This window comes from Schistocerca gregaria, chromosome 10, assembly GCF_023897955.1.
Source record: "Schistocerca gregaria isolate iqSchGreg1 chromosome 10, iqSchGreg1.2, whole genome shotgun sequence".
Classification (NCBI taxonomy): domain Eukaryota; kingdom Metazoa; phylum Arthropoda; class Insecta; order Orthoptera; family Acrididae; genus Schistocerca; species Schistocerca gregaria.
Genome location: NC_064929.1, coordinates 154,069,471 through 154,141,559, shown reverse-complemented (window position 1 = coordinate 154,141,559; position 72,089 = coordinate 154,069,471). Strand labels below are relative to the sequence as shown.

The following is a 72,089-nucleotide window of genomic DNA, read 5'->3' as shown; positions in this document are numbered from 1 at the left end:
GACCTTAATATTTTCGGGGGGAAGAAATTTTTTTCTTTGTGCTTTAATGGTCTTAGGAGATTTTTTAATGGTTTTAAACGCAAGATTTATATAAAAATATGCACTCGTTTTCAAATTTGTCATTTTTATCCTTGGCTTCTTTTTACGGACAAAATAACTAATTTTCAAACGTTCACTGTTGTAATGAATTAACTGATCATTCACTATTACGCAAAATAACAATAACTGTACAGTGAACTAACCAACCTCTTCGATGTATTCTGGCATTCAAAAGATGCTGCGCGCTTCTACATTGACTTGTTGATATATTTGTATAGTGATTTCCCACAGTTGGCATCACTACTTGTACATGAGGAAAAGATTCAACATTTACAGATGTGTATATGAGGTTTCCATTGGGAAAAAATACTTCTGCTGCAGCTAACACACAGTTAATGCACACAATTGTAGCCAGAGAGTCTTAAAGGGTTAAGACACACCCGGTGTTCTTTCTTTTCTGTGGAACCTTCGCCGTCTGTTATAAAGTATGGGTATTTATTGCTGAAATATCTACGGTCGAGTCACATACGGGCTGGGTCAAAAGTCACAACCCACCGTAATCCATTGAAAACATTGGGGTAATCTTATTTCTTTGTGACAATAACAGATGCAGACACTAGAGCGCACTTCTATAGTTTTTATCAGATGGTTGTTGATACAAACACCAGAGTGCACTGCTGTAAACCAAAGATCTCTGACTCGGTTCACTGTTGATGCTAGCCTATTCTGAGATTGTTTTCTATCGAAGAAAGAGTTTTTGCTTTTAAATACGTAGTAGAAAATTGGTGATAATTTAATAAGAAAAGAGTGGAATAATAATTTCAACGCTGGTCCACATGTAAAAAAGGGTGTTTGCAATTTACGGAAACATTTTGAGAAAAGACAATCTATTGTGAATCACGACATGTTAGGTAGGCCGTCAGTAAGTGATGAAACTCAGCATAAAGTTATGCAAGATGTTACCCAGAGAGCCAAAAAAGCTACTCGTAGGCTATCTCACGAACAAGATATTTCTTCAATTTCTGTGCCGTGAAGTTTATATAAGGCCAAATTTAAAGGTTACATACCTCGTCTCATACGTGTGCTATTGCAAGACTATCCTGATCGTAGGTTCCAATATTGTCCGACAATGTTAAATGAATTACGAAAAGGTGATAATGAACTGTTTTCTAATTCGGTGTGTTGAGGCACTTTCTAGTTATCAGGTCACGTCGACAGACATTAGTGTACCCATTGGTGTACAAAGAACCATAGAACTGGCAGTTAAATCAACCTAGTGTTAGCATTTGAGATAGTATCTCATGATGGGCCTTCCTTGTTTGTTGAAACATAATTGGGGGAAAGAATATGAAAATGCTGACAACCTCTGCCAATGCTGGACAGCAAATAACCTACGGCGACTTTCAACACAATGGAGCCCCAGTCCATTACGCAACAACTGTGTGGAATTACGTTGTATAGTGTAAATTCCTTCTACTTCATGTCCATTCATCATGTTGAACAATTATTATGTTGTAATAACTATCTCATAGCTTAAATAAAGTTAAAACATACAGTAAAAACCAACGCATTATATCTGCAAATAAATACAACTTACAGTGCAAAATTATTCTCCATGTTAGGGTTGATTCCTTTGTTTCTATACGACTAAATGAAAACATTTGGTCCAGGGTAGTTTAAATAACAAGTCGCTGGAACACTACGCTGCTTTTAACAATTTTCTTCTATTATTTGCACGTTCATGAAACACAGTTTACGCCATTGCATATTTGGTGCTTTTCAGATATACATTGTACAGCTTGATTAAGCCATATAAAGAACATAAGCGATGAGAAAACTACATGTAACAAACTCGGTAGATGCTATCACCAATCTTAGTGCAATCTGAAACTTTTCTGACGCACTTGGAGAAATAAATAAATAAATAAATAAAAAATTTAAAAAAATATATATTCCGAATCCAGCTTCCAGCACATTCTAGAACAGCATGTGTTCCAAATTAGTATTAATACGACTGTCTTAAATTAAATAGTTTTTCAAGTTTAATGTATAGTATAATGTTTCCTGAAAGCAATTATTTGTGTAAAGATTTATAAGCCTATTGGTTAATAATACAGATTGCGAATTTTGACAATATGAAACACACTAGCTTCTTGCTATTTTATAAAATCGATTTCACTATCGATAGCAAAATCAGGAAAATTATAAATGAAGGTAGAAATTTTGTTTAGATGAAAACTGAAGCGTAACAATATTACTTTTACAGTAAGTTTGTTTGTAGATAATTTAAGTTGACGACTATGGTTTTTTAATTTTCGATATTACGAAATGGATCAATATGAATAAAAAATATATTAACAGAAAAATAGTTTTTTTCAGTCAAAAGCGTTCGGAGATATCTTCAGATCAGACACGTATAATTTAAATAAGAAAGTTAACCCAGGATTGGCCACTATATACACAGGATGGGACATTTAACATGCGAAAGTTCCGAGAGGCTAGGCTCATTGCAGTTGACAAGGTATTTGGCGGGAAAATTATTAGAGGGCGAGGGGCAATGGAAATGCCACACAGATATCGTGACCTTACACCGAAGAATTTCTTATTTTGGGGCTCTGCTAAAGATAGGGTGTACGCTACAAAACCGCAAAAAATTGAGGACTTGAAAGAAGGTATCTACAGCGTTTTTTTTTTAAGACAGTGGTTCTGTATGTATGCTTAAGCGTCCCAGGTCCTATGAAGAAATTTATGGACAAAGATGGAAAACAATTCGAGAAGGAATGTTGTAAATAATCCTGTAGCTTCATTAAAGTGTTCATTTAAGTCCGCAGCTCGTGGTCTTGCGGTAGCGTTCTCGCACGGGATCCCGGGTTCGATTCCCGGTGGGGCCAGGGATTTTCTCTACTTCGTGATGACTGGGTGATGTGTGTAGTCGCCGAAGTGGTGACAATTAAAAAGGATTTGCAATTCGGCGGCCGAATTTCCCCTCATGGGGCCTCCCGGCCAACAATGCCATACGATCATTTCAGTGTTCATTTAAGTCAGAATTCCGATTTTTTTTTTTTTTTTCGATCAAGTTACCATGGGTTGTGGCTTTGGACCCACCCTGTACTTGCGAAGAGACACCGTACGAGCATGGGCGACGTGTGGTGGAGTGTCGAACGCTTTTTTTGAAATTTAGGAAGACGCACTCTACCTGTTCACCGGCATCTACTGTTTGCGAGATGTCGTGTGTGACCAGAGCGAGCTGTTTGTCACGCGAGAGATTCTTCCCGCATCTGCGACGCTCCTGCGCTAAGCACGGGCGCTGCGGAGTTCTCTCGTTGCGTCGAGGCGTACGTTGTCTCGGGCACCGGTGCGTTAGTTGGCTGCCACGGTGCGTAGCGACGGCAACCTAGGTTGAGCGGCGAAGGGAAAGGAGGAGGACAGAGAGAGAGAGAGAGAGAGAGAGAGGAGAGAGAGAGAGAGAGAGAGAGAGAGAGAGAGAGAGAGAGAGAGAGAGAGAGAGAGAGAGAGAGAGAGAGAGAGAGAGAGAGAGAGAGAGAGAGAGAGGACAGGAGAGGGGGAGGTGGCTTCATCAGCATGCGGCGCACGTCATTGGTCGCCGCAGCTGTCAATCACCCCACTCCCCTCTACTGCGGCCGGCACGCAACCACCCCCTCCCTCCCGCCGGGCCGTCCTAACCGCCTGTCAGTCAACTGCGTCTCTCCTCCTACCGCCCCCCCTTCCCCCCTCCCAGACAAGCCACACGAACCACGCCACTAACTAGCGGCAGCTGTTCCTCGCTCCATACGCGTTTCCCTGCGTTAAGGAAACACTGTGCAATTTCGCCGGCACAGAGAAAACATCGCCCGCATAGCCCCACTGATGCTCGTTGCTGTTGTTGTTATGGTCTTAAGACTGAAGACTGGTCTGATGGGGCTCATCTCGCTATTCTACCGTGAGCAAGCCTCTTCATTCCTGCAACCTACGTCCATTTCAACCTTTTCACTATAGTCAGTCCACAAACTTCCCACCTCCAACCTCTCTCCCCGTCATCCATCAGGACAGAGAATCTACATCTACATCTACAGCTACATGGATACAAATCACACCGAAGTGCCTGGCAGAGGATTCATCCGAACCACCTTCACAATAATTCTCCATTGTTTCGCTTTCGAACAGCGCGCGGAAAAACCGAACATACATATATTTCCGTGTGAATTCTGATTTCCCTTATTTCATTACGATTATCGTTTCGTAGGTCCGCATCAACAAAATATTTTCGCATTCGGAGGAGAAATTTTATGATTGAAATTTCTTGATAAGATCCCACCGCAATGAGGATCACGTTTTAATGATTCCCACCCAAATCGTGTATCACGTCAGTGACACTCTCTCTCCTATTTTGCGATAATACAAAACGTGCTGCTCTTCTTTGAACTTTCACGATGCTCTCCGGTAATCTTATTTGGTAAGGAACCCATACGGTTCAGCAGTACTCTAAAAGATGAGGGACAAACGTATTGTAGGCAGTCTCTTTAGATCTATTGCTAAGTTTTCTGCCAAAATAGCGCAATCTTTGTGTCACATACGCCACAACATTTTCTCTGTGTTGGTTCCAGCTTAAGTTGTTCGTTATTGTCGTTTTCAGGTATTAACTTGAATTTAGGCCTTTAGATTTGATTTATGTATGATTTAATTTAAGTTTAACGGATTTCTTTTAGCATTTATGGACTGTGCGGCTGGTCCCGGCGGAGGTTCGAGTCCTCCCTCGGGCATGGGTGTGTGTTTGTCCTCAGGGTAACTTAGGTTAAGCAGTGTGTAAGCTTTGGGACTGATGACCTTAGCAGTTAAGTCCCATAAGATTTCACACACATTTGAACACTTAGCATTCATGTGGATGACCTCACACTTTTCATTACATAGGGTCAGTTGCCAATTTTCACACCATACAAATATCTTTCCTAAATCGTTTTGCTGTTTGTTTTGATCTTCTGATAACTTTAGTAGACTATAAGCGACAGTATCATATGCAAACAACCTAAGACGGCCGCTCAGATTGTCTCCTACATCGTATGTATACATTAGGAACAGCAGAAGGCCTATAATACTACCTTGCGGAACGGCAGAAATAACTTCCGTTTTACTCGATGACTTTCCGTCAGTTACTGCGAACTGTGACCTCTCTGACAGTAAATCACGAATCGTGTCACATAACTGGGATGATATTCCGTAAGCACACAATTTCACTATAAGACGCTTGTGTGGTACGTGTCAAAAGCATTCTGGAATCGAAGGAGATTTTGATCGTATGTAAAGCACACCAGCGATAAGACACAGTCAGTACCTTCTCTGCGCGGCATCAGAGGTAATATAACCAATAACAGCGCAGTTATTAATCACATTTCCAAAATTCCTTCACCAAAGAAGACGAAGTAGATATTCCGGTAATCGAATCAAGAACGGTTGCTAACATGAGCAACTTAGAAGTAGATATCTTCAGCCTAGCGTAGCATCTTAAAGCACTGAATACCGGCAAGTCTTCCGGTCCAGATAACAAACCAATAAGGTTCCTTTCAATCTAGTCCCATGGTTAGCAGACATACGCACCCGCCACCTGATGCAAGATCCATACCATACGAGTGGAAAGTTGCACAGGTCACATCAATAATTCACCAAATTACAGACCCATATCACCTTGCGTGAATTTGTAGCAGGATTTTGGATCATATACTGTGGTCGAACATTATGAATTACCTCGAAGAAAACGATTTATTGACAAGTAGCGAAACGGATTCAGCAAATATCGTTCTTGTGAAACACAATTAGCTCTTTATTCGCACAAAGTAATGAATGCTACCGACACGGGAACTTAGTTTCATTCCATATTTCAAAATTCTGGAAGGCTTTGGACAGCGTTCCCCATAAGACCCTTTTAATCAAGCTACGTGCCTTTGGAGTATCGCTCCAGTTGTGCGACTGGATTCGTGGTTTGCTCTCAGAAAGGTCACAGTTCATGGTAATCGACGAAAAATCATCGAGTAAAGCAGATGTGGTAACCTTCGTTCCCCAAGGACGTGTTATTGTCCTTTTGCTAATCGTGATACCACATAAACGATTTAAAAGATAACGTGAGCGGTCATCGTATATTGTTTGTAGATGATACGGTCATTTACCGTTCAGCAAAGTCATCAGAAGACAGAAGCCAAATGCAAAATGATTTAGACAACGTATCTCTATGGTGGAAAAGTGTAAATTGTCTCTCAATAAAGTAATAGTACGAGGTCATCCACATTAGTACAAAAAGAAATCCGTTAAATGTCGACTAAGTACGTATTGCAATTACGAACAACTTAAGTTGGAACGATGACATAGATAACGTTGTGGGGAAGCCAAACCAAAGACCACGTTTTATTGGCAGAGCACTTACAAGATGCAACATGAATACTAAAGAGACTGCGTACACTACGCTTGTTCGCTCTCTGCTAGAGTAATCTCTGTTACAATGCTGTATGGGATCCTTACCAGATAGGGCTGACGGAGGAAATGGAAAAAGTTCAAAGAAGGGCTGGTCGTTTAGTATTATAGCAAAATAACCGAGAGAATATCACGGACATGATAAGAAATTCGGGATAGCAACCATTGAAACAAAGGTATTTTCCATCGCGGTGAGATCTTTCCACGAAATTTCAGTCACCAACTTTCTCTTCCGAATTTGAAAATATTTCATATTTACCAACCTACATAGGGATACTTTGTACATGGCTGCACGTTCAGAGACCGTGAATCGTTACAATTGAAAGAAAACAACCCTCGGTCACTATTTTTAACGAATTAACCAGGTTTCAACACTGCTACGAGTGTCTTCCTCAGAATTTAAATCAAAGAATTGTCTTTAACATGGTCACAGAATTATGACTAAAAACGAATGGTACAGAGTATAAGTACAGAATCATCGTGAAAGACTGGCAGTACTTATATTTCATTTATAAAATAATAAATATGCCAAAAGGGCATCAGTCACAAAGAAATTTAAGATAAAAATTGTGATGGCGAGCCACTAAGGGCTGCTTGTTACTTACGCGGTTACAGGTTGCAACCGGTTAATTTGTTAAAAACAATGACCGATGGCTGTTTTCTCTCAATTGTGCGTAGGGATACATGATAACCATAATAAAATAAGAGAAATCACATCACGTACAGAATGATTTGTGTGTTCATTTTTCCCACGTGTTTGAACAGCAGAGAAATAGTCTGAAGGTGGTTCGAAGAACCCTCTGCCAGGCACTTAACTGTGAATTGCAGAGTACATGTAGACGTAGATGTACTAAGATGATTATTTCTCCGTTTGTAGCTGGCAGTTATCAAAATACTTTCGCATTTGGAGGAGAAAGCTAATGATTGAATTTTCGTGAAAAGATCTCGCCTCAACGAAAAACGCCTTTGTCATAATGACTGCCATCCTAACTCGTGTATCATATCCATGACATTCCCTTCCCTATTGCACGATTGTACAAAACTAGTTGCCCTTCGCTGAACTTTTTCATTGTCCTCCTTGAATCCCATATGGTAAGGATCCCATATACCGCTCAGCAGTAGGCTATTCTAGAAGGGGACAGACAGGCATATTATAGGCAGTCTGTTCCGTAGACCTGCCACTAAGGCGTTCTGCCACTAAAACGTAGTCTTTACTTAGCCTTTCCCACAACATTTTCTACGTGATCGGTACAATTTAAGTTGTTCGTATTTGTAATCCCTACGTATTTATTTGAATTTATGGCCTTTAGATTTGTGTGATTTGACGCGTAACCTAAATTTAGCCCTCGCAATACCAAAGAGGCGGTGGGTTCTTTTTGATCACCTTTTGAAAGTATAGCTATGTACTTTGTATTTTAGAAATTAGAAAAAAATATTTATTGTTTTCAATGAAGTCTTCTACTGGAGCCAGCCGTGGTGGCCGAGCGGTTCTAGGCGCTTCAGTCTGGAATCCTGCCTCGGGCATGGTTGTGTGTGATGTCCTTAGGTTAGTTAGGCTTAAGTAGTTCTAAGTTCTAGGGGACTGATGACCTCAGATGTTAAGTCCCATAGTGCTCAGAGCCTTCTACCAGATTCCATAAAGGTCTTAAATTTTTCTGTTAAACTTTACCCAAGAAGTCTTAAGTAGACGCGACTTCTCACAATGCTTGTCATACTCAATATTTTGACTCTTAGGACCCTACTTATAATCAGTATCTCTTTCAAAATTATGTTGTGAGTAAAAGTCAATAATTAACGAAATTTGCTAATTTTTAACTTTTTTAGGGTGCGCATAAAGTACCACTCCTCCTTCCGCTTTGGCAATACAAGTAATGGAAAATGGGAAAGTAGTCATTTGAGTATTCATGTGGATGAGGTTACATGTTTCATTACTTACTATCAACAGGGGTTTCGTGACAGACTTTCGCATTTTTTTATAGTTTTAATTAATGAGGTAGCAGTATTGCTTATAATTTTCGACCGTAACATTTACAATTATATATATATATATATATATATATATATATATATATATATATATATATATATATATATATATTCCTGGAAATGGAAAAAAGAACACATTGACACCGGTGTGTCAGACCCACCATACTTGCTCCGGACACTGCGAGAGGGCTGTACAAGCAATGATCACACGCACGGCACAGCGGACACACCAGGAACCGCGGTGTTGGCCGTCGAATGGCGCTAGCTGCGCAGCATTTGTGCACCGCCGCCGTCAGTGTCAGCCAGTTTGCCGTGGCATACGGAGCTCCATCGCAGTCTTTAACACTGGTAGCATGCCGCGACAGCGTGGACGTGAACCGTATGTGCAGTTGACGGACTTTGAGCGAGGGCGTATAGTGGGCATGCGGGAGGCCGGGTGGACGTACCGCCGAATTGCTCAACACGTGGGGCATGAGGTCTCCACAGTACATCGATGTTGTCGCCAGTGGTCGGCGGAAGGTGCACGTGCCCGTCGCCCTGGGACCGGACCGCAGCGACGCACGGATGCACGCCAAGACCGTAGGATCCTACGCAGTGCCGTAGGGGACCGCACCGCCACTTCCCAGCAAATTAGGGACACTGTTGCTCCTGGGGTATCGGCGAGGACCATTCGCAACCGTCTCCATGAAGCTGGGCTACGGTCCCGCATACCGTTAGGCCGTCTTCCGCTCACGCCCCAACATCGTGCAGCCCGCCTCCAGTGGTGTCGCGACAGGCGTGAATGGAGGGACGAATGGAGACGTGTCGTCTTCAGCGATGAGAGTCGCTTCTTCCTCGATGCCAATGATGGTCGTATGCGTGTTTGGCGCCGTGCAGGTGAGCGCCACAATCAGGACTGTATACGACCGAGGCACACATGGCCAACACCTGGCATCGTGGTGTGGGGAGCGATCTCCTACACTGGCCGTACAACTCTGGTGATCGTCGAGGGGACACTGAATAGTGCACGGTACATCCAAACCGTCATCGAACCCATCGTTCTACCATTCCTAGACCGGCAAGGGAACTTGCTGTTCCAACAGGACAATGCACGTCCGCATGTATCCCGTGCCACCCAATGTGCTCTAGAAGGTGTAAGTCAACTACCCTGGCCAGCAAGATCTCCGGATCTGTCCCCCATTGAGCATGTTTGGGACTGGATGAAGCGTCGTCTCACGCGGTCTGCACGTCCAGCACGAACGCTGGTCCAACTGAGGCGCCAGGTGGAAATGGCATGGCAAGCCGTTCCACAGGACTACATCCAGCATCTCTACGATCGTGTCCATGGGAGAATAGCAGCCTGCATTGCTGCGAAAGGTGGATATACACTGTACTAGTGCCGACATTGTGCATGCTCTGTTGCCTGTGTCTATGTGCCTGTGGTTCTGTCAGTGTGATCATGTGATGTATCTGACCCCAGGAATGTGTCAATAAAGTTTCCCCTTCCTGGGACAATGAATTCACGGTGTGGGGAGCGATCTCCTACACTGGCCGTACAACTCTGGTGATCGTCGAGGGGACACTGAATAGTGCACGGTACATCCAAACCGTCATCGAACCCATCGTTCTACCATTCCTAGACCGGCAAGGGAACTTGCTGTTCCAACAGGACAATGCACGTCCGCATGTATCCCGTGCCACCCAATGTGCTCTAGAAGGTGTAAGTCAACTACCCTGGCCAGCAAGATCTCCGGATCTGTCCCCCATTGAGCATGTTTGGGACTGGATGAAGCGTCGTCTCACGCGGTCTGCACGTCCAGCACGAACGCTGGTCCAACTGAGGCGCCAGGTGGAAATGGCATGGCAAGCCGTTCCACAGGACTACATCCAGCATCTCTACGATCGTGTCCATGGGAGAATAGCAGCCTGCATTGCTGCGAAAGGTGGATATACACTGTACTAGTGCCGACATTGTGCATGCTCTGTTGCCTGTGTCTATGTGCCTGTGGTTCTGTCAGTGTGATCATGTGATGTATCTGACCCCAGGAATGTGTCAATAAAGTTTCCCCTTCCTGGGACAATGAATTCACGGTGTTCTTATTTCAATTTCCAGGAGTGTATATATATATATATAGTCCTCAATTGGCCAAATTTTCTGGTCTTTACCAGGTTTCGGCTAAATTAATCTAGCCTTCTTCAGAAGCATAAAATTACTATAACATGCCAGAGTGAGGCACTGTCAACATTAAAAATTAAAACCTATAGTACCGCCTTACCATGTCGAATTAAAACTACTTAACTGAAGTCAAGCCCCGGAATCTCTTCACCATGCGGTCGGTTGGCAGCGGCAACTACGTTGCTGTGCTAAAAATTCTTATATTTATATTAACCCGTGATTGGAGAGAAATTTAGCGAGAAATACGAATGTAAAATACAAAGAAGTAAATAAATACGAAACGTATAAGTTAGAATGTAGTGTTTGCTTACTACCTGTTATCACTAAGGCCGACATAAAATATTTGTTGTGGGATTTTAATTGTACTTCGTACTTCATGTAAACACGTTAGGCCGTAGTTGCAATAGATATATCACAATTGAAGGCGTCAGTGATAAATATGTTTGTCGTTTCAGAAAGTATATATTTTTACGACGGGCAGAGATAATTGGCTAACGCAGTGATCACTGTTATCATCTACGACAGTGCTGTATACAAATTACCCAGTTAATAAGTACTTTAAAAAATAAAATGTTGTTTGTCATAAGATAATGCGAGAAGAGGGGTTAATAAGACAGCTTCGTAAAATATAGGTATCAAGCTTGGCGTCCATGATGCACTTTCACATATCTCAGTTAAAGGTCTCTTTCAAGTTAATATTTTCCACAAATAGTAACTTTTAGTCCAACATCGGTATGCAGTGTAAGAAGCCGGTTAAAATACCTTCCTAACGATACCTCATCCATCGCTGTACGAGTAATATGTGAAACATTCTCAGAACAGAAGAAAGTGATCGTACGCAGATAATCAAATATAAAATTATAAAATTTTACAAACATTCTGTAATTTTTTTTAAATATTCAAAAATTTTCTACGTATTGTCACAAACGCATTTACCATTAGAATAGTTTTACAAAGTGATGACCAGTTTCGGTACCTTAAGTACCATCTTCATGTAACATATAGTATTATAAATGAACTCTTAGTGTACAGTACCATTGCATCGTCCATAACATCCTTGTTTTAAAACCTCAGATAAAGCCTGCTTTAAAATAAGAATGTGTTGCAAATCAGTTCTTAACAATTTTTTCTGATTTTTACTTGCTGTAAGTTCTGCTTGGTTTTTCGTCTACATCAGAAAAAGCCGTATTGTTGCACGCCTTTGGTTTGTTTTTTCATTAGATACTGATACTTTGGTTCTAATTTTTCGCTGATTTGCAGAACTACGCATTTTGCACGCTTTACACGGCGTACTTTTGGGGAGTAAGTGCTTTTCATATGAGTCCAACAATTTTACGAGTATTGTATTACTTATTGTTTTTAACCTCTTTGGAAAGGTATTTTGCCGCAATTAGAAGATTGTTTTTCTTGCTTCTTGTTAGTTTTGTGGAACAATATTGTGTGGCATTATACACTGAAGAGCCAAAGAAGTTGGCACACTTGCCTAATATAGTGTAGAACCCCCGCGAGCACGTAGAAGTACATGAACACGACGTGGCATAGACTCGAGTAATGTCTGAAGAAGTGCTGGAGGGAAGTGACTCCATTAACGCTGCAGGGCTGTCCGTAAATCCGTAAGAGTACGAGGTGGTGGAGATCTCTTCTGAACAGCACGCTGCAAGGCATACCAGATATGCTCAATAATGTTCGTGTCTGGGGAATTTGGTGGCCAGCGAAAGTGTTTAACCTCGAAAGAGTGTTTCTGGAAGCGCTCTGTAGCAATTTTGGACATTTGCAGCGTCGCTTTGTTTTGCTGGAATTGTCCAAGTCTGTCGCAATGCACAATGGACATGAACGAATGCAGGCGATCAGACAGGATATTTACGTATGCGTCGCCTGTCAGAGTCGTATCTATACTTATCAGGGGTGCCATATCACTCCAACTGCACATGACCCACACCATTACAAAGCCTAGACCAGCTTGAACAGTGCTCTGCTGACATGCATGATACATGGATTCATGAGGTTGTCTCCATACCCGTACAAATCCATCCGCTCGATACAATTTGAAACAAGACTCGTCCGACTAGGAAACATGTTTCCAGTCATCAACAGTGCAATGTCGGTGTTCACGGGCCCATGCGAAGTGTAAAGCTTTGTGTCGTGCAGTGATCAAGGGGACATCAGTGTTCATTTAGCTCGGAAAGCCCCTATCGATGATGTTTTCGTTCAATGGTTGCCACGCTGACACTTGTTGATGGCCCAGCATTCAAAGCTGCAGCAGTGTGCGGAAAGGTTGCACCTCTGTCACGCTGAACGACTCTTTCGGTTGTCGTTGGTCCGTTCTTGCAGGACCTTTTTCCGGCTGCAACGATTTGATGTTTTACCGGATTCCTGAAATTCACGAAACACTCGTGAAATGGTCGTACGGGAAAATCCCCACTTCATCGGTACCTCGGAGATGCTGTGTCCCATCGTTCGTGCACCAGCTATAACACCACGTTCTGACTCACTTCAATCTTGATAACTTCTATTGTAGGAGCAGTAACCGATCTATTGCGCCAGTCACTCCTTGTCTCATATAGGCGTTGCCGACTGCAGTGGCGTGTTCTGCCTGTTTACATGTGTCTTTATTTGAATACGGATGCCTACACCAGTTTCTTTGGCGATTCAGTGCATTTTTTCCTTGTTGTCAGATCAGCGTCAGTTAACAATTATAGAGAGCCTTTCAGTTTTCTTATTAATCATCTACATCTACATCCATACTTTGCAAGCCACCTGACAGTGTGTGGCGGAGGGTACCTTGAGTACGTCTATCGGTTCTCCCTTCTATTCCAGTCTCGTATTGTTCGTGGAAAGAAAGATTGTCGGTATGCCTCTGTGTGGGCCCTAATCTCTCTGATTTTATCCTCATGGTCTCTTCACGAGATACACGTAGGAGGGAGCAATACACTGCTTGAATCCTCGGTGAAGGTATGTTCTCGAAACTTTAACAAAAGCCCGTACCGAGCTACTGAGCGTCTCTCAGGCAGAGTCTTCCACTGGAGTTTGTCATCTCCGTAACGCTTTCGCGATTACTAAATGATCCTGTAAAGAAGCGCAGTGCTCTCCGTTGGATCTTCTCTATCTCTTCTGTCAACTCTATCTGGTACGGATCGCACACCGGTGAGCAGTATTCAAGCAGTGGGCGAACAAGTGTAGTGTAACCTACTTTCTTTGTTTTCGGATTGCATTTCCTTAGGATTCTTGCAATGAATCTCAGTCTGGCATCTGCTTTACCGACGATTAGTTTTATTTGGTTATTCCATTTTAAACCACTCCTAATGTCTACTCCCAGATAATTTATGGAATGAACTGCTTCCAGTTGCTGACCTGCTATATTGTAGCTAAATGACAAAGGATCTTTCTTTCTATGGATTCGCAGCACATTGCACTTGTCTACATTGAGATTCAATTGCCATTCCCTGCACCATGCGTCAATTCGCTGCAGATCCTCCTGCATTTCAGTACAATTTCCCATTGTTACAACCTCTCGTTATACTACAGTCAGTTGCTCATGTTAATTGCTGGCACTTATTTGTGTAATACAGACGTATCTGAATTTTTATTGCACGGTAAATGTTGCTGAAGAGAGAACACCTGGGGACAGTCCTTTTATTTGCGTCCCTTCCCGGAAATCATTTAGTTCCAAGGCACTACGCACTGGTCACTGCTGCTGCTTGGCTTAGCTACTTTTCCACACGTCGAGCAGGTGTGAGGTGTGACGTACAAACTGGCGATGCGTATCTGCGGGCCGTAGTACATTACGCGGAGCTGCGCTGGCCAGGCTTCCGGCGTATCTGGCCAGCACATCGACACCCGCCGTGTTTACTTACCTGGCTGTCAGCCGTAACGCCCTCTGTGCTGTGTAAGCACCGTGTTTACTGGCGCTGTTTTCATGTGCGCGCGCACACAGCAATGACGCTATCTGACATCTGCGCCAGTCGGCGTGAAGTTCGATAGCGCCGGGTGCGAGGACGATTAACGATGCACACATCGATCGCGCGAGGTCGATTCTCTGTTGGAAACAGCGCGTATCGAAGCGAAAGCCGCTCCAATCGTGATGTATGCAGCGTCCAAGTGCAGACAAAACGTCTGCGGCATTTAAAGATAACTGCTCCCAAGCACTTTGTTGATCTCTTAAGAACAAGTAGCTACTCTACTGATAAACGGGTATTCATTGGACAAATATACTATACTAGAACTTACATGTGTTTGCATTTTTACGCAATTTCGGTGCATAGATCCTGACAAATCAGTACCCAGAACAACCACCTCTGGCCGTAATAACAGCCCTGATGCGCCTGGGCATTGAGACAAACAGAGCTTGGATGGCGTGTACAGGTACAACTGCGCATGCAGCTTCAACACGATACCACAGATCATCAAGAGTAGTGACTGGCGTATTGTGATGAGCCAGTTGCTCGGCCACCATTGACCAGACGTTTTCAATTGGTGAGAGATCTGGAGAATGTGCTGGCCAGGGCAGCAGTCGAACATTTTCTGTATCCAGAAAAGCCCGTACAGGACCTGCAACATACGGTCGTGCATTATCCTGCTGTCGTTTATCGTCTAATGAAGTCACCAGAAGATAAAAAAAAATTGCAAAACGATATAGAAAAGATACCTGAACAGTGCGAAAATTGGCAGTTGACCCTAAATAACGAAGAGGTCATCCACATGAGTGCTAAAATGGATTCGCTAAACTTCGGTTACACGATAAATCAGTCTAATCTAAAAGCTGTGAATTCAACTAAATACCTAGGTTTTACAATTACGAACAACTTAAACTGGAAGGAACACATACAAAATGTTGTGGGGAAGGATAACCAAAGAATGCGTTTTGTTGGCAGGACACTTAAAAATGTAACAGACCTACTAAGGAGACTGCCTAAATTACGCTTGTCCGTCCTCTTTTAGAATACTGCTGCACGATGTGGGATCCTTACCAAGTAGGAGTGACGGAGTACATTGAAAAAGTGCAGAGAAAGGCAGCACGTATTGTATTATCGCGAAATATGGGAGAGAGTGTCACAGAAATGATACAGGATTTGGGTTGGACATCATTAAAAGAAAGGCGTTTATCGTTACGACGGAATCTTCTCACGAAATTTTAATCACCAACTTTCTCCTCCGGATGCGAAAATATTTTGTTGACACGAACCTACATATTGCGGAACGATCACCACGATGAAATAAGGGAAATCAGAGCTCGTACGGAAAGATATAGGTGTTCATACTTTCCGCGCGGAAAGGAATAATAGAGAATTGTGAAGGTGGTTCGATGAACCCTCATCCAGGCACATGAATGTGTTTTGCAGAGTATCCACGTAGATGTAGATGTAGATGTAATGCGAGGTGTCTGACGGCGGTCCGTCTCTTACCTCGAATGATAGTGTCTGCACGTTCCAACATTGTAAGACGCACGGCACTCGGCAGATCGGACAGTTTTGCGCGACCTTGTTGCTATGATGACAGACGACTCGGTCAACGACTCGCCGTGCTTTTGTTCACTGCCACGTCGCAGTAGATTTGGTTTTCCTTCAGGAGAAATTGACTGACAACTCTGTGCTTGGGACGCACCTCCGTTACAGGCTTCAGTGTGAAGGCTACGTGCACCTGTCGGAACTTCGTGAAACTATAGACGCTGAAGTCCAATATACCGCTATTTTTGAACCGAAATTGACCGAGAAAAAATGTGTTTTGAAGAAACGATCTCGGTTCCCGCACTCTTAATCAATTATTGAAAAACATTCTTAATCGCATTTATTATTATTATACCGCCAATCGTTTTCAACCCAACGTAGCTGTCATCTTCTGGGCGTTTACACCATTGGTCGACTGCTGGTGGTGTCACTCCTGTCTACATAACGGCAGGAAACTATCGACCAATGGTGTAAACGCCCAGAAGATGACCCCTACGTAGATTTGAAACCGGTTGGCGCTATAATAATAATAAATGCCATTAAGACTGTCTTTGAAAAATTGATAAATACTAATCGCTGCTTCATCTCCACAACCATGTTGTCCATAAACCATGCACTCTTAGTTACCAGTTTTGTGTCAGGCTACGTCGCGCGATAAGCTGACGCTGTCAGGAGCAGAGAGAGTGTGTTGTGTGGTCATGTGTGGCCTTACGGTCTGTGGTGACCAGCGAATGTCTATCGGATGGGGAACTCAGCTGGACTCCTCAGTTTCTTCCCGTCCACCGTCGCGAGCTCGCCCCCTGCACGATACAGAGCGCTGCGTGGGAGAGATGGAGTGGAAGGCAATTAACGTCACCCTGCCCTAGCCTACCCCACTGTACTCCACCCCCCTCTCTGTGGCCCCCCGCCCCAGTCTCTGCGGAAACAAATCTCCCCTCGTTTCTTACGGCGGCGCGGTTGCTGGCGGAGTCCAGCGATATCTCGGAAACGACCGCGGCCTGCGAGACGAAACCAACTGTCTGTACTGTACTTGCCGATCTAGACTAGTCTCACATTGCTGGGACCAGCCACATGTGGCATCAGAATGTTGCACTACTGGCCATTAAAATTTGCTACACGAAGAAGAAATGCAGATGATAAACGGGTATTCATTGGACAAAGGTATTGTTCTAGAACGCACATGTCAGTACATTATCACGCAATTCGGGTGCATAGATCCTGAGAAATCAGTACCCAGAACAACCTCCTCTGGCTGTAATAACGGCATTGATACGCCTGGGCATTGAGTCAAACAGAGCTCGGATGGCATGTACAGGTACAGCTGCCGATGCAGCTTCAACACGATACCACAGTTCATCAAGAGGAGTGACTATCGTATTGTGACGAGCCAATTGCTCGGCCACCTTTGACCAGACGTTTTCAATTGGTGAGACATCTGGAGAATGTGCTGGCCAGGTCAGCAGTCGAACATTTTCTGTATCGAGAAAAGCCCGTACAGGACCTGCAACATGTGGTCGTGCATTATCCTGCTGAAAAGTAGTGTTTCGCAGGGATTGATTGAAGGGTAGAGCCACGGGTCGTCACTCATCTGAAATGTAACGTCCACTGTTCAAAGTGCCCTCAATGCGAACGAGAGGTGATCGAGACGTGTAACCAATGGCACCCCACACCATATGCCAAACGGCGATGACGAATACATGCTTCCGATGTGCGTTCACCGCGGTGTCGCCGAACACGGATGCGACCATCATGATGCTGTAAACAGAACCTGGATTCATCCGAAAAAATGACGTTTAGCCATTCGTCCACCCTGGTTCGTCGTTGAGTACACCATCGCAGGCGCTCCTGTCTGTGATGCAGCGTCAAGGGTAACCGCAGCCATGGTCTCCGAGCTGATAGTCCATGCTGCCGCAAACGTCGTCGAACCGTTCGTGCAGTAGGTTGTTGTCTTGCAAACGTCCTTATCTGTTGAATCAGGGATCGAGACGGCTGCACGATCCGTTACTGCTATGCGGATAAGATGCCTGTCATCTCGACTGCTAGTGATACGAGGCCGTTGGGATCCAGCAAGGCGTTTCGTGTTACCTTCCTGAACCCACCGATGCCATATTCTGCTAACAGACATTGGATCTCGACGAACGCGAGCAGCAATGTCGCGATACGATAAACCGCAATCGCGATAAGCTACAATGCGACCTTTCCTCCTTACACGAGGCACCACAACAACATTTCACCAGGTAACGCCGGTCAACTGTTGTTTGTGTATGAGAAATCGGTTGGAAACTTTCCTCATGTGAGCACGTTGTAGGTGTCGCCACCGGCGGCAATCTTGTCTGAATGCTCTGAAAAGCTAATGATTTGCACATCACAGCATCTTCTTCCTGTTGGTTAAATTTCGCGTCTGTAGCACGTCATCTTCGTGGTGTAGCAATTTTAATGGCCAGTAGTGTACAAAAAAAATATTTAATTCTGCTTATTGCTGCTTTGCCGTTTAATGTGTACTCTTTGTAAGACACCGAAAGCAGTTTCAGTCAGATACTCTGGGAATGGGCATAGGGGAGAAGATGCAAGAATCCTGTATCGCCATCCTAGGTAACGTACCCGTGGAAGTGCTTCGCCGTAGTCTTGCTCAAACATGTTATGAAGTGCCCAGTGTCGTGTGAATTTGATGAGAGCTTGCACAGTGTGATGTTGAGTTTGTGTCATTTTGGATGAAGTGAAGGGAAAGGACGCTGCAGATACTCTACTCCTTTCATGTAACACCCAAGGCACCATCGAGCTTACCTTCTCCCCTCCCCCACACATCCGACGGATCGACCATCATTATCAACAGTGTTGCCTAACACTATTCATGAGACACTGTGGAAAGTGTAATCTAGGACACTGATTTTCAGGAACGTTAGACCACCATCTCTTCTACCCTTGCCAGTTAAATACTGTTTGTGATAATTTTCCTCCAGCAGGATTCGAATTGGCTTACTTTCGAGTCGAGTGCCACAGACGTGCGTTAGTGACCTCGTATACAGCGCACGTGTTTGTATTGAACTGATAATTTGGGACTGATAATTCAATCAGACAGAGGACAGAACCTCTGTGACGGATAAGGTCGTTGTTCAGGTGCGAATGCCACAGTTAATCACACAAAACGGGCGTGATGTCTGCCCGTCAAAACAGCAGATAGCGGCCCTAATTAGCTTGCTTATTAGTTGGGAACAGGCCATGTGCTGTTCTCATGGTAGCTGGAGGGACTTTCACTGTGGAAGGCCCGACCCACACAACAAACTGTCCTCAAGGCACGCAGTAGTCGTCAGATGCTAAGAGACCACTTTTTTTTTGTTAGATAAAGGCATTAGATTCGACATCTGGAAGCTGCAAAAAGACAATGTTGCTCGTGGAAATGGAATGAGCGTTTGGCGTCATTGGCCGGGAGGCCCCTTGCAGGGCAGGTCTGGCTGCCTTGATGCAGGTCTTACTACATTCGAAGCCACATTGGGCGACCTGCGCGCCAAATGGGAATGAAATGATGATGAAGACAGCACAACACCCAGTCCCTGAGCGGAGAAAATCCCCAACCCAGCCGGGAATCGAACCCGGGCCCGTGGGACGGCAATCCGTTACGCTCACCACTCAGCTATGTCTTTTTTTTTATTATTTCTTTTTGTTCGATATAGTTCGTTTAGTTCGTTGGCAGACGTCACAAGACATCCGTTCAAGTTGATAGTTGATTCCAGAATGAGATTTTCACTCTGCATTGGAGTGTGCGCTGATATGAAACTTCCTGGCAGATTAAAACTGTGTGCCGGACCGAGACTCGAACTCGGGTCCTTTGCCTTTCACGGGCAAGTGCTCTACCAACTGAACAACCCAAGTAAGACTCACGCCCCGACCTCAGAGCTTTACTTCCGCCAGTACCTCGTCTCCCTACCTTCCAAACTTTACAGAAGCTCCCCTGCGAACCTAGCAGAACTAGCACTCACAGTTTTAATCTGCCAGGAAGTTTCATATCAGTGCACAGTCCGCTGCAGAGTGAAAAATCTCATTCTGGAAACATCCCCCAGGCTGTGGCTAAGCCATGGCTCCGCAATATCCTTTGTTGCAGGAGTGCTAGTTCTCCTAGGTTCACAGGAAAGCCTGTGTGAAGTTTGGAAGGTAGGAGACGAGGTACTGGCAGAAGTAAAGCTGTGAGGACGGGGCGTGAGTCGTGCTTTGGGTAGGTCAGACGGTAGAGCACACAGTTTTAAACTGTCAGAGAGTTTCATATCAGCACAAACTCCGCTGCAGGGTGAAAATCTCATTCTAGAGACAAGGGTATCGTCCGGAGTACTGGTATCGACAACTACGGTAGAGGAAAAGTAACGCTAGTGGAGGATGTCCCGTTATAGGAAGTAACACCTCACTGCCCTCCACGACGAAGTTTATTTCATCTTCGACAGTAACTAGAATTTACTTCAAAGTAACGAGGTTACTGCAATTTTTTAAAAAGTTATGAAGACCAGGAAGCGAAATAAAATTTTTTCTTACTTCTTGGGATCATTGCTCTCGATGAAAGTTGATTGTAATCACTCCGCAAAAACTCTTTCCTTTTGTATGCCACATGTGCAACTGGTGATTTTATGAAGTAATTTGAAGTTCTACTTTTGATCGATGCGTTAGTTCAGTTTCATACTTTCCAGCACAGAACATCGAAAACAGATATCACACATCTCTTCCTACTTTTTGCCGTGATATAATTTCCGCAAAAACTCTCGACACAGTCCCATTTAAAGACATAGGAAAACATACAATGATAAAAACAACTTGGTGAATATTTTCTGTGCCTGTTAGAATTACTGGAATTTATAGAAAATAACTTTATAATTGAAAAACTAATCTAAAATATTGAAACATCCTCTTAGAAAAATTTATAAGTGACAGTGCCGGACAACCTCTTACATTATTTGATTTTCAAACAGCTGAACAAAACAGAACGTACTCAGACATTACTCTCTTTACTTATTCTGGTCAACACTAAACTGACACACAATATTTTTAGCTCAACACAGTCTGACTTTCAATAATCCCTACAAAAGAATGGCCCTGACCTTTCATGAATCACTTACCTCATACAAATCTTCGTTACTCGAACTACTCCAATACAGCGAGCGCCACTACTGCCAGCTAAATAAAAGATTCAAACTACTGAAGGCACTAACTACTGATAGGCATAGTTACAAATGAAACATTTTGATGGAGAACAAACCATGCATTTACCTTAATAGTGTTCAAAAGTCATAATATATATATATATCAGTTCATGAAATCCAGTCTTACAAATTTCCTTTTTCTGACGGACACACCTCGAGATCGTCCGCTCTCAAAACTCTGCCATCTCTCTCCCCACATCCACCACTGCTGGCGGCTCACCTCCAACTGCGCAACGCTACGCGCTGCTCACGTCCAACTGCCTGACACTACAATAGAGAATATTCGAACAATGTCAACCAGCCACAGACGGCTCACAGCACAGTCAGTGATTTTCATACAGACGGCTACGTAGCGTTATAACATAAAAACCTAAACAGCCTAGTCACAATATTTTAGTTTTATATTATGATTAGAAAAAGTAAAGACAAAGTTCAGCTGCTCATAAAACCTAATTACACAAATATTACTGTAAAAGTAAATCTAAAAGTTTTACCCGATTTTTTTAAATTTTTTTATGCCACATGCGCAACTGGTGATTTTATGAACAAAATTTAAGTTCTGTTTTTGATGGTTGTATTAGTTCAATTTAAATTTCTTAATTTCAAGCACACAGCATTGAACACAAATATCACACAGCTCCTCGTACTTTTTGCTGTGATACAGCTTCCGCGAAAACTCTCAACACAGTCCCATTTAAAGATATAAAATAACATACAGTGACAGAGACAATTTGGCGAATTCACAAATACTTTTCTTGTGCTTGTTAGAATAACTTGAATTAATAGGATTTAATTTTACAAAATGAAAAACTTATTTGAAATATTTTAATGTTTTATTGTGATTGGAAAAAGTAAAAACGAAGTTCAGTTGCTGGTAAAACCTGTTTCCACAAATATTACTGTGAAAGTAAATCTAAATAATTTACTCTAATTTCACGCCCGAAAATGATAAATGACGTAAAATGAAGGGACTGATACTCGATGAAACGAACTCCTCCACCTTGAGAAACATTGCACATGGCGCTTATTCACAAGAATTCCAAATATGTCGCTGAGAACAGCTGAGTGTGTAACCTTGCCGGCGGATGAATACCAGGTTTCACAAGATCCACGTGCGTTGCAGACTGGAGACGCAGAGCTGTTAGCCTGCGCTTAACTCCGTTAGCAGAGCAGCGGAATTTAAGAAGGGCGCAATATCGCCCGCTAGCAGATAAGCCGTGTTTACCGCTACGTGTTCACTCCGGGCTGAGGCGGTCCGGAGCAGCTGTTTACGCCAAGTTGCTGCCTCTCTCTGCTCTCGCTCTTTTTTTCCCCACCCCTCTCCCTCCTCGTTTCCATGCCTGGCTGCTCAGCGCCTCTCTCTCTCTTTCTCTCTTCCATGGTTTTTTTTTTTTTTTTTTTTTTTTTTTGCGAGTCGCCAGTTATACGCGGCTGGCCTCTGATGCTGCGCTGTATTCTGCAGCTCCACGCTTCGGGTACCCCTCCCCGTCTGAGGGAAGCAAGAACGCACCGTGCTCCGGCGAGCGGACTTAATTGAAAAGTTCTTGTGCGGAGGCAGCGGCGAAGTTGGGAGAAAGAGAGAACGAGAGAGAGAGAGAGAGAGAGAGAGAGAGAGAGAGAGAGAGAGAGACGGACGGAGGGAGGGAGGTCTTGTAAACAACGCCTGACATTAGCCCACGGAGAGGTGCGCACCTGCCGAAAGCTTCCCATCTGACGCCGTTAGCTGTCGAAGAACGACCAGTCTCTCGGTGAGTTGAGAGGATATGCGTGTCATGGGGCAACGCACAGGCGAAACACTCAGGAGGCAGTCGTCTTAGGTACCACAGAAACACTGGGAAGAGTATATATCTAAAAAAAAAAAAAAAATTCGTATCACCTCGGATCCGAGAGTTCCGGAACCTGTACAGAAAATTGAAATAGAGAATAAACATCATTTCCGCACTTTTTATTGCTCATGACAACCACACATTGCATGTTGTACCACCACACAGCGAGACCTTCAGAGGTCCTGGCCCAGGTTGTTGTACACACCGGTACCTTTAATAACCATTATTAAGTCCCCTTGCATTGATGCATGCGTGTATTCGTCGTGGCATACTACCAATAAGTTCATCAAGGCACTGTTGGTCCAGATTGGGTCACTTCTCAACGGCGAATCGGAGTAGATCCCTCAGAGTGGCTGGTGGGTCATGTCGTCCATAAACAGTGCAAAAACAGACATAATGTGTTATGGGATAACAGCAATCACTGATTTTATAATTTTACTTAAAATCCGTCTTGATTGCAAATTTTTTTTTTATTCATACGACCGGTTTCGGTTCATTCAGAACCATCTTCAGATCTGTAAAAATAATGATACTAATTTACTATTTCACGGAAGCAAATATTTTTCATCCTATCTAATCAACATGAAATGTACCAGAACGTACCTGATATTTCAGTTGTAGGAGTAACCCGTCCAAATCCAGCAATTTTCACATGCTACGTCACATAAAATTGGTTGGCAGAGTGCACGTCATTTATACTAATTATAACACAATTACCGACAGGTGGCGTCTGGTACATTTGTTGCATTACATTTGCACATACTGTATTCTGTAGATCTTTTTTATATTAAAAATACTTAATTAAAATATGTAGATGTCAAGGTTAAAACCTGTACTTGTCATAATTAAAAAACAGTAAAATTAAAATTTTTATACGATCTAAAAACATAGGGCGATTTATATGTCTATGGTGATGGTGTGAACTTGTTTTCCTCTACGGTCTGCTTCCGTGGTTCCCGCCATTTCGGTGTTGTGCCACGGTCCGCTCAGTCGTCTGATGTCCATCGCCGCGGGCAAGAGGGCCGCACAGGATGGCCCCGTCAACGACGCCAGGCACTGCACGCGTCTTCCGGCTTCTCCACCGCGCACCATCTCTCATCCCTTGGGCTGGATCTCCACACGCAACAGTTGTCATCTTAGTAGGTCGTCATAAATGCTAAAATAGGCGTTATGACTGAATTCGCTTTGCTCGTTGAGGATTAAATCCGGATCTTTAGTTTTGTGGGTGTATATTTCAATTTCTTCCAAAACGTTAAGAAACCGTCCCTTATGAGCTCTGTGCAGGATGTCTAAATTGTATTCAATGTTCGTGACTGAGAGCTTTGTCGCAGCCATATGCGCCCCAAAAGCTGTTTTGTTTTGAGAGTAGGTGTGCTCCCTGAATCTGGTTTCAAAGTTCCTACCAGTCTGCCCTATATATTGTTTACAGCAGTCATTACATTTGATCTTATATACACCTGAATCCTGAAATTTATTCCTACTATTACATATTCTATGCTGGAGCTTCAATTTTAACGTGCTATTTGTTCGGAACCCTATTTTAACGTCGGATTTACGAAAGCGTCTTTCAATTTTATCTGTAATTCTTCCAATTTTATGTGACGTAGCATGTGAAAATTGCTGAATTTGGACGGGTTACTCCTGTAACTGAAATATCAGGTACTTTCTGGTACATTTGATGTTGAGTAGATAGGATGAAAAATATTTGCTTCCGTGAAACAGTAAATTAGTATCATTATTTTTACAGATCCGAAGACGGTTCTGAATGAACCGCAAGCGGACATATGACTAAAAAAATATTTGCAATCAAGACGGATTTTAAGTAACGTCCATAAACAGCCCTTTTCAATATATCCCAGGCATGCTCGAGAGGGTTCCCGTCTGGAGAAGATGTTGGCCACTCTAGCGATGTCGTTATCCTGTATGAAGTCATTCACAAGATGTGCACGATGGTGGCGCGAGTTGTCATGCATGGAGACGAATGCCTCGCCCATATGCGGTCAATATGACTGCACTATCGGTCGGAGGATGCCATTCACGTATCGTACAGCCGTCACGGCGCCTTCCATGACCACCAGCGGCGTACACCAGCCCCACATAATGTCACCTCAAAACAGCAGGGAACCTCCACCTTGCTGCAGTCAGTGGAAAGTTTATCTTAGGCGTTCAGCCTGACCGAGTTGCGTCGAAACACTATCGACGATTGTCTGCTTGAAGGCATATGCGAAACTCATCGGTGAAAAGAACATGATGCCAATCCTGAGCGGTCCATTCGGCAAGTTATTGGGCCCACGTGTATCGCGCTGCATGGTGTGGTTGCGAAGATGGACCTCGCCATGGATATTGGGAGTGAAGTTCCGCATCATGCAGTCTATTGCATACAGTTCGAGGCTGCACGAAAATCATTATTCAACATGGTGGCACTGCTGTCAAGGTTCCTCCGAGCCATAATCCGTAGGTAGTTGTTAGATCTGTTACTGCACGAGACAAACTTTACAACTCGCCTGGGCCCTTCAACGCCTACATTGGACTGTTGATGACTGGAAACCTGTTGCCTGGTTGGACAAGACTCGTTTCAAATTGTATCGAGCGGATGCATGTGGACGCGCCGGCCGCGGTGGTCTCGCGGTTCTAGGCGCGCAGTCCGGAACCGTGCGACTGCTACGGTCGCAGGTTCGAATCCTGCCTAAGGGCATGGATGTGTGTGATGTCCTTAGGTTAGTTAGTTTTAAGTAGTTCTAAGTTCTAAGAGACTGATGACCACAGCAGTTGAGTCCCATAGTGCTCAGAGCCATTTGAACCATTTTGAACCATGTGGACGGGTATGGAGGGAAGCTCATGAGTCCATAGACTCTGCATGTCAGTAGGGGATTGATCAAGCTCGTGGAGGCTCTGTAATGGTATGCGGCGTGTACATTTGCAGTGATGTGGGACACCTGATATACACTCCTGGAAATTGAAATAAGAACACCGTGAATTCATTGTCCCAGGAAGGCGAAACTTCATTGACACATTCCTGGGGTCAGATACATCACATGATCACACTGACAGAACCACAGGCACATAGACACAGGCAACAGAGCATCCACAATGTCGGCACTAGTACAGTGTATATCCACCTTTCGCAGCAATGCAGGCTGCTATTCTCCCATGGAGACGATCTTAGAAATGCTGGATGTAGTCCTGTGGAACGGCTTGCCATGCCATTTCCACCTGGCGCCTCAGTTGGACCAGCGTTCGTGCTGGACGTGCAGACCGCGTGAGACAACGTTTCATCCTGTCCCAAACATGCTCAATAGGGGACAGATCAGGAGATCTTGCTGGCCAGGGTAGTTGACTTACACCTTCTAGAGCACGTTGGGTGGCACGGGATACATGCGGACGTGCATTGTCCTGTTGGAACAGCAAGTTCCCTTGCCGGTCTAGGAATGGTAGAACGATGGGTTCGATGACGGTTTGGATGTACCGTGCACGGTTCAGTGTCCCCTTGACAACCACCAGAGGTGTACGGCCAGTATAGGAGATCGCTCCCCACACCATGATGCCGGGTGTTGGCCCTGTGTGCCTTGGTCGTATGCAGTCCTGATTGTGGCGCTCACCTGAACGGCGCAAAACAAGCATACGACCATCATTGGCACCAAGGCAGAAGCGACTCTCATCGCTGAAGACGACACGTCTCCATTCGTCCCTCCATTCACGCCTGTCGCGACATCACTGGAGGCGGGCTGCACGATGTTGGGGCGTAAGCAGAAGACGGCCTAACGGTGTGCGGGACCGTAGCCCAGTTTCATGGAGACGGTTGCGAATGGTCCTCGCTGATACCCCAGGAGCAACAGTGTCCCTAATTTGCTGGGAAGTGGCGGTGCGGTCCCCTACGGCACTGCGTAGGATCCTATGGTCTTGGCGTGCATCCGTGCGTCGCTGCGGTCCGGCCCCAGGTCGACGGGCACGTGCACCTTCCGCCGACCACTGGCGACAACATCGATGTACTGTGGAGACCTCACGCCCCACGTGTTGAGCAATTCGGCGGTACGTCCACCCGGCCTCCCGCATGCCCACTATACGCCCTCGCTCAAAGTCCGTCAACTGCACATACGGTTCACGTCCACGCTGTCGCGGCATGCTACCAGTGTTAAAGACTGCGATGGAGCTCCGTATGCCACGGCAAACTGGCTGACACTGACGGCGGCGGTGCACAAATGCTGCGCAGCTAGCTTCATTCGACGGCCAACACCGCGGTTCCTGGTGTGTCCGCTGTGCCGTGCGTGTGATCATTGCTTGTACAGCCCTCTCACAGTGTCCGGAGCAAGTATGGTGGGTCTGACACACCGGTGTCAATGTGTTCTTTTTTCCATTTCCAGGAGTGTATCTAGATAAACTCTGACATGGGACACGTACGTAAGCATCCTGTCTGATCACCTCCATCCATTCATGTCCGTTGAGCATTCCGAGGGACTCAGGCAGTTCCAGCAGAACAATTCGACACCCCACATGAGCAGAAATGCTACAGAGTCTCTCCCAGAATACTTTTCTTAGTTTAAACACATCCGCTGGCCACCAAGCTCACCAGACATAAAGATTATTGAGCATATCTACATCTACATCCACATCCATACTCCGAAAGGCACCTGACGGTCTGTGGCGGAGGGTACCTTGAGTACCTCTATATTTTCTCCCTTCAGTTGCAGTCTCGTATAGTTCCTGGAAAGAAAGATTGTCGGTATACCTTTGTGTGGCCTCTAATCTCTCTGATTTTATGCTGACGGTCTCTTCGTGAGATATACGTTGGAGGGAGCAATATACTTCTTGACTCCTCGGTGAAGGTATGTTCTCGAAACTTCAACAAAAGCCCTTACCGAGCTACTGAGCGTCTCTATTGCAGAGTCTTCCACTGGAGTTTATCTATCATCTCCGTAACGCTTTTACGATTAGTAAATGATCCTGTAAAGAAGCGAGCTGATCTCCGTTGGATCTTCTCTATCTCTTCTATCAAACCCATCTGGTACGGATCACACATCGGTGAGCAGTATTCAAGCAGTGGGCGAACAAGTGTATTGTAACGTACTTCCTTTGTTTTCGGATTGCATTTCCTTAGGATTCTTCCAATGAATCTCCGTCTGGCATCGGCTTTAAATAAAGCACTCCGTCTTCGGGCCACAAGTGGCCCACCGGGACCATCCGACCGCCGTCATCCTCAGCGGAGGATGCGGATAGGAGGGGCGTGTGGTCGTTACGATGGTTTTATATGACTGGAGCCGCTACTATTAGCTCCTCAATTGGCATCACGAGGCTGAGTTCACCCTGAAAAATGGTAACAGCGCATGGCGGCTGGATGGTCACCCATCCAAGTGCCGGCCACGCCCGACAGCGCTTCGGTGATCTGACGGGAACCGGTGTATCCACTGCGGCTTTACGATTAATTTTATATGGTCATTTCATTTTAAACCACTCCTAATGCTTAGTTCCAGATAATTTATGGAAATTAACTGCTTCCAGTTGCTGACCTGCTATGTCGTAGCTAAGTGATAAAGGGTCTTTATTTCTATGTATTCGCAGCACATTACACTTGTCTACATTGAAATTCTGGTGCCATTCCCTGCGACCTGCGTCAATTCCTTGCAGATCCTCCTGCACATTTCAGTACAATTTTCCATTGTTGTAACCTCTCGATATCTGGGATACCTTTCCATGTGCTGATCCGAAGAGATTTCCGTCCCCTTGCACTCTTGCGGATTAATGGACACTACTTGAGAAATTAGTCGAGTCCACGCTGCGTCGTGTTGCGGCACTTCTGCGTGCTCGCCATATTAGGCAGGTGTACCACTTTCTTTGGCTCTTCATTGTAGGTACCCATGGTGTGGCATGCCTACCGATTTGCTTAAATTTTATTGCGGTGATTTAAGTATAGAACTGCTTTTTATACGCTAGTGGAGTATGAACGGGTGCAGCCATCTGCGGTTACAGGCAGCGTGTTGCTAAGACAGTACAATGGCTGGCCGGGTATTTACGTAGCTGCACGATGGTGGGAGGTTGATTCTCACGCCGCTGTTCGCGGAACCGGAAGAGAGGATGCGCCGCCGGGTCCCACGTCGGAGTGATGGAGCGCCTGACCCCGGGGTCAGCCAGTCAGCGCACCGCAGCTCAACAGGTCAGCCGCTAACCTCACCTCACGTCTCCTCGCAGGGGCTGCGGGAGGCGGGGGCGGTGGCCACATTCCCCACGCTTCGCTTGCACTGTGCAACGCAGCAGAGTTGTCATCTTGCACTGAAAGCGTTGCTTGCTGTGGAGCCCGGAGGTGAGCAGATTTTAGGTTCTCACGCCGTCACAGAAGACGCTGGCTACTGTGCCGAACGAGCCGTGTACTTGAGTAACGCTGCGTGCATTACGCATTACGAGGGTTGGTACTTTAATAGTACCAACTATTTATTTACAGCCCATACAAAATACACACGTGTTTCAAAGTTTTACTGATCTTCAGAGTAGTCACCATCATTGTGTATAACCCGCTGCCAGCGTAGGATACTCTTAGCAGTGCCAGTTGCTTTGACAGCTCGAGCGGTTTGGTCTATTGCCCGACGAATTTGTAGCAGTTCTGAAGCGAATGCCGTGAAGTGTTTCCTTCAGTTTAGGAATCCAGCTGTACTCACGAGGGCCTAAGTCAGGGCAGTGCAGTAGGTGGTATAGCACTTAGCAGCCCCATCAGTTAAACAAATCGGTAACAGCTTGCACTGTACGTGCTTGAGCATTGTCCTGCGAAATGATGGTCAGGTCCTGCAGAAAGTGTCTTCACTTCCATGCTGTTCGTTTCTGGAACACAACCTACGAATACCTTAGAGACAGAAGCGATGACACTTTTTACAGTAGCTGACCATCATTTTGCTGGGCCAATGCTCAAGCACGTACAGTGCAAGCTGTTACTGATTTGTTTCACTGATGGGGCTGCTAAGTGCTATACCACCTACTGCACTCCTCTGATTTAGGCCCTCGTGAGTACAACTCGATTTCTAAACTGAAGGAAATACTTCATAGTATTCGCTTCAGAACTGCTACAAATTCTTCGGGCAGTAAACCGTGCCGCTCAAACTGTCAACACAACTGGCACTGCTAAGAGTATCCCACGACTTCCACATCGCTGGCAACGGGTTATACACACTGGTGGTGACTACTTTGAAGGTCAGTAAAACTTTGAAACACGTGTCTGTTTTATTCGAGCTGTAAGTAAATAGTTGCCACTATTAGAGTATATGAATCTGAAGTATTGTTAAATATTGATCGAGCTTTTTAATACTCAGTATACGAAATTCCGTGCATAACACAACCGCGTTGTTAAAATTTCAAATCAATAACATCAGCACATTCGGAGTTATAAATTTTTACCTAAAACACAGTTAGTGACTGTAATGTATTCATCTGTAGCATCAATTGAAACTACGACTAAAATGATAGGTTCCTATAGTCCATTTTTTTGGGATTTTCTTTAGTTTCATTACCACAAGTGCCCGACGCCATTAGAAGCACTTTGGATAGTAATTATTCAATAGTGTTTTGGTTGTGTGAGTGTTGTGTAGCGACTGAGAGAGTGAATGGAGGACATACGTAAAGTGAGAATATAATATTTTATTAAAACCATGTAAATGTACGTGTGAGAAAGTTGTGCAATGGGGGAATTGTGACGCATGTTCGAGTGAGCTTGATTTTTCAAAAGCTAGCCAGGAGGGGCGTTGAGTATTAAATTTGTTATTAATTTATTTTGTGGAGAGGACTAGTATTTTGTTTTCATTAAATTTTATTTAATTTCGGGATTACGAGATTTTTAGTCTAATTCGCTTGTGGTAATGAGATTGACTGGCATTAGAAATAAAGCAGTGTAGAGGTGTTCTAGATGATCTGATTGGTTGCTCTACATGCTAGCCAATAGGAATTCATCACTCCCTGCGCGATTGAGCACGGCTTTGTGCCTGTGACCTATGAATGGATGTAGTCGGTCGGTAGCCGTCTTCTGGTAAACACATTTGTTAAACTGCGCTGATAGAATTTGTACCAAAATAATGACACTCGCGTGTTTGCTCGGTTCTCGTGTCGGTGGCGAAAAACGACTACAGTGGTTAGTATTTTATGATAGTTTGAGCGTTGTGAGTCGTATATTTTAGGAGATATTAGCGTGTGAACATTTAGTGTCGTACATGAACTCTGCGTGGCGTGTTTCGTACAGCTAACGAGACATTATGGCGAGCACATCTTTACAAGAAGCCTAGTGAACGACTGAATCTGTTAACTCGCAATTGGTCGTGAGTCAGTGACTGTTTAGGACGTTCAGAATATCGGGTCGGACTAAATATCTTCTGGCTGCTTTTGACGCGAAATTCTTACAGAGACAATCAGTAACATTGCGTAACTGATGTTGGGATATTAAATACGGACTTGATATGCATTTCCGTGTTTTGAAGACAGTAAACCAAGTTCTGCATCTACATCTGCATGGATACTCTGCAAATCACATTTAAGTGCCTGCTAGAGAGTTCATCGAGCCTCCTTCACAATTCTCTATTATTCCAAACGCATATAGTGCACGGAAAGAACGAACACCTACATCTTTCCGCACGAGCTCCCTATGTAGTTCGGTGTCAACAAAATATATTCGCATTCGGAGGAGAAATATGGTGATTGGAATTTCGTGAGAAGATTCCGTCGCAACGAAAAACGCCTTTCTTTTAATGATGTCCAGCCCAAATCCTTTATCATTTCTATGACTCTGCCATATTTCCCGATAATACAAAACGTGCTGCCTTTCTTTGAGCTTTTTCGACGTACTCCGTCAGTGCTATATGGTAGGGATCCCACACTGCGCAGCAGTATTCTAAAAGAGGACGGACAAGCGTAGTGTAGGCAGTTTCCTTAGTAGGTCTGTTACATTTTCTAAGTGTTCTGCCAATAAAACGCAGTCTTTGGTTAGCCTTCCCCACAATGTTTTCTATGTGTTCCTTCCAATTTAAGTTGTTCTTAATTGTAATACCTAGGTATTTAGCTGAATTTACGGCTTTCAGATTAGACTGATTGATCGTGTAAGCGAAGTTTAGCGAATCGATTTTAGCACTCATGTGGATGACCTCTTCGTTATTTAGGGTCAACTGCCATTTTCGTACCATTCAGATATCTTTTCTAAAATGTTTTGCAATTTGTTTTGGTCTTTTGATGACTTTACTAGTCGATAAACGACAGCGTCATCTGCAGACAACAGATTGTCTCCCAAATCGATTATTTAGATAAGGAACAGCAAAGGGCCTATAACACTACCTTGGGGATCGCCAGAAATCACTTCTGTTTTACTCGATGACTTTCCGTCCTGAACTTTACTGTTCGTAGCGTAGTTTGGCGAACTCATTTTAGCACTCATATGGATGACCTCACACTTTTCGTGATTTAGGGTCAACTGCCATTTTCGTACCATTCAGATATCTTTTCTAAAGTGTTTTGCAATTTGTTTTGGTCTTCTGATGACTTTACTAGTCGATAAACGACAGCGTCATCTGCAAACAACACATTGTCTCCCAAATCGTTTATTTAGATAAGGAACAGCAAAGGGCCTATAACACTACCTTGTGGAACGCCAGGAAATTTTAAAATTTTTTAAAACGGCCCGTGCAAGGATCCCGAACGCTCCATAGTTTAACTGTCTTTCAGCTACTGCCCATGGACGAGTTGGGTGGCTTTTGAGGTAGGTATTTCGTCGAATTGGCTTAAACGCTGCTTTTGTCAGCTAAAACCGTATATACGATCGCATAGTAAAGGGGCAGACAATCTGGACCCTATCCAACTAGGTGGACTGACTATTGTGAGAGTGCATCTATCTTCGCATCCATCCTCGCCACCACAGCCACCAGCTCACAATATTATTGAGTCTTTGTCGCCTGCTTTCGAGAAGAGGGTGCACAATCACTCTCCACGTCCGTCGTCGTTACCTAAATTGGGCAATATTTCGCATGAAGAATGGTTCCCTTGATATTCATACGAGACCTGTATTTATCCACTCTGAAAAACTGGAAGTTGTTTTGAATGTCGCGGTTTTCCTACAGCGTGTTAGGCTTCGTAATGTCTTGTGTTTTGGTGTTCCCACATTTTCGTCCAACCCCGGTGTATGTACAGGATTAACCAAAATTTCGCCGGCCGGAGTGGCCGAGCGGTTCTAGGCGCTACAGTCTGGAACCGCGCGACCGCTACGGTCGCAGGTTCGAATCCTGCCTCGGGCAAGGGTGTGTGTGATGTCCTTAAGTTAGTTAGGTTTAAGTAATTCTAAGTTCAAGGGAACTGATGACCACAGAAGTCCCATAGTGCTCAGAGCCATTTGAACCAAAATTTCGTCCCGTCCAAAGGCAACACTCAGTCGTACTAAAGACAAGTGTGTTCATTCAGAACTTTGTAGCTGTGCCGTCCAGCTAGCGCACCACGTAGACGTCTGCTTAAGAATTCTCGAGCTCGTAAAAAAAAAAAAAAAAAAAAAAAAAAAAAAAAAAAAAAAAAAAAAGTTCAAATGGCTCTGAGCACTATGGGACTTAACTTCTGAGGTCATCAGTCCCCTAGAACTTAGAACTACTTAAACCTAACTAACCTAAGGACACCACACACATCCATGCCCGAGGCGGGATTCGAACCTGCGACCGTAGCGGTGGCGCGGTTCCAGACCGTAGCGCCCAGAACCGCTCAGCCATCCCGTCCGGCAGCGCGAGAGTCAGATTCCTGGTGTAGGTGTATTTTATTTTATTTATTTTAGAGTGCGTGATATGGTATCTGAACTTCTTTATAAGTACACAGAAGTTGGAGGAATTCTCACACGAAACATGGAGCTACTGTGCTTGCAAAGAAATAGGTTACAACAAGGAGTCAGCACGAGCGCCTATCCATATTTGCATTAGATCAGTGTAGCATCGACATCGGGAGTTTTTTGAAATTATGTCGCGACAGGAATGGTGCTGGTGTATTACCAAAAAACGAGGCGTAACAGTGAGGAACGAGTAGCAATTTTCACCCAAATGTGTGTTGGGTTGATGCAGGGTTCAATCTCTTATTTCATGTTTCGGTGCATCCCAGATGAGAAGTACAATGCTATGACTGGATCAGTTGCAGAGAAATAGGCGTAATATAAGCACTCGCTAAGATTACCTACCCGTGTATCTATTGGATCAATGCACGATCCACTTCGGTAATCGTTCCCGAAGGAAACCACCAAATCCTGACTGGAATGTTCCTGATACATATCTGCAGGAAACCTAGGGTATCAGCATGGAATCAGTAACTGTTTCTGCCCACATGTACGCCCGATTGAGCCGGCCGCAGTGGTCTCGCGGTTCTAGGCGCACAGTCCGGAACCATGCGACTGCTACGGTCGCAGGTTCGATTCCTGCCTAGAGCATGGATGTGTGTGATGTCCTTAGGTTAGTTAGGTTTAAGTAGTTCTAAGTTCTAGGGGACTGATGACCACAGCAGTTGAGTCCCATAGTGCTCAGGACCATTTGAACCATTTTTGAACGCCCAATTGAGGCAGGATACCCGTGTTTCTTGTTTCCACATATCCCAAATTGACAGTGTCTTGACTTCTCACGATTTGTGCTGATTATGAGCAGTTAGTGAGCAGTTACTGATAGTGCTTACTACACTCCTGGAAATGGAAAAAAGAACACATTGCCACCGGTGTGTCAGACCCACCATACTTGCTCCGGACACTGCGAGAGGGCTGTACAAGCAATGATCACACGCACGGCACAGCGGACACACCAGGAACCGCGGTGTTAGCCGTCGAATGGCGCTAGCTGCGCAGCATTTGTGCACCGCCGCCGTCAGTGTCAGCCAGTTTGCCGTGGCATACGGAGCTCCATCGCAGTCTTTAACACTGGTAGCATGCCGCGACAGCGTGGACGTGAACCGTATGTGCAGTTGACGGACTTTGAGCGAGGGCGTATAGTGGGCATGCGGGAGGCCGGGTGGACGTACCGCCGAATTGCTCAACACGTGGTGCGTGAGGTCTCCACAGTACTTCGATGTTGTCGCCAGTGGTCGGCGGAAGGTGCACGTGCCCGTCGACCTGGGACCGGACCGCAGCGACGCACGGATGCACGCCAAGACCGTAGGATCCTACGCAGTGCCGTAGGGGACCGCACCGCCACTTCCCAGCAAATTAGGGACACTGTTGCTCCTGGGGTATCGGCGAGGACCATTCGCAACCGTCTCCATGAAGCTGGGCTACGGTCCCGCACACCGTTAGGCCGTCTTCCGCTCACGCCCCAACATCGTGCAGCCCGCCTCCAGTGGTGTCGTGACAGGCGTGAATGGAGGGACAAATGGAGACGTGTCGTCTTCAGCGATGAGAGTCGCTTCTGCCTTGGTGCCAATGATGGTCGTATGCGTGTTTGGCGCCGTGCAGGTGAGCGCCACAATCAGGACTGCATACGACCGAGGCACACAGGGCCAACACCCGGCATCATGGTGTGGGGAGCGATCTCCTACACTGGCCGTACACCTCTGGTGATCGTCGAGGGGACACTGAATAGTCCACGGTACATCCAAACCGTCATCGAACCCATCGTTCTACCATTCCTAGACCGGCAAGGGAACTTGCTGTTCCAACAGGACAATGCACGTCCGCATGTATGCCGTGCCACCCAACGTGCTCTAGAAGGTGTAAGTCAACTACCCTGGCCAGCAAGATCTCCGGATCTGTCCCCCATTGAGCATGTTTGGGACTGGATGAAGCGTCGTCTCACGCGGTCTGCACGTCCAGCACGAACGCTGGTCCAACTGAGGCGCCAGGTGGAAATGGCATGGCAAGCCGCTCCACAGGACTACATCCAGCATCTCTACGATCGTCTCCATGGGAGAATAGCAGCCTGCATTGCTCCGAAAGGTGGATATACACTGTACTAGTGCCGACATTGTGCATGCTCTGTTGCCTGTGTCTATGTGCCTGTGGTTCTGTCAGTGTGATCATGTGATGTATCTGACCCCAGGAATGTGTCAATAAAGTTTCCCCTTCCTGGGGCAATGAATTCACGGTGTTCTTATTTCAATTTCCAGAAGTGTAGTTATATGTAAGGTTCGTATCTGGCATTTCTTGTTTCGATTTACCCCAGACAGGGGACTACAGACAGAAAGTATGGATTCCTCTCAAGGAGAAATGATTAACATTTTCGACCAAAATGTCTGTTGGATCGATGTTAGGTCCAGATGTAGTGTTCTTTGTCTCGCTGTAGCCCAGATGGGAAGTACGGGTTCCTGACCGTGGTGGTGCCGGTTTGTGCTTGCAGAGAACGGGCTGCCGCGGCGGCTACGCACCGCCTACACCAACACGCAGCTGCTGGAGCTGGAGAAGGAGTTCCACTTCAACAAGTACCTGTGCCGGCCGCGGCGCATCGAGATCGCCGCCTCGCTGGACCTCACGGAGCGGCAGGTGAAGGTGTGGTTCCAGAACCGCCGCATGAAACACAAGCGGCAGACGCTCAGCAAGGCGGGCGGCGGCGCCGGCGGCGACAGCGACGCCGACAGCAAGGACTCCGCCTCCGGGGGCGGCGGTGGGGGCGGCGGCGGGGGCGGCGGCAGGGGCGACAAGAAGGCCGAGAAGGCGCTGGCTGCCGCGCTGCTCGACGACGGCGGGGGCAAAGGTCAGTGGGAGCAGGGCAAAGCTGAAGTCGACATGGCTCTGATACTTCCATATGGGGGGTCCTCAGTATTAATAGTCGCAAATGTGCACCAGATTACAATATGACAGGCCCCCTGTTCACAAATCTCGCTTCGTCCAGGACTGGTTTTGTGAGCACGCTGACGAATCGTCGCATGTACCCTGGCCACCGCAGTTATCAGGTCTCAATATCATTCATCCTTTGTGGCCTACTTTGGACAGCGCGGAGTGGCTGACCGGTTTAAGGCGCCATGTCACGGATTGCGTGGCCGCTCCAGCCGATATGTTCGAATCATCCCTCGGGCATGTATGTGTGTGTGCGTGTGCGTTTGTGTGTGTGTGTGTGTGTGTGTGTGTGTGTGTGTATTGGTGCGTGCGGGTGTGTGTGCCGTCCGGTGTGGCCGAGCGGTTCTAGTCGCTTCAGTCTGGAACCGCGCGGCCGCTACTGTCGCAAGTTCGAATCCTGCCTCGGGCATGGATGTGTGCGATGTCCTTACGTTAGTTAGGTTTAAGTAGTTCTAGGTTCTAGGGGACTGATGACCTCAGATGTTAAGTCCCATAGTGCTCAGGGCCATTTGGATCAAGCCAGGAAGAAATGGAGACTGTAGCGGGTTCGTCTATGCACGGGGAAGTCAGCGCTCGTGCAGTCGCACGTTGCGCCGGCATTCCACACACTACTGTTTAGTTGGCACTTAGGCGTACCCTCCGATGCTACCCGTACAAAATCCATCGGCATCATGAACTGTTACTTGGCGATTTAGTGACGCCGAGGGGATTTGCAGTGTGGGCGTTTCAAAAGATGGCGGAAGATGACGATTGGTTGAGTAACGTGTTGTGGACCGACGAAGCTCATTTCACGCTCCGAGGGTCTGTCAACGCCCACAACTGCAGAATTTGGGCTACCGAAAATCCTAGAACTGTCGTGGAAACTCCATTGCACGACGAGAAAGCCACGGTATGGGTTGGATTTACCACATCTACGGTTATGGGGCCTTTTTTCTTCGAGGAAATGCGTGATTCTGGTTTTGTAACTGCTGCCGTGACGGGTTAGAGGTACGCCGATATGTTACAGAATCGCATCACCCCAGCCTGGCTGATAAACACCTGCTGGAACGTACGATGTTTATGCAGGATGGCGCTCCACCCCATACTGCTAGACACGTGAAAGATCTCTTGCGCGCGTCGTTTGGTGATGATCGTGTGCTCAGCCGCCACTTTCGTCATGCTTGGCTTGCCAGGTCCCCAGACCTCAGTCCGTGAGATTATAGGCTTTGGGGTTACCTGAAGTCGCCAGTGTATCGTGACGACCTACATCTCTAGGGATGCTGAAAGACAATATCCGACGCCAATGCCCCATCATAACTCCGGACATGCTTTACAGTGCTGTTCACAACACTATTCCTCGACTGCAGCTATTGTTGATGGTGGACATATTGAGCAATTCCTGTAAAAAACATCATCTTTGCTTTGTCGTACTTTGTTATCCTAATTATTGCTGATCAGATGAAGCTCCATCTGTCGGACATTTTTCGAACTTTTCTATTTTTTTTTGTTCTAATTAAACCCCATGTTATTCCTAGCATGTATGTCAATTTGTACCTCTCTGTCTACATTATTCCGTGATTTATTCGGTTTTCAAATTTGTACTGACTTTTGATAACCCTGTATTTCTCCTCTGCTCCAATTCTCTTAGTGCCTTACAATCACTGCAGAATCTGTACCCACCTGAGGAGATGGTCCAGCTGACATATGACCAACTCTACCTGCTCTAACGGCGGGGTAAGGAGGTGTCCTGCTGGGTTGCCTGGTCATGTAGGAATATGGGGCAATGAACAGGCCGATCGGGCTGCCAACGAAGCCTGCAGAGAGCAGGATGTGGTCCAGTGTCCTATTCCTTTGCAGTCTGTCATTTCTGCACTCCACAAGAAGTGCATGGAGTGGTGGGAGGAATAATGGCTGGCGGTGACGGCCAATAAACTTCGGCTGGTGAAGTCAACAACTCGGCCGTGGCGTACCTCATACCGGGTGTTCAGGCGGGAGGGGGTGGCCCTCACACGTCTTCGGATCGGGCACTGTCCTCTCACACATAGCTTTTTATTACGGAGGGAGGATCCACCGTTATGTGATGCTTGTGGTGTGCACATCTCTGTCCGGCACATTTTAACAGAGTGCATTTTATACCGTGATGCAAGGGCAGAAGCACAAGTTGATGGGGATCTGCCCTGTGTTTTAGCTAATGATGAGTCATGTGTGTCTATTGTTTTAAAGTTTTGTGATGTGTCTGTACTCTGGCCTAAACTTTTAGGCTGGAGGTTTTAGTGCATTGCAAAGTGGCTGGCACCTCCCTTTTTCCTTGGGGTCAGCCAGCCCACTTCCATCTGCTACATTGTTTTAGCTCCCTCTACCACTTTCTTCCTGTGGTGTCCATGTTTTACTGCTGACGGCATGCTTCGTCCCCCGTTTCAGTGTAGGTAGGCACATTTTTTTCCAAGCTTGTTACCCGTGTTTTACGTTCAGTTTTATCTTAATGCTCTGAGTCTTTTCTTGACAACCGTCTCAATCTGTTACTGAGCGGGCGCTGCAGACCTTGCCGTCGGCACCCATACAACCGTCTCCATCATCATCATCATCATCATCATCATCACAACCACAAATGGTTGTGTGTAGCCACGTAAGACGACTTTGCGGCGTCCAAGACTATTCGCCGTAAAGTAGGCGCCATAACGTCCTGAAAGCTTTCAATTCCTTTTTTCCAGCTGGAAGATGTTGCTCTGATAGCTGACATCGAAATGGAACAGTGTTTGTGTGGAGGTGCTTCTGGATTTGTAAGGACCTTCTAACAATACCACCACTTGCAGAGTAGGTTAGAAATCAGATTAATAATGTTGCTCACGCGGCATATGTTCGCTTTATCGGGCAACAACAAAGTTACTGACTGTAGATGGTATCGTCAGAATGTAAATAATGAAGTCACTGTAAAAAAAGTCATTAATTTTGGCACTTATCTTGAACGTATTCGTACGTAGATTTCGTCGAAGTTGTTATGGCTCATCTTGTTGATTCTAGAGTGATTCCACTTTGACTGCTAGAAGGTCCAGTTCTGTATTTTAGCAATATTTAAAGACCTAACAAATGCGTTTTTCAGGGAATTTTAAATGATCAAACAATCCCAGATCAGAATAATGGTATGGTAGAAATAATTTTTGACTTGGTGTTTACGATCCACATTTGTATTAAACTTCTTGTAAATTCACATATACTTTTCATAATTGTCACATCATCAAGAAAGCAATTTTTTACCAATCTTCATATATTTAATTTCCACTTTAACCAAACACAAGACTTGACTGTTCCTTTACAAAGCAAAATAAGAACTTAGCTTCTGCAAAGTGAAACAAAGACTGCTCTGTGCGCATTCGCGCCAAAACGGTTACAAGTATGTAAAAGATTATGAAACTCTCACAGAAATGAATACACACAAGAACCATATCACTGTAATATATCGATACACCGGAGTACCTATACATTAATAAAACCAAATGTGAATATTGTCACAAAAATATGTCTGTTACTTCGCAGAAAAATAATACGATATTACTGGTATCGAGAACTGGGGTTGGATTGCCGTAGTGGTCACGTAAATAAAGAACCATTACAACCTGTAGTCGGAAACTCAGATAACTTCTGAGGACGTTCCATTTCTGTCCATATTACGAGGTAAAATACATGTCAGTTGGCTGCTGAATGTTCGCTAATGTCGTAAAATGGGAGGGGGTTAATCATGGCCAGTAGTGCAGAGACATTGACCCCTAATTTTTGTTGTAAGGTTTCTGATAGGTTTGTGTCGTCTAGTCACGATTCTTCTGTACTACTCTCTTCATCTCAGAGTATCACTTACACCGAACGTCCTCAGCCGTTTGTTGTATGTACACCTACCACCGTTTTCCGCTATAATTTTCTCGCTTTCTGGTTCCCTTTGGTATTACGGATGTTCTTCCTTGATGATGATGATGGTGATGATGGTAGGTTTGTGGGGCGCTCAACTGCGCGTTCATCAGCTCCCGTACAAATTCCTAACCTGTACACAGTCCAGTCCATTCACTTTCACGAATGACGATGGAATGATGAGGATAACACAAACACCTAGTCCCCGGGCAGAAGAAATCCCCAACCCGGCAGGGAATCGAACCTGGGACCATGTGATCCAGAGGTAGCAGCGCTACCCACTAGACCACGAGCTGCGGAATCGTTCCTTGACATCTTGATGTCTTGTTACCCAACCCATTCTTTCTTCTAGTGCCCATTCTATATAGGACCTCTTCATTGAGTAGAGTAAGTCTTGATGAGCTGGGCCACTGTTCTTCAGTATAAAATGTGTGTTTTATAAATCAAATAAAAACAGTCTCGATCACATTTACAGATTTTTTATTTATTAGCAACAGGTTTCGACCCTTTTCTCAGGCCATCTTCAGGCTTTTGACCGCAATTACGACTGCTCGTAGCGCCAGAGGGAGAGAAATCCTTAGAAGTAAGGTTGTCGCTACTGCTTCTAAGGACCTTGCTCCATCTGGAGCCTCCACCAGTCATGATTGCGGTCAAAACCCTGAGTATGGTCTGACAAAAGGGTTGAAACCTGTTTGCTAACAAATAAAAAATCTGAAAACGCGATCGAGACTGTTTTCATTTGATTTTTAGAATTTTATACCGATCGCTGTGCTCCAGAGTGCTGTCTAGAATTTTAAAATTTATGTGTTCTTCGACGTCTTTTGGCTTCTAGCAGCATGATCGTATAGAGTGTATTGCTGAGGTATCTCCGCTTAAAACACAAGAGATATAATAAAATTAAAATAACCGTGAGTGGTCCATCTTGCGCACAGGTGTCTGGGACAGATGGATCAGTAGACTGGGAGAGATAGACGATTAGAAAAATAGCTACACATTAGGAAAAGAGTCAATTAAAATTACGTATTTTTATATGAAATATGTTTTACTGAATACAGAATTACACTGTTAAATATTTCATCATTTTATTATAAATCTTGATTGAACATTGAATTCTCTAATGGGTTGTTGGTATTGTTAAAGAATTAGCCTTTCTTTGTCTCGCCAGAGCGATTATAATTATTACCAAATGTTGAACAACATTCATTTGACGATCCTAAATAGGAAACACATTGAATCCAGTAGTTCTTTTTCTTAGTTTCTTAGTAGGTATCACCAAAACCGACACTTTCATCTTCATCTCCCATTCATCAAAGCTATTTTCGTAATCTTCTACTGTGTCCCCTTTGATAAAAACACTGAGCTACTTGCAGGATTCTTATTTTTACCTTCTCACCCTATTTTTCTCTTCACTAGTATTTCCCTTTGCTGATCTTTTTGTGTCTTTTTCTGTTTCCCTTCTTTTGTTATTCCTCTATTTTCTTACAGTTTCACTATCTTTTACAGTGTTGAGCCTTTTCGATACAGTTGCTGCTCTCCTCGTAAAATTCATTGTGTTATCAAAGGAAGTAATCGGCGATATTTCGTCCATAAGTTTATATGAGTTGGCTTAGGAGCAGTCAGTTTTGAAGTGGTAATTTTGGTATTTTCTACTTTAGCAGGAGTGGAGTCCGACGTTGTATTCGTGAATACCAGATAAGGCTGTTCTTTTGATGTCTTTGGTGTCATTATCTTTTTTGATGAGCTCTGAAATGGTTGGTTGCCATGTGTGTGAGATTCCGTTTTTTTCTTTTTTTTTTTTTTTTGGTAGAGACGTATCTTCCAACCAATCAGCATAGTCTGGAACTGGTACCTTCTTCATTGGGATTATTCCACGTGATTTGAAACTAAATTTAATTGTGCTCCGTCTCTTCCCCATTAAAACAAGTGGTCCATCTATACCTAATGATATTGGTCCATCTCTCCCGATCGGGAGACGTAGACTGCCGTGATTTCTCTCTGTGGGTAGGTAAGTTAGTGGTCATTTTATGTTGGTTCCATGCCTTCGCCTTTGCCAAGTTCGCAGTAAACAATCAACATCATTATTGTGGAAAATAAGCCTTAACACTAAAAATGTTTAACTGTACGAGAAAATTTTTCAGCTTGCCAGACTAGAGAATGTGATTTATCTCCAGAACTAAAACGAAAATGACAGCAACACGTCTGTTGACAATCTTCCTCGCAAGGAGTTGGACCTGCTCTCTAGTGGAGAGTTTGTGAAATACGTCACAGGGAACGTCTCATTCAGTGATGCAGCTCTCCCGGACAAACTATCGTCAATTTTACGTACCCTCCTACAATACGACATCTCAGCCGTTTCGATTGCCTTGCTTTCTAGTTTTCTCACACGCCATCATTGACTACTATCCCACCAGACTTGCCGCAGTGGTTACCCCGGTTTCTGTCAGATCGTCGAAGTTAAGCGCTGTCGGGATGGGCTAGCACTTGGATAGGTGACTATCCGGTCTGCCGAGCGCTGTTGGCAAACAGGGTGCACTCAGACCTTGTGAGGCAAAATGAGGAGCTACTTCATTGAGAAGTAGCGGCTCCAGTCTCAGAAACTGACATACGGCCGGGAGAGCGGTGTGCTGACCACATGCCCCTCCATACCCGCATTCAATGACGCCTGTGGGCTGAGGATGACACGGCGGCCGGTCGGTACCGTTGGCCTTCATGGCCTGTTCCGGAGGAGTTTAGTTTAGTTTACATTTTTATCATTGACTACTGTATTGTGCTGCTCTACACACGTATGTTAGCATATATACTAGATACTAGTATTCCTTGGCAAGGAACTCCCTCTTCACTTCCTCTATTCTACTTCTTATCTCGTTCTTCCTCCTTCCAACATGCATTAGCTTGCTTGCAAGGTAGCAGAATTCTCTCATTTCATCTGATCCGCAGATAATTCTGATGTTACGTTTCCTTCTAATCACATATGTGATGCTGCCCAGTATGGACAGTAAGTTGGGAATGTGGGTCTCACAGGGAGCGTGAAAGGGATAAATCCCTGCAGTCGCACTATCGCTCTCGGTGGTTCAGACGGGATAGAGCGTCTGGTATGTAAGCGGGAGATCCCGGGTTCGAGTCCCAGTCGGGGCACACATTTACAACTGTCCCTGTTGATGCATATCAACGCCTGTCGACAGTTTAGGGTCTTGATTTAATTATCATTTCAGATATTATTTCTGTTGTGTACAGCTCTCCATTTCAGTGGTAAGATCACTAGGTGCAGAGTTTGTTGAATGTTGTCCTCCATCACCACTTAAGCGACAGATGTTGGGTTTGTAGCACGCAGCTCTCCACTCCTCCAGCAGAACCATCATATATCGAGCTGTATTTCAGCAGTAGGATCACCAGACATGGGGTTTGTGGCGTGCACTGCGGCAGTTGTTTGGCGTGGTCTGAGGCCTCGTTGTAGGGGTTTGTAGCACGCAGTTCTCCACTTCTCCAGTAGAACCATCATATACCGAGTTGTATTTCAGCAGTAGGATCACCAGACATGAGGTTTGTGGCGTGCACTGCGGCAGTTGCTTGGTGTGGTCTGAGGCCTCGTTGTGGGGTTTGTAGCACGCAGTTCTCCACTCCTCCAGCAGAACCATCATATACCGAGTTGTATTTCAGCAGTAGGATCACCAGACATGAGGTTTGTGGCGTGCACTGCGGCAGTTGTTTGGTGTGGTCTGAGGCCTCGTTGTTGGGTTTGTAGCACGCAGTTCTCCACTCCTCCAGCAGAACCATCATATACCGAGTTGTATTTCAGCAGTAGGATCACCAGACATGGGGTTTGTGGCGTGCACTGCGGCAGTTGTTTGGTGTGGTCTGAGGCCTCGTTGTTGGGTTTGTAGCACGCAGATCTCCACTCCTCCAGCAGAAACATCGTATATCGAGTTGTATTTCAGCAGTAGGATCACCAGACATGGGGTTTGTGGCGTGCACTGCGGCAGTTTTTGGTGTGATCTGAGGCCTCGTTGTGGGGTTTGTAGCACGCAGTTCTCCACTCCTCCAGCAGAACCATCATATATCGAGATGTATTTCAGCAGCAAGGTCACCAGACATGAGGTTTGTGGCGTGCACTGCGGCAGTCGTTTGGTGTGGTCTGAGGACTCGTCCTCCGCTTCTGCAGGCGGTGCCGGCAGCTGCCAGAACTGTGACATCGCGGCACCCGGCGCGCAGCCGCCGCCCCCGACGTCCGCCTCCGCGCCGGGCGCGGCGCCGCCGCCCCCCGTGACCGCCGCCTCCGGGGGCGGCACGGGCACGGCCAGCTCGGGGGCGAGCAGCGTGTCCAGCTCCATCAGCAGCGCCTTCGACAAGATGGCCACCGAGGACGACTCGCGCTCCACCGGGTCGCCACCTGGCGGCCCGCACCAACAACACGTACGTAGCAGTCTGGTCATTCTTCTCAGCCAGCAACTGTACTGCAAGAATGGGCGTCCACATAGCAGGTGGAGAGGAGACGCTTCGCCACACTTCTCCCGCCTTCACCCTACCCTATGGAATCTGGAGTACATTGGTTCATTCATCACATAAATGCCAAACACGTCTCATAGCCGGACGAGGCGTCCGAGCGGTTCGAGGCGCTTCAGTCTGGAACCACGCGAGTGCTACAGAAGCAGGTTCGAATCCTGCCTCGGGCATGGATGTGTGTGATGTCCGTAGGTTAGTTAGATGTAAGTAGTTCTAAGTTCTAGAGGACTGATGACCTCAGAAGTTATTTCCCATTGTGGCTCTGAGCACTATGATACTCAACACCTGAGGTCATTAGTCTCCTAGACTTAGAACTACTTAAACCTGACTAACCGAAGGACATCACACACATCCATGCCCGAGGCAGGATTCGAACCTGCGACCGTAGCACTCTCGTGGTTCCAGACTGAAGCCCTCGAACCGCACGGCTACCGCGTCCCATAGTGATCAGAGCCATTTGAACCACGTCTCATAGATTGCAGTTCCCTAGGATGTTCGCTCTAAGACAAAAAAGAAGACATGCACGAAGGAGTTTTGCGAATGGGGCGGAAATACGTGCACATGATGTATATGTACGGGCAAACAAATGATCATTGCATTGAAGATCCAAAGAAACTAGTATACCTTCCTAATGTCGCGTAGGGCCCCCGCGAGCAGCGAGCATGCAGAATTGCATGGGATCGACTAATGTCTGAATTAGTGCTGGAGGTAACTGTCGTAGTGCATCGTGCACGGCTGATCATAAATGCGTAACAGTGCGGGGGATGGAGATATCTTCTCAAAATCACGTTGCAAGGTATCCCTTATATTCTCAATAATGTTCATGTCTGGGGTATTCGGTGACCAGCCAAAGTGTCTAACTCAGAAGAATGTTGCTGGAGCAACGCTGCACGTGTGGGGTGTCGCATTGTCAAGTTGGAATTACCCAAGTCCTTTGGAATGCATAATTGAGGTGAATGGATGCAGGTGATCATACAGGATGCTTGCATACGTCACCTGTCGGAATCGTGTCTAGACTTATCAAAGGTCCTATATCACTCCAGCAGCACACGACCCACACACTTACACCGTGCATCCTGCACGGCTCTCCATAACTCTGTAACAGTGCGAGGGGGTGGAGATCTCTTCTCAAACGCACGTTGCAAGGCATCCCAGGTATTATCAATTAAGTTCATGTCTGAGCAGTTCAGTGGCAAGCGGAAGTGTTGAAACTTAGGAGAGTGTTCCTGGAGCCACTCTGTAGAAATTATGGACGTGTGGGGTGTCGCATGGTCCTGCTGGAATTTCCAAGTCTGTCGGAACGCAGAATTGACATGAATGGATGCAGGTGATCTGACAGAATGCTTACGTACGTGTCACCTGTCAATGTCGTACCTAGACTTACCAGGGATCCCGTATCACTCCAAATGCACACGCCCCACACCATTACAGAGCCTCCACCAGCTTGAACAGTCGCGGAGAAAGGCTTTAGCGAAGTTTACAACTACTACATAAAACCTTTAAGGGCTTTCCGTACGCACTTTAGTACGAATTATCTTGCGCTCAGAGCTGATTTTCCTTTCCTGAATCCCATCTGGTTTCCGGGGAGGTGTTCATCGATTCTTTGATTTATTCTTTTCGTTAATATTTTAGTGAATATTTTAAAACGTAGGTTTTCTTGTGCTATGCCTCTCTGTTTACTAGTGTCGTTGGGACCCCCCCCCCCCTAATGTAGCACTTTTGCTATTCACTGTCTCCACTCTTCTGGAATGGAGGCTGTTTCTACGCGCTTGTTGTAGAGTTTTCTCCGCATTGGCGTTAGTATATGGGCTGCGTCTTTTTAAACATTCGCTATACAATAAGTCAGCACGTGCGGTTTTTCTGTTGTTGGTCTTTTTAACGGCATCTTTGACCTCTTCTATAGTTAACGGAACCCATTCCGTAGTTGTCTGTTGGAATGGTTTGGTCTCTGGTATGCGATTTAGTTCTTCCTTGATGAGTACGCAGTTGAAGTGCGACTCACATTATGTCATACTCATATACAGGGTGAGACACCTAACGTTACCGCTGGATATATTTCGTAAACCACATCAAATACTGACGAACCGACTCCACAGACCGAACGTGATGAGAGAGGCTAGTGTAATTGGTTAATACAAACCATACAAAAATGCACGGAAGTATGTTTTTTAACAGAAACCTAGGTTTTTTTTTTAAAAAAATGGAACCACGTTAGTTTTGTTATACAATATACATAAATGACCTGGTGGATGACATCGGAAGTTCACTGAGGCTTTTTGCAGATGATGCTGTGGTGTATCGAGAGGTTGCAACAATGGAAAATTGTACTGAAATGCAGGAGGATCTGCAGCGAATTGACGCATGGTGCACGGAATGGCAATTGAATCTCAATGTAGCGAAGTGTAATGTGATGCGAATACATAGAAAGATAGGTCCCTTATCATTTAGCTACAAAATAGCAGGTCAGCAACTGGAAGCAGTTAATTCCATAAAATATCTGGGAGTACGCATTAGGAGTGATTTAAAATGGAATGATCATATAAAGTTGATCGTCGGTAAAGCAGATGCCAGACTGAGATTCATTGGAAGAATCCTAAGGAAATGCAATCCGACAACAAAGGAAGTAGGTTACAGTACGCTTGTTCGCCCAATGCTTGAATACTGCTCAGCAGTGTGGGATCCGCACCAGGTAGGGTTGATAGAAGAGATAGAGAAGATCCAACGGAGAGCAGCGCGCTTCGTTACAGGATCATTTAGTAATTGCGAAAGCGTTACGGAGATGATAGATAAACTCCAGTGGAAGAGACGCTCAGTAGCTCGGTACGGGCTTTTGTTGAAGTTTCGAGAACATACCTTCACCGAAGAGTCAAGCAGTATATTGCTCCCTCCTACGTATATCTCGCGAAGAGACCATGAGGATAAAATCAGAGAGATTAGAGCCCACACAGAAGCATACCGACAATCCTTCTTTCCACGTACAATACGAGACTGGAATAGAAGGGAGAACCGATAGAGGTACTCAGGGTACCCTCCGCCACACACCGTCAGGTGGCTTGCGGAGTACGGATGTAGATGTAGATGTAGATATAAACAAATACGTAATCACTGCCGTCTGTTGCATTGTAAAATGTTAATTACATCCGAAGATATTGTAACCTAAAGTTGACACTTGAGTACAACTCCTCAGCTGTTCGATCGTGTGTATCGGAGAGCACTGCAACATACATCGCGTTTCTACAGAATGATCTGCCAAGGTTGCTCGAAAAAGTCCCACTGGAAACGCGTCGACGTATGTGGTATCAGCATGATGGTGCACCTGCACATTCCGCAATTAACACTAGGCTGACCCTTGACAGGATGTTCGACGGGCGTTTCATAGGACGTGGAGGACGCAAAAATTGGCCAGCCCGTTCTCCTGATCTTACACCTCTGGACTTCTTTCTGTGGCGTACGTTAAAGGAGAATGTGTACCGTGATGTGCCTACAACCCCAGAGGATATGAAACAACGTATTGTGGCAGCCTGCGGCGACATTACACCAGATGTACTGCGGCGTGTACGACATTCATTACGCAATTGTGTGCAGCAAATGATGGCCACCACATTGAACATCTATTGGCCTGACATGTCGGGACACACTCTATTCCACTCCGTAATTGAAAACGGAAACCACGTGTGTACGTGTACTTCACCCCTCATGGTAATGTACATGTGCGTCAGTGAAAAAGACCAATAAAAAGGTGTTAGCATGTGGACGCAATGTGCTGTTCCAGTCTCTTCTGTACCTAAGGTCTATCACCGCTCCCTTTGGATCTCTACATAATTCGGTGCTCCCCGATACACACGATAGAACAGCGGAGGAGTGGTACTCAAGCGTCAACTTTAGGTTACAATATCTTTGGATGTAATTAACATTTTACAATGCAACAAACGGGACTGATTACGTATTTGTTTATATGTTCAGATGTGCTAACAAAACTAAAGGGGGTTCCATTTAAAATAACGTAGGTTTGTGTTGAAAACATACTTCCGTGCATTTGTTTATGGTTTGTATTAACCATTTTCACAGCCCCTCTCCTCACGTTCGGCCTGTGGAATGGATACGTCAGTATTTGATGTGTTTTACGTTAGGTGACTCACCCTGTATTTCCTTTTTTTTAATGAAAAAAGAAAGGGAACACGCCGACCTTTGACTGTTTAATTGTTTATTCGAGTATAGCGCAGGTTTCGGGCTTTTATGCCATATTCAAATATTTTATTTTATATCTCCAACATACATTGCAGGACACTCAACATGCTGTCAGGCTAATTTATGGCCAGCTTTTAGCCTGACAGCATGTTGAGTGTCCTGCAATGTACGTTAAAGATATAAAATAAAATATCTTAATATGGGATAAAAGTCCAAAACATAGGGTTGCACTTAAATAAACAATAAAACAAATAGCTGTGTCTTCGTATAAAAAGATACTGTGTGACTGTTGGTTAGCAACATTAAAATCTATATGTTTCGGCTTGTTTTCTGGGGTTTAGTGCAATGTGTGGATCTCTTGTGGCTTTTTTCACCAGTTTCTTCCCTCCTCCTTAACAGAATGTTCTCGTCTTCTCTTTCATAGGTTTCTCATAGATATATCGTTTCTCGGCAAATTCCCGAGGAGTGTGGAATATAAAGAGCAGGCAATATTATGAACCTGAGAGCATTAAATTTGCCTGCATTGCTCGGAAAGATAAATTCACAGTTTGTGATAATCTGTTCATCAATTCACTCGTAAATCTTGCACCGTCATTGGTAACTGCTAATCACTGTACGACTTTTTGTACCCTTCGTGCTGTGCATTGTAGTGAATTGATGTGCAGATGGAGTTTTGGTCTTACTTGATGCTACGTAGGGGCTCAAAAGCAGAAGTGTGGCGTCGCACTATAACTTTCTTATTATTATTACTATTTGTAGTAAGAAATGGTCCGACGTTTTGACGTTCTCTTCCGCACTGTGCAGGCGGCGGTGAAGCAGGAGTCGGCAGCCGCCGCCGGCAAGACGCCCCCGCCGCCCACGTCGCTGCTGGTGTCCACCAAGCGGGAGACAGTCTCCGTGCTGGACTCTGCGGCTCTCACGCCCGCCTCCACGCCCAGCCCCGGGGGCGGCGGGGGCGGAGCCGGGGGAGGGGTGCCCGGGGGTGGAGCCTACGGCAGGCCGCAGAGCGGGGTGCCGCCTCCCGGCGTGCTGAGGGGCGCCGTGGCCGCCGCTGCCGCTGCCGTCGCCGCCCCCGCCTCCGCCGCTGGGGGCAGACGCGGCGCCGCCCCCGTCGCCGTGCAGCAGCCGTGCTTCAGCCCCCAGAGGCTCTACCAGGACAACAGCCCCTTCCTCAGGTACGAAAAAATACCTATGTATACTAACTGAGGTGACAGAAGTCATGGGATACCGCCTTGTACATACACTACTGGCCAATGAAATTGCTACACCACGAAGATGACGTGCTACAGACGCGAAATTTAACCGACAGGAAGAAGATGCTGTGATATGCAAATGATAAGCTTTTCAGAGCATTCACACAAGATTGGAGACGCTGGCGACACCTAGAACGTGCTGACATGAGGAACCGCTTCCTCATACACAAACAGCAGTTGACCGGCGTTGCCTGGTGAAACGTTGTTGTGATGCCTCGAATAAGAAGGAGAAATGCGTACCATCAAGTTTCCGACTGTGATAAAGGCCTATCGCGAGTGCAGTTTATCGTATCGTGATACTGCTGCTCGCGTTGGTCGAGATCGAATGACTGTTAGCAGAAATGGAATCGGTGCGTTCAGAAGGGTAATACGGAACGTCGCGCTGGATCCCAACGCCCTCTTATCACTAGCAGTCGAGATGACAGGCATCTTATCCGCATGGCTGTAACGGTTCGTGCAACCACGTCTCGATCCGTGAGTCAACAGATGGGGACGTTTGCAAGACAACAACCATCTGCACGAACAGTTCGACGACGTTTGCAGGAGCACGGACTATCAGCTCGGAGACCATGGCTGCGGTTATCCTTGACGCTGCATCACAGACAGGAGCGCCTGCGATGGTGTACTCAACGACGAACCTGGGTGCACGTTTGTCAAAACGTCATTTTTTCGGATGAATCCAGGTTCTGTTTACAGCATCATGATGGTCGCATCCGTGTTTGGCGACATTGCGGTGAAATGCACATAGGAAGCGTGTATTCGTCATCGACATACTGGCGTATCACCCGGCGTGATGGTATGGGGTGCCAGTGGTTACACGTCTCGGTCACCTCTAGTTCGCATTGACGGCACTTTGAACAGTGGACGTTACATTTCAGATGTGTTACGACCCGTGACTCTACCCTCCATTCGATCCCTGCGAAACCCTACATTTCAGCAGGATAATGCACGACCGCATGTTGCAGGTCCTGTGCGGGCCTTTCTGGATACAGAAAATGCTCGACTGCTGCTCTGACCAGCACATTCTCTATATCTGTAACCGACTGAAAACGTCTGGCCAATGGTGGCCGAGCAACTGGCTGTGGTATCGTGTTGAAGCTGCATGGGCAGCTGTGCCTGTAGACGCCATCCAAGCTCTGTTTGAATCAATGCCTAGGGGTATAAAGGTCGTTATTACGGCCGGAGGAGGTTGTTCTGGGTACTGATTTCTCAGGATCTATGCACCCAAATTGCGTGAAAATGTAATCACACGTCAATTCTAGTATAATATATTTGTCCAATGAATACCTGTTTATCATCTGCATTTCTTCTTGGTGTAGTTATTTTAATGGCCAGTAGTGTAGTTACATTTAGGTGCATATGACATTTCATTTCGTAAATTGTTAGGAAAGTCAATATTGCGCTATCCACAGTGTCAAGAGTGCGCAAAGAATAGCAATGCAGGCTGGCATGAGGAGGGAAGAATTATACTGACTTGAGGTCTGGAACATGACAATAAATTAGAATTCAGAAGTCGGACGAAGTTGGTTTGATACTTAACTGTAATCCATTTATGATGAACGTCGCTCTTGACGGTACATGATTCACAATATATCTGTTCCGAAGAAATATTGTAACTGATTATGGCGTATTGCTAGGTCGTAGTAAATGAGGTAGCTGAAGGCTATGCTAAACTATCGTCTCTGCCAATGAGAGCGTATGTAGACAGTGAACCATCGCTAGCAAAGTCGGCTGTACAACTGGGGCGAGTGTTAGGGAGTCTCTCTAGACTAGACCTGCCGTGTGGCGGCGCTCAGTCTGCAATCACTGATAGTGGCACACGCGGGTCCGACGTATACTAATGGACCGCGGCCGATTTAAAGGCTACCACCTACCAAGTGTGCTGTCTGGCGGTGACACCACACACAGTCTCTGCCCTTCCTTGCTAATCATAATGAATCCGACCCTCGTTAAACCATTTTCTGCTATTGTTGATACTATCCTATACTCGTCTGACCAGAAATCCTTGGTCTCTTTCCATTTCACATCACTGGCTGCCATTCTATCTAAATTGAGACTTAGCGTTTCGCTTTACAGATATTCTGACTTCCCTACGACATTCAAACTTCTGACATTACAGGCCCCCCACCCCCCATCCTAGAACGTTATCGTTTCGTGGGTTATTCAGTATTTTCCTCATGGTCACCTCCCCCTTGGCAGTCTCATCCGGAATCTTTTGCCAAAAAATAGACCATCATTATACTTTTTCAGTCGCGGGCCTTATGTCCTGAGGATACTCATTATGTATCTTTAATGCAGTGGTTTTCATTGCCTTCTGCATACTTATCACGTTTATCGTTATGAATTCTTCTGCCTTTAGTAGCAGTTTTCCAACCCTACGGCAAGAGTGTGACCAGAATCTTTGCCCGCTCATCGAACAGTCTCTCTTACTTATGAAGAAAAGTGTACCTATAACAACAAATGCAGGCCAATATAAGTGAAAAAATGATGAAACGTCACATGTAAAAATATTATTTTGTTTTGTTTTTGAACTTCCGCTGCTACAAGTGTGAATCCTGAATCCTTCCTGGTCATGCTGACAAAGTTTTATGAATGTACTTGTAAAAGTATAGACAGTGGAGGCCGGTGCGGTTCTAGGCGCTACAGTCTGGAGCCGAGCCACCGTTACGGTCGCAGGTTCGAATCCTACCTCGGGCATGGATGTGTGTGATGTCCTTAGGTTAGTTACGTTTAATTAGTTCTAAGTTCAAGGCGACTGATGACCTCCGAAGTTAAGCTGCATAGTGCTCAGAGCCGCCGGCCGAAGTGGCCGAGAGGTTCTAGGAGCTGCAGTCTGGAACCGCGAGACCGCTACGGTCGCAGGTTCGAATCCTGCCTCGGGCATGGATGTGTGATGTCCTTAGGTCAGTTAGATGTAACTAGTTCTAAGTTCTAGGGGACTAATGACTCTGAAGTTGAGTCCCACAGTGCTCAGAGCCATTTTTATAGACAGAGGAAATTAAAATGTCTTGTGGTGCCTCCCCTGCTCGAATTCGGCCCATTTTACGTGCTACCACCCTTAAAAGCATCTCGGATAGGTACAGATATGACCACAATAAAGTGCAAAATGGTTCAAACGGCTCCGAGCACTATGGGACTTAACATCTCTGGTTATAAGCCCCCTAGAACTTAGTACTTAAAGCTACCTAAGGACATCACACACATCCATGCCCGAGGCAGGATTCGAACCTGCGACCGTAGCAGTCGCACCGTTCCGGATTGAGCGCCTAGAATCGCTAGACCACCGCGGCCTGCCAATAGAGTTCATAGCTGATCAGTTATCAAGTAACCTTGTACGTCTTTCTGCAGGCAATACCCTCGACCGAACGGCATGCATCCGTCGCCACGGGGAACCGCGTCTGGGGGCGTGAGGGCGGTAGGCAGTGGCGGGGGCGTGGTGGTGAACCCGGCCTACCAGGCCCCCCAGCCGCCCCCACAGCCGCCCCCACAGCAGCAGGCTCCGCCGCCGATGCAGCCTCAGCAGGGCCTGTCCCACCACCAGTACCACGCACTGCCCGCGCACCAGTCCGGGGGCGGCTACACCAGCTACAACGGCTACCAGCCGGAGGCCGCTGCCGGCTACGGGGGCTACCGGCAGCACCAGCACCAACAGCACCAGCAGCCACCCGCCCACCACCAGCAGCACCAGCCGCAGCAGATGGTGGCCGCCGGCTACCAGCAGCACCACCACAACTACCCCCACCACGACCAGTATACGGCGGCCGCGTACGCCGCCGGGGTCTACGCCGACGGGGGCGGGGCCTACAACCCGGACAGCGTTCACCACCAGCACATGGTGCACCACCAGGCCGGGTCGGAGTACTACCACGACGGCATGCACCACCACCACCACCACCACCACCACGCCCACGCGCACCAGCACCACCAACCGCAGCAGCAGCAGCAGCACCAGCACCAGGCCGGCCCCATCGTGGCGCAGCACCAATCCTTCGTGCAGCATCCCCACCACCAACACCACCAACTGAACCACGGGCAGCAGCAGCTCGAGTACACCAAGCACCAGCAGCAGCACCACCACTACTACGAGCACCACCAGCACCAAGGGCACCACCTCGTGCACCAGGGGGGCGACGCTTCCACCATCCCGTCCAATTTCGTCTCGTCGCCCGACCCTTTCCCCCTGACCAACGCCAACTCCAACGGCACTGCCAACGGCGCCAACAACAACAACAACAACCCCGGCACGCCCAACAACAACAGCAACAACGGCGGCAGCAACCAGACGACGCCCAACGGCGCGCCCCCGACGCCGGCGTCGGCGTCTTCGGCGACGATCATGACGCCCCCCACCAGCGTCCACCCCTCGGAGGGCTCCGGAGAGAGCGGCGGCTTCGGCACCGGGGGCGGCGGGGGCGGCTTCCACCACTTCTACAGCGAACCGCCCCCGGAGAGCAGCAACAGCTCGGCCGATTTCAATTTCCTGAGCAACCTCGCCAATGACTTTGCCCCCGAATACTACCAACTGAGCTGAAGGCTACGCTCTGTGAACTGAAGACACCGTGTGCCGAACATTTCTCCAGCTGCCGTGCAGCGGACAGCTTCAATAACAGGAAAACGGCAGCTGATCCGGCAGCTTCCCCAACTTCGCCCCGGAGTATTTCCAGCAAAGCTGAAAGTTATGCTCCACTGAAGTTACGAGGCTGTGTGTCGGTGGTTGCCTCAACTGCCCAGTGACGAATAGCTTTAATTACGCATTGATGATGCCACTACAGTCTTAAATCACTCAGAAATTTTTACGAACCCGACACGCTTTTTAGATGAACACTACTAAACTGGACATGGAGTTGTTTTCCCATTGCCTTAACGAACTAGAGGGCTCCTCGCGTTTCTCAGAATTTTACATGTCATCTAAATGAAGTTGAATTATTAGCGTGTGTGAAGCATGATTTTAAAATCAAGCGAAGGTGACAAAAAGTTCAACAGTCGCAAATGTTCTTTACCTGACCTCAAACTGACCAGCGTTTTAGAACTGAACGTCAAGATTCCGATGCACACACACGCAGACCTCCTTTTAGCTGTACCTCTCCGGACTGCCATTCCACTTTCTCAATAGAAAAAGGGCTATGACTCAGTTCAAGTATGGACAACTTTGACACACTTTAGTGTTTCAAATGAACGTTTGATATACAGGGTCTTAATCACTGAGCTAGAATGTCCCTAGTCAATCGGTTTCCTTCCTTCTGGTTTTGCTGTCAAATGAGTTTGCTATATTTTATCGTAGGACGCTGTTTATTTGCTGGGATAGATGGCAAACGCATGATAAGAGCCAAAGAGCCGTGTCTCTCTCCTTTCTTAATTCCCCCCCCCCCTTTTTTTAAATATCTCTATAATTTGGTCGAGCGAGAGTATACCAGACATCTGAAATGTTGGTCACTTGAAGAACACCATCTATTAGTTAAAGTTATTCTATATATCGTTCGTGAATGAAATCACTTTTTTCTTCGTGACTGCCTTCCGTCAAACAGATTACCGTGCCATTTTTTTACGCGCTTAATCGTCACAAATTACATTCCTAAATGAATATAGGAGTCACACTTGCTACGAATATTTTTCATTTGTATGGCAAAGAGTACGGATTTCAAGTGACAGTCTGTTCCAAGTAATTATTTGGTCTCGACTCCACTTTTTAATGGTATGAACACATTCGTTGTATGTACTGCATTTCGTCTCAAACTTATCCAGATTTTCTTACCGTAGCTCACTTTTTCCCTCGAGTTTATGCAGATACGGCCGTGCATTCCATTCTCACAAATTGCTTCGTTGGCGTGCCAGAGTTAATAATCGACTCTGTATTAAAGTGGGCATATTATCTTCATATAGTGCGTTATCTCTGCGGTTTTCCACACCTTGTGCTTCCGTATAATTAAAATTGCTCGCTTCCGGTAGGTAATTAAACATAACACCGAGGCGCTACTCCGTGACCAGATAGCACATCGTAATCAGGATCTCTCTCTTTTCCGTCGTTTCTGTCAGAAAGCAACTCGCGGCATGACGGAAGCGCGTTTTCCTCAAAATGTTACGCAGTGTGGAACTTACAGCACTGTTCGTTTTGTCCTAATTCGCCATTTGTACAGGATAGTGGGAACCGCGGCAAAGTACTCTAGAACGTGCCGGGAAGGAAATATTCATGACCTGAAACATATTGAAAAGCTACTTCACATGTCACTTAAACTCGGCCGCAGATTTCGTCTACATATAGCAAGTAATTCGTGTATACTAGGAGCTGCCATTTATTTAACCGAATATACGTCACCGTATTAATCTTTTGAGCACTGATAGCTGCAGGTTTACTTGGATTTCCTGTGCCATCGTAGTTTTGATCGCGGATGTAGTTATCTTCCAGAAAAATCGTCTCATGCGTTCTGATACGGCCTATTCCCTGCGCTGACAAAGCAAGGTTTCGCAATATGCTAACCAGTTTCTCGTAAACTTTCTAATTTGTGACCAGTTACACGGAGATTGTAGACGCGGATTGGATCACATTTCCCCTGCCTCGCCTGTACCAAAGCTGTCCAACGAAAATGACCGTTTTTTTTTTTTTTTTTTTTTTTTTTTTTTTTTTTTTTTTTTTTGGGAACATACCGTTAGTCAGCCACATAATCATGATAGTCTGTAATCAATGTAATGCCTATTTCACGTGTTGCATTTCCATCAGTTGCTGCGAGTCCTCCATGAACGTTCTCTACTTAACACGCTTTCCAGAAAACTATTTCTTTTAACAGGGGAGAAGACCAATATTACATAGAAGTTAGCGTGGAATACAGACAGAATCAGAAACACATTTTACAATGATTTACTCAAAGGAGACACACTTACTATTTACAATGTGCGATCGTGCGTTACCATTTAATAACGAGAATCTTACGTCAGTGTATTGCTTAGCGTATTTAGAATTACATTAAACGTTTTTTAATCCTGTAAAATATCACCAGAACCAGAATCTATCAATTTTATTTCCAGTCTACGACTGATCCGGCAATTGGAGCGCAACTTCTCGATACTGTTGCAGATGGCGTTTTCAGAATTATTACAATTCTGAAGAAGGCTACGCAATACATATTACCATCAATTACACACTTAGAATCCGTTTACTGATATTTCGAGCATCAATAAACTAGATATTCACTATATTTATAGCAGAAACCACCGCTTATATTCTTTTCCTAGGTATTAAAGACGTCAGGGAGCTAAGAACGCACCTTCAGGATTAACCAAATGTAGCCAAGTCTCATTTCCAATAAATTATTGCCTCTCACGGAAAACTATCATCTCGCTGCAAGACTGAAGTCGAGTTTCGCTTGTAGCGTCCCTTATTACCCGTTACGTCACTCGGCGGGAGAAATTACCTCCGTGGCGTGTGTAATTTTCCCGTCAACGCTGCGCATGCCGAACCAATAAAATTACTGCTCCACGCTATTCGTGATGTTGTTCGATAATCTCTCGCTTTCAATTTCTCGCACAAAAGCAATGAAAGCCAATCTTTTCATTTAATTGTGAACCAGCGCTCAACATTTAAGTACTCAGTGAATCTCTGATCCATGACTTTTTTACTGAACTTTCGTTTCTTCGTATAGATCTAAGTCGGTTTTTGGGCTCAAAAGTGAACATTCTAAAGCAGCTGATCCGAATTTCGTTCCGTTCTTCGACCATCTCATCCTTTCCCAACTTCCTTATTTGTCACGAGGCCTTAGTTAAGTGACTAAAAATATTTTTAAGAAAATGCTGTGAACACTGCTGACATATCTAAACTGTGTCCTGAGGCAAAACGCCAACCTGGATTTTCAGCCTTGTTATCTACCGCAAGATGTCTCAGGAACCGACATAAAAGGCTTACTCGCATCACATCTTCGGACGGAAAACTATATCCCACGAAATGCGAAGCCCCACGTTTGATGCCCGCCAGGACATGGAGGTTTCACACCCGTAATCTGAATAATATGAAAACAAAATAATATGAAAATTATCTTGTACGGAAATAAGTGGGGTCGACGTTCTCGGAAATACTTCTCCATTTTCTTCGGCACCATACTGCCCTTTTCCTTGCACTTTTCTCTCAGAGGTGCTCTGGTACACAGTCAGTCTACCTTGTTATTGCTAATGCTACTCCTAGGTCACCTTCCACTAACATTCCACAATCCTCTTGTCAATCTAGGTGTCACTTTTCACATAACTTCCACAACATGTCAATCTTCTCTCCTGAACTTTCTTCGAAATCTTCGTCACTTTAACACTGCCTCTTACTCTCGGGCTTCTGATCCTACTGTCTCTGGTGCCGCTACAAATTTTTCTTCACTTTCATCATTTCGTCCACATCCACTGCCGTAACCTGTGCGTAAGTTGATGCTCATGACTCGGATCTACACAGCATAGCACATCTCGCTACTGACCTATACACCATTCCTTCAGATTTATTCATCTATCGCACAATACACCTGGCTGCCTTTTCCTGTTCATCTAACTTATCTGCACTCTACGGTCTATTGAGAAATCTGAATTGTCATAGAATACCACTGATCCTAAATAGTCAAATCTGTCGACTTTCTTCAAGTTTTGTGCGTATTAAGTATTTTATATAATCGAACTCTGGAGCGTAAACAAATTTCATTGTGATTATTAGTTGCAGTTATAGATAAGCCACGTTCAGACCATAAATATAATCTTGATTAGTGTAACTGCCATAACAGCTTAACACATCGTCATAAATATTAGTGTGATAACATTCATACACACTGTGTAGGTAGAATAATGTGACAAATCGGTCATATACAATGAGATGGAGGGAAGGTCGAAAAAATAATACTCGTTAAAGCTTAGGCACCGACACATTTAATCAGTGTTTATGCTACAGACGACACAAATATTCATTAAATGTGTCAGTTCCTAAGCTTTATGCCTTAGTTTTACGGCCTTCGTTATAGCTGCTTGTATACGAGTCATGTCTCACGTTATTCCACGTACACATTCTGTATCAGCACAGTCACTCAGAATTTTTGTGACGATATATTATGCCGTTATGGCAGTTACAGTAATCAGGGCTGTGTTTATGATCTGAACATGTCTCTTTTGTAGCTGAAACTAGTAGTCACAATAACATTTATTTGTGATCTTGACTTCGAGGATATATTACGACAGATAGATCGTCCGCCCCTTCCAATGTTGACAACGTCAACAAACACAATTTTCTTTACGTTTTGTCCACCCAACTGGATTGTTTTTTCCCCTTGTTCTCTGTCTTTCAAAGATTTTCTTCAACTCTTCAACTTTCTTATGTCATTTCCAGCTCATACTCGCTGGTGTCACACAGTGGTGTACCTGTTTCCAACTTTAAACCAACGCTCTTGCTCTTTAGCACCATCTAATACTATTTCAATGTACAGATCGAAAATATATTAGCTTCCCTAAATAAATAAAAAATGATCTTTTGTTCAACACCTACCCTAATAATGAAGGTAAATAAAAATTAATACTTGTTTTGTAAATGAAACTGCCTTTTCCTGCTGCTAGTTACTTCATTTATCCCATACGCGTTTTGCCTTTTGCTGTTCTAAGGCATCACCAGTGCGATCTATAACGATACAGTTTTGTTAGTTTTAGATTATTAAGCAGCTCAATTCGCGATTTTTTTTAAAAAAGTAATTAAAAGTAATTACTTACGATTTGCTGATCTGTGTTTCCTCTGATTTGATCTGGAGGTTGCACTACCACATATATCACTGTCATATAATTACATCTTTGTGTTTTCGTCTTCCACACGCTGTTCACCATGTTTCTCACTCTTTTTTTGTGGTAGACTATTGTTCTTTTGCCACTCGATACAACTATTTCGACATACTCTGTTTTTCACGACGCAGATATTGCGACTCCATTACGTGTTTCATCTTCTTTGGTATGTTTACCTATTTGTTGCGAACCTAACGTAGTATTTGTTCGAGACTAACTTCTATTTATGAATTTTGTACCGTGCGTGTGTATGAGTGAGAGAGGGGGATAGAGCCGACGATGGTATAAACATCATAAATTGTAGTTAGTCTCAAATCTATATTACGTTAGGTTGGCAACATATAGGTAACCGTACCAAAGAAGACGAAACATGTAATGGAGTCAAAATATTTACGTTGTGAAAGACAGTGTACGACGAAATAGTTGTATCGAGTGGCAAAAGAACAGTAGTCCACCACAAAAAAGAGTGAGAAACATGGTGAACAGTGTGTGGAAGGCGAGAACACAAAAATGTGATTATATGGCAGTCATAAAAGTGATTGTGCGACCTCCGGACCAGATGTGAGGAAACGCAGAACATCAAATCGTAAGTAATTACTTGTTTTTACAAAAAATCGCGAAGTGAGCTGTTTAATAATCTAAAACTAAGAAAACTGTATCGTTATAGATCCCACTGATGATGCCTTAGAACAGGAGAAGGCTAAACGCGTATGGGATAAATAAAGTAACTAACGACAGGAAAAGGCAGTTTTATTTACAAAACAAGTATTTATATGCTTGCTGCGGAGGATGGATACACAAACAAACCTGTTAAAAAAATTAATGGTCATTTTCGTTCGACAGCTTTCACATGCATTACCTGACTTGTAAAATTACATTGTTTTCTAAACTCATATAGAGTCACTGCTTTTCTGTTTCTAAGTTAAATTAGGTACTCTGATAGTTTGATACCTAATCTGAACAGGTTGACTGCAGTTGTATTTTCCGCCTACAGTGCTCTTAAGCTTACACCAACTTACTATTTGTACGAAGGCAGAAAATTCACTGATGGACGCCTATTGTTACCGAGAGCAGATTTTAATGAATGCTCGACCAGGTAGGGTTCAGATGCGGAGGCCCCATGAATCACGTGGGTGAAAGGCCCTCAAATTCCCCTGTCGCCGCGTCCACACTCATAGCGTGCGGTATTCAAGTGTCCATCGCGGTGAGAGAGTCTTTTGTTTCCTCTCCCCAGCCAAATTGCCGTCCTTTCTGTCGCCCACACAGTGGCAAGATTCATCGCCGCCAGCGCAGCGGACACATTGTCGCTAGTTCATAATGAAGGTAACAGCTTGTAATGCGGTCCTCCAGGGAGGGAAAAGACTTTGGTAAAATAATGGACACCATCCCGTCATGCGCCGCGGAAGAAATTCCCTTGTGCTGATAAACTACGAAACAAAATCCGGAGTCGTTTCAAAAGTTTATATGCGAGGAGCCCGAAATCTCGTGTGTATGTGATGTGTAAAGCAAAATATGAGTTTCTGTGACGGCGTGGGATACGCGAACGCAGATTTGGGCCGTCGTTCGCAGCAAGAAAATGGAAAAACGCAACGAAATAAAAAGTGGGAATCAAAGAACGAAAAATGTTATTACTTGGAATTATTCTGCGATCGACAGTTTGCAATAAAAGGGCTTGAGAACTGTTGCAGAATTCCTGCCCAAATGATTATTGTGTAATTTATTGCTACAACAAAACAGACTACAACTTTTCCTCGTACTATCGTTTTAGATGTATAGTGCTTTTTTCAGTCCATTGTGGTGAAAGTAGGACAGAATCGTCTAAAAGAAACAAGTGAAAACTTTGTAAGAGTTAATCAAAACTTTGTTAAAGGAGATTGAAATAAGAAAAAAGAAAGAAGGGGCAATATTTGAACAAATCTGTTCTTTAATATTACACGATAGCTTATTACTAGCTGATATTAATGTTGTTGTTCCTTTGTTGTTTAATGTAAATACCACAATAATGAACTTTATTATTACTAATCAATAATTACTATTCCTTTATGATTATTATGTACAGCTCTATAAATGAAAAATACGCCACTCGTTCTGTGGCGTAACAGAAATAAAATTACACAAAGTTTTAGCTTACGGTCTTCACTCATTGTTTCATCTTTGATCCTTTCTCAAAACATTTTTAAAAATTTAATTTACTGCGTTGCTTGTTCTAAGGATAATAAGAAAGCCATTTCGTTATGAGGTGCAACGTGATAAGGATTACAGGGTAAGTATATCAGGTTACAATGCTAATACACAGGATGATCAAGAAACCACGAAACATATTTCGTTCATATTGTCACCCAATGAGCTGCTGTTAGAGTTCTGTAGTTTTAGTACACTACATAAATGGTGTAGTAAACGGTGGGATTACCGGAGTATTGGTAGAACTGGAAGGGAAAGAAACATACATGAATGTGTTTTTTCTTTCTCTCTTTTCACGTAATTAGAACAGCACATCAGTGTTATTCATCTGTATGTTTTATATCCTTCCAGGGTATAATTTGCTTTTCGTAAGACATGAAAACTGGCTGATCATGTAATTCTCCTCTTTTATGTAACCAGAGCAATTACTTTTGATGCTAGTACAGTTTACATGCAGAAACATAAAAAGTGTATATAATTATTATTGTTTTTTTCTACTCAACAGAAAGTTCTTCATCATTATCAAAGACAAGAGTGTCCCGTTGTTTTTGATGAATGCGAAAGTTGGTTATGAATAACAGAAAGATGTTTTAATAAGACCGACGAAGTGCTGAATCTGTGTTTGGTATCATTTCGTTTATCAATTTTTTGGTTTTAGCGTTTTGTTGAGGAAATTGTGTCCCAGCGCTATATTATAAATCCGTATTTTTTTTTATTAGGACACACCTCTGTTTGACGTTGGATATCAATCATTTGCGAATAAAACCTGAATTGAACATTGACAGTATCAATTTCGCTATAACTACTGTTTATTCTTAAATAAAAGACAGGAGGGTAATAATGTAGAACAAAAATGTTCTATAGGCTCTTTATACAGTATATTCTCACTCAGCACCTTCGGGTTTTAGGGGAACCTAGGAAGGGACGGATCGCATATGGAAAGAAAATGATCGTTTAACGCCGGATAGGTATGCAACATATCCAACATATAGGTAATGCAGTATGACCTAACTCACGAAAGCCAGTACCGTAATCTACACGCCTGCTTATGGTAGACTAGGTACCCTGCGCTAGGTTTACAACTCTAATTGTTGTTGTTGTTGCGGTCTTCAGTCTGAAGACTGGTCTGATGTACCTCTCCATGTTAGACTATCCTGTTCATGTATCTTCCTCCTCTACTGCAAACTACATCCATATTAACCTGATTACTGTATTCAAGCCTAAGTCTTCATATATAATTTTTAGACCCCTACGAACTTCGCTCCACTGCCGAGTCGAAGATTCATTGCTGCTTCAGAATGTATGCAGTAAACTGATCCTTTCTTTCAGTGAAGTTGTGCCACACAGTTATCTTTTTTCCTCCAATTTGGTTCAGTGCCAACACGTTAGTTAGTCACTCTACCCATCTAATCTGCACTCATCTACAGCCCCACACTTCAAAAACTCCTAATCTCTTCTAATATGAAATTCTTATCGTTCAAGTTCCGTACAACTCAATACAAATTTCTTCATAAATTACTTCCTAACACTTAAATGTGCCATAAAGGGTAAATATCTTTGCAGTGAGCATTCGGATGCGCATACAGAGAATTCTGTCCTCTGCTGCAGCTGAAGTCACGTGATTTTGGGACGTCGCGTTTAGCCCGTATAGCACTTAGCTTATTTGAGTGTTATTACTTTGCATCCACACATATGTCACCTTCAGAAGCACCGTGAAACATTATATACACATTTTATATACTTAACAGTTAGATATCAGGAACTGAAGTTGGCTTAAACATATGAAGAGCAATGATATCGTGCTTTTTCGTCAAGGTTTCACAGCTAAGTTTCTACTTCAGTTAGGTTTTTCGTTAAAGGGATAATAAGTGCAGACAACAATATTTTTTGCCTTTCCTATTGTACTTATTCATATTATCTAATCTCTGTTCTAATTAATGACACTGTAGACGACGCTGAAGTATCACGAAAAAAGAACGGATTTGGAAATGTGAAATTGTTACAGAAAATATAGTAAGTGCACCAATTGCTTATCCACTATTATTTTCAATTTTTCTTTATTTTCCCTTCTGCTTTTTGTAGACAAGTAAAATGTCTATAACATTTTTTCACCATCTCATCAGAAAAGTAAAACCATACACGACTAGTGTAACAGAATAAGTGACAGCTAACAAAATTTTGTTTTACGTTTTTTGTTGCACTGATTCATGTTGTCGAATCTGTACTAATTAATTACTTTAAATGACACTGCACATGCAGAGATACTTAGATACACACAGGGGTTTGAGAACCTGTATAGACTGGAGGAAATTAATCAGACTGCCATGTGTAAATCTTATATGGTTATGAACACCGCACCAGTATGTATACATTCACTGCCAGTTTACTCAAACATACTGGTAACTTGATTTAGCACTTGTCTCGTAAACACATGGCCACACAATCGCAGAAATTGTGTCTGTGACAGAAGACCTCATAATACTGTGTTTCGATATTTCTCAACACATAAGTGTCTCGTATCAGTGTGACATTTACAATGATGCATTTGTTGTACATACCTATAAGAAGTAACTGGTCCTCAGCCGAGCGAGGTGGCGCAGTGGTTAGACACTGGACTCGCATTCGGAAGGACGACGGTTCAATCCCGCGCCCGGCCATCCTGATTTGGGTTTTCCGTGATTTCCCTAAATCGCTACAGGCAAATACCGGGATGGTTTCCTTTCAAAGGGCACGGCCGAATTCCTTTCCTGTCCTTCCCTAATCCGATGAGACCGATGACCTCGCTGTCTGGTCTCCTTCGCCAAACCAACCAACCAACTGGTCCTCCTGCAACATACTTCTCTTTACACCTGTAGCAAAGGCAATACTGCACTGTAGCTGTTACTAAAACGCAGAACGTGCAGAAACGTACCTAAAACAAGGCAAATTCGTGTGGTATTCAAGTTTCGCTATTACCGCACAGAAGCAACGTCGCCCCAAAATCACGTGACTAGAGCATGCGCAGTAGAATATAATCACTCCATAGACGTACGTACGCAGTCTATGAAATTTATATTCTATGTAAACAACTTCCTCTTTTGCAGAAACGCTTTTGTTCCTGCTGCCAGTGTACATTTTTTACCCTCACGTATTCTTCCATCGTCAGAAATTTTGCTGCTGAAATGGCGAAACTCATCCACTACTTCCAGTGACTAGTTTCGTAATCGAGTTCTATTAACATCATCTGATTAAATTTGAATACGTACAATCAGTTTTTCTGGTTTTACTTTTATTTGTATTCATCTTACACACTCTTGCATAACTTAACTCTATACGACATTATAATGAAGCATATGAAAATATCCGATTTACGATTATAGCATTTTCAGTCTTTAATATATATTTCTCGGTTTCTTTAATTTTTATTTTTTACTATAGAATTTACCAAAATTTATTGCCATACTTTGAATGGTTACTCATAATAAAAATATTGTAGGGAACACCATACCAACCTTCACAACACTAGCAGCTTGCATAGTTCCACTCTCTTAACAGGTACTCAATAACTACTGCCTTAACGCGTTATCAGATGTTTCTGTTTGAATTTGAAAAGGTTATCATAGCATATTGCATATTGAAATGCACGCAGCTGAATAATGCTAAACGAGCACACAGTGATAGAAAGTAATGCACTAAAGTGGGACATACGTAGTAGGACTGTTATTGCGTAACACTAGCAGCTTGCATAGTTCCACTCTCTTAACAGGTACTCAATAACTACTGCCTTAACGCGTTATCAGATGTTTCTGTTTGAATTTGAAAAGGTTATCATAGCATATTGCATATTGAAATTCACGCAGCTGAATAATGCTAAACGAGCACACAGTGATAGAAAGTAATGCACTAAAGTGGGACATACGTAGTAGGACTGTTATTGCGTATGGCGTCTAGTGAGCTGTAATATAGACCGTTGCGAGTCCGATAATTAGAGAGAGCATAAATTTTGTTCACTTCTCTTTTTAAAACAAAAACAGTTTAGTGACCTGAAATACGATAAGAATTGGACAAAACGCTTGGAAAATACATTATTTGTTTATGAAGGCAATAACATTCAGTAGCAATGAAAGTTAAGAAAGTTAGTTGTGACATTTACGGAAAAATTTTGCTACTTACTGAAAAGAGATCAATGATCGACAAATTAGATTGGATCATATTACGTCACATTGAACTGCACTTTATTACACAATGTACTTAAGATAATTCAGAACAACGCCTGTGTTTATTATTAACCACGAAGGTTACACTATTACTGCTTCTCACGTGGACGCAATCACAGCACTGCTAATACAAGAAGACATCATACGAATGAATAACAACTTTTACGCATGCTAGCTACCGCACTGATGTGTCACAGCTCTAAGAAAAATATTTCGAAATGTGAAATTCAGTGCTTCAGCTGATTTTCCGATACAATATTGGTTCGATTTTTGGAACACGCGTAGGCTTCTTTTAAACGTGCAGTGATTCTTTTGAGCAGTACACAGTATACTATCAGCAAGTATAACGCCGCAGTTAATAATTTCACTGACCCATATCCTAAAACGTATCTACTTGAAGCGTATCGCCTGCCTTAGCTGATCTATAAACCCAAGTGACCATTACCGACTCAGCTTACGTGGTTGCTATTTTCTCTTGTCAATGAACAGTGAATACACTACTCTTGTGTACAGGCTGTTCCATGGCGTATATAATAATTCTAATAAGACATTACATATATGATACTTCAGATTTTTTTATTGTTTACAGAGAGAGACAGCTGGCTAAGTCTATGCACTCCAGTTGCCATAGGCTTATTTATCGATTTTCATTTTTGTATAGTTGCACTTGCTTTTCTCACATTTTCCTTGCATCCATTTCGGCTTCTCTTTTTTGCACTTCTTACTTATTCCGTTCCTAAATGACTTGTAGCTCTGTATTTCCGCCGCGCGGGAGTAGCCGAGCGGTCTCAGGCGCTACAGTCATGGACTGTGCGGCTGGTCCCGGCGGAGGTTCGAGTCCTCCCTCGGGCATGGGTGCGTGTGTCTGTCCTTGGGATATTTTAGAATAAGTAGTGCGTAAGCTTAGGGACTGGTGACCTTAGCAGTTAAGTCCTATAAGATTTCACACACATTTGTTTTCTGTATTTCCTGCGCATTTTTGAGCTTCCTACTTTCGTCGATCAACTAGAGTACTTCTTGTGTTTCCCACGGTTTCTTCGACGTTACCTGCTCATACCTATGTTTATCTCGCCAGCTTCTGTGATGGCCCGTTTCAGCCATGCCCAGTTGTCCTCAACTGAACTACCGGTTGAGCTATTCATTATATCAGTATTTACAGCCTCAGAGAATTTTAAGCGTACCTCACATGTGCCTTAGAATTTCCGAAACTCACTTCTGCGGTCATTGATTCTTCCTGACTAGTCTCTCGAACTTCGGCCGACTCTTCATCATTCCTTAATTATGCTCTGAGTCTGTATCTGCTCCTGGGTACGGCTTACAATCGAATACCTGATTTCGGAATCTCTGCTTGATCATGATGTAATGTAACTGGACTCTTTCCGTATCTCCCGGCACTTACCAAGTATACCTTCTCCTCTCGTTATTCTTCAACAATTCGATATTACTAGCTGAAATGTATTGCACAACACAATTAGTCTCCCTCTTCTCTCATTTTTACTACCAAGCCTATATTATCCCACAATCCTTTCTTCTATTCCTCCCCTTACAACCACATTTCACTGTGAAGAAGTCTAAAAAGAAATGATCGTCGGAAGTAAAAACAAGGATAGTAACATTAAGAGTGGAAAGGATATTCCACTGTAAAATGCAGAGAAGAGAGCGGGTAGGTGGAAAGAATAAAGGCCTCTATGAGGAGGAGGACTAACCTGGTAACGTGACGGAAGAAGAAGAAAAAAAAGGAATGAAATCATCGTGTTGCCCTGATGGCCCGGTGAAAGTCTTACTTCAGGTAAGACCACATTGGGCGACTTGCGCGTCGATGATGGCGAAACGATGCGGACAGCACCACACCCAGTCCATGGGTGGAGAAAATGTCCAAATCGGGGTGGGGAGATCGAACGCACGCCCGCTGAATGGTAGGCAAGCACGTTACCACTCAGCTAAGCAGGCGCACGATAGAAGAAGAAACAGGAGTCGACAGGCAAGAGATAGGTAATCCAGTAATAGAGCCAGGATTTACAAGAGCTTTGGACGAACTAATATCGAATAAAGTAGAAGAGATAGATAATATTCTATCAGAATATAAAATCATTGGAGCAAGTGGCAACAAAAGGACTACTACGTTGGTGTGTATAACGTTAAGAAGCTGGCGATGTATCATCAAACGTTCGGAAAAGCATCATCAACATCATTCTGTAGATAGCAAGAGTCAACAAGTGCGAAAATTGTCGCACAATCAGCCTCACAGCTCATCCATCGAAGTTGTTGACAATAATAATATACAGAAGAATGGAAAAGAAATTTAAGGATATGTTAGATGACAGCTTTAAGAAACGTAAAGGCACCAGAGAAGCAGTTCTAACGCTGTGGTTGATAATGGAAGAAAAACTGAAGAAAAATCAAGACACATTCATAGGATCCGTCGACATGGAATAAGCATTACACATTGCGAAATCATGCAAGGATTTCGAAATTCTGAGAAAAGTATGGGTAAGCTACAGGGAAAGACGGATAACATACAATATGTGTAAGAAACGAGAGGGAACAATAGAAAAGGAAGAATGATGTGCTCGGAATAAAAAGGGTGTAAGAAAGGGACGTAGTCTTTCGCCCCTACTGTTCGATCTGCACATCGAAGAAGCAATGATGGAAGCAAAAGGAAGGTTCAGTAGTGCGATTAAAATTCAGGGCGAAAAGATATAAATTGCAAAATTCGCTGATTACAGTGAAAGCTGTAATCTTACCCTTCCACACATCACTATCAAAATTCTCTGTCTCTGCACAAGTTTTGAAAGCTTCGTGAAGCGTAAGATATACAAAAGAAAAACTATTTACTTATCTTCACTATCTCTTGTTGTTGGCTCCAAGTCTTGCGTCTAGGAGCACATTCTTGCGGCTGAAATTTTGATTTGTAACGTTGTGGTTTCCTGATGGCTAAATAACTGATGAAGATTGGCCTGTATTATTCTTGAATTTTATCCTTTGTCATATTTTTCAAAATCATACCATCTTTACAATTTCCACTTGTGTCACACCACAAATTACATTATTAGTGACACAGTCAAAAACACGCCTGATTCCATCAGATGCATGCCCACCGCTCGTCAGATTCGGCGGTACTCATAATATTCCGAAGAGTTTACGAAGCAAAATAATTTTCAAACTTTCTTGACAAAATAAGAATCATCACCAAGTTATATCATTATTTTATAAATGAATCCAGAAATAAATTTAGTAATTAGCGTCAGATTGTGCAATTAATAAAATGAATTTCTAAAAGAAGAATAACTTTATCAGTACACACAGAGTGTAAAAAATTAGTTTATTTTTATTCATTTTAGTCTGAAATATGATACATCTTATACAAAATCATGTGAAGTTCATTCAGTTAAACAACAGAGATAATATTCACCTATACAAGAATCGATAGTATGCTACCTGTTATTTCTATAAAAAAGGGTAATATTAGAGGACGGTGTCACATTACAAATTGAAGAAGAATTACTGGATTTGATGAACGGAATGGACAGTTTAATGAGTACAGATTATGGGTTGAGAAGTAGCGAAGAAAGACGAGAGTAATAAGAACTAGCAGAAATGAGAACAGCAAGAAACTTAACATTGGAGATAACGAAGTACACGAAGTTAAGCAGTTCTACCACGTAGGAGGCAAAAAAACTCATGATGGACGGAGCCAGAAGGACATAAAAAAGCAGACTAGCACAGGCAAAAAGGACGTTTGTGGTTAAGAGAAAACTGCTACTATGAAACGTAAGCCTTAATCTAAGGAAGAAATTTGTGACACTGTGCATTTCGAGGACACCGATATCTCTTTCTACACGTGTCGATGTTCCACATAAAAGAATTTGTGGACAATACGTATGCAAGACCTCAGTCCATTTTTTTCATCGGTGTTCTGACTTGTTTGATGCCACCCGCCGGCCACAGATTCCTGTATTGTGGTAACCTCTTCATTTCAGAATAGCATTTACAACCTACATCCTTAATTATTTCCTGGGTGTAATCCTATCTCTTTCTTCTTCTTTCTTTTCTTTTGCTACCGCCTTTATCTCGCATTGTACGCAGGGTCGGCAGGGTTAAGTACGAATTTTGCATGGTTAATTTTAAGGGGTGGCGGGATGCCCTTCCTGCCCCATACCCCCTGGAACGGAAGTAGTGCACCCCAACTGTCTGAAATAGTGTGAATGTGTTTCAAATGTCTGCGAGTGGTGTAACTGAGACAGGATATGGGGAACAACCCGGTATTCACCTAGTAGGATGTGGAAAACCGCCTAAAAGCTTCATTCAGGCTGGCCGGCACACTGCCCGTCGTCGTTAATCCGGGCGGATTCGAGCCGGGGCCGGCGTGCCTACCCGAGTCCAAAAATGTTAAAACAAGTATTTCTTTATTTCAGACCAAGAAACGAAATACTAATTTTTGTAGATGTAGATTCAAAATTGCCTTAACAGCGATACTGATCAAAAAACCCTTTATCTCATATTTCACCCTCTTACGGACGGAATTTGGTGAGCCGCGCTGGATTAGTCGTGCGGTCTAAGGCACTGTAGTCATGGACTGTGCGGCTGGTCCCGGCGGAGGTTCGAGTCCTCCCTCGGGCATGTGTGTGTGTGTTTGTCCTTAGGATAATTTAGGTTAAGTAGTGTGTAAGCTTAGCGACTGATGACCTTAGCAGTTAAGTCCCATAAGATTTCACACACATAGTGCGCACAGCCATTTGAACCATTTTTTTTTGTCCTGACCAGTAGCAGATGCGAGCACTACATGTTATAAAAGATCAGACTTCAGAACAATTCATGCCACTAGTTTCGTAGAAGATTTTCAGTCCAAGTTAGATAGGTCCCGAGTTACAGAGACTTCTAGACACGTGTTGCAGGTGAGATTTCCAGACATCAAAATTCACCAATTTATTCTGTTTTTAATAACCATTGAAGCATAAGTAAAAATTGGGCATCGCACGAGTATTTTATATAAGAAATGACACATTTACTCTTGTAGGTTGTATTGGAACGTAACATGTTGTTTTGTAGGGCGGGTAACCATAGCCACACTTCGACATTTTTCCAAAGAAAATTCCACACTGGCTGTGTCAATGATTTTTATTAAATCTTCGACCGGTTTCACACCTCTTATCGGTGCATCCGCAGGAAATATCCGCTATTTATAACATGGTAACGTTGAACGTTGCCCTGTAGCCCCTCCCCACCATTCACGTCCAAATATATCGTCATCTGGCGAAAGCGGTAGTTGAAATTTAAAAAACCTTTTT

The 72,089-nt window shown here is 44.5% G+C and overlaps 1 protein-coding gene across 1 annotated transcript; it reads left to right on the top strand.

The window, feature by feature from the left end:
* The first annotated feature begins 29,161 nt into the window (after positions 1 to 29,161).
* Positions 29,162 to 62,549, top strand: LOC126293221 (homeotic protein proboscipedia-like). The gene is made up of 7 exons (XM_049986343.1): positions 29,162 to 29,240; positions 36,388 to 36,587; positions 36,714 to 36,741; positions 44,863 to 45,113; positions 50,196 to 50,453; positions 50,514 to 50,566; positions 53,993 to 62,549. Exons 1-7 carry the CDS (start codon positions 29,162 to 29,164, stop codon positions 55,173 to 55,175), a joined length of 2,052 nt encoding a protein of 683 aa, XP_049842300.1. The 3' UTR covers positions 55,176 to 62,549.
* Positions 62,550 to 72,089: the final 9,540 nt, after the last annotated feature.

Excerpts from the sequence above, each read along its gene's own strand:
- LOC126293221 (XM_049986343.1), top strand. The coding sequence starts at position 29,162 with ATGCGCCGCCGGGTCCCACGTCGGAGTGATGGAGCGCCTGACCCCGGG. Across the intron at positions 45,114-50,195 it reads GCGGCCCGCACCAACAACAC|GCGGCGGTGAAGCAGGAGTC; the intron begins GTACGTAGCAGT and ends CGCACTGTGCAG. Across the intron at positions 50,454-50,513 it reads TGGCCGCCGCTGCCGCTGCC|CAGCCGTGCTTCAGCCCCCA; the intron begins GTCGCCGCCCCC and ends GTCGCCGTGCAG.